The following is a 72,089-nucleotide window of genomic DNA, read 5'->3' as shown; positions in this document are numbered from 1 at the left end:
TATAAATGGGGGTGGAGGAAGAACAAGCTACCACCGGGTCGAGTCCATCACCAGATCTGAACGAGAAGACGCAAGGCAACGAATCACCAGCTATCGTAACCGTCTCGTTATCAGAACTTGGTAGTATTTTTTCTAAAGCGGCTCAAAGCGTTGCTTCAGATGGAGATGAAAATAAAAAAGATGATTCTTCTGAATCTCAATCGAATCAGGACACAATTTCGGACACTATCGTGGTTATTCATAAGTGTGAAGATTCGGAAGACGCAAATGAATCATCACCAATAGTCGAATCCGCTGAAACCGAGGAAGTTGCTGGCGGTAAGTACCAACACGTACATAAGTACCAATACATACGTACTAATACATACTGACTAAGTTTGGTAAATTCGTGATTCAGTGAGAACACTTATTCATATTTTTTCTCGCAATTGTTTACTTGAAATGTCAATTTTGTTTTAAATAGTTCTGAAAATTATGTTGTTGAAATGATGGTGAAAATAATGCTTTTCCAATTCATATTTTATTTCCATTTTTTTTTCTCTTTTCATATGTTTGTCTGAAAAATATAAGATTTAACACTTGTTACTAGCTCATATTTAAATGACATTGCAAAATTCTTATTTTATGTTAGTTATTCCTATACTCAACCTTTTATTTTTGAAACTTCAACACAATAAAGTTTCAGCTAAATCTTTACAATAATGGCATATATTAGTTATTATTGTGAAAATTGTTGGGCGTAATATTTTTAAATTTTAAACCTCTGCGAAAGGTATTAAATGATTGAATTCCTAAATTAATAATTCTTACTTTATATTTGTACCGTAAAAATAACTCAACTGACTTTTTATGCACATCGTATAAAAGTCAGTTGAGTTATTTTTACGGTGTACTGTATTTATAAATTTTAGTACCATTGAGTACAAAAAATGGTGGCAGAAAAGAACAATTTCTATGTTTTACTACACAATCAACCAAAAGTTATTTATGATGCATCACTACATTACATTGTTGTTACCACCATTTTCCGTGTTTATTTGCACTAAAATTATTTACGTGTAGTGTTAGTGATAGCGTTGATCATAATTCATATAGATAAATAATAATTCTTATTCATTGTCGATGAATCATGATCAGAATTCTTACTTTATATTGCATCACAAAAATAACTTAACTGTCTCTTATGTATAGCTTATCTCATCGTAATTATACATTTTAGAGCAACTGTGTACCACAAATAGTGGCAGCAAATTTACACCAAGAAGTGAAAAAGAACATTTTCGATGTTTTACTAAACAATCAACCAAAAGTTATCTATGATGTATCACTACATCACATTGTTGTTACCCTCATTTTCGGTGTTAATTTGCACTAAAATTCCTTATGTGTAGTGTTGATGATAGTGTTGATCATAATTCATATGGATGAATCATAATTCATATCCATTGTTGATGAATCATGATCATAATTCAAATGGATGAATCATGATTCATTGTTGATGAATCATGATCATAATTCTTACTTTATATTGCATCGCAGCTGCGTGCGAGAAATACTGGCAGCTAATTTACACCAAGTAGTGAAAAAGAACATTTTCGTTGTTTTACTACACAATCAACCAAAAGTTATCTATGATGTATCCCTATATCACATTGTTGTTACCACCATTTTTGGTGTTAATTTGCACTAAAATTCTTTACGTGTAGTGTTAGCGATATTGTTGATGAATCATAATTCATACATATGAATCATAATTCATACATATGAATCATAATTCATACATACGAATCATAATTTATACATACGAATCATAATTTATACATATGAATCATAATTCATACATATGAATCATAATTCATACATATGAATCATAATTCATACATATGAATCATGATCATAATTCTTATTTTATATTGCATCGCAGCTGCGTGCGAGAAATGATGGCAGCTAATTTACACCAAGTAGTGAAAAAGAACATTTTCGGAGTTTTACTACATATTCAATTAAAAGTTATCTGTAATGTATCACAACTTGTAATTTAGACTAATTGTTGATGGAATCATTTCAGACGACCTCGGTGATGCAAAGGCTCACTTGAGCGATGCCACACGTCGCATCCATGACATGGACATGGAGATAAAGCGTCTTGAGAACGAGAGGGAAGAGCTGAGCGTTGCCTACAGGGAGGCCGAGACACTCAGGAAGCAGGAGGAAGCTAAAGCTCAGAGATTGAGTTCTGAGCTGGCATCTGTCAGGCACGACTATGAGAGGAGACTCACACAAAAGGAAGAAGAGCTCGAGGCTCTCAGGTAATTCATTTTAGCTTTTTTTTTTTTTTTGAAATGCAATCTTGATCTTAATTTTGACGCTTAAAATGAATCAGCTCCGATGGAGGAAAAATAGTTTCCGCATTACATTTTCAAAGTTATTATTTTTTTTTAATAATTTTTAAATATTAGCGAGAAATTATTTCTTTCAAAACAAGTTGATAAATCGATGCAAAGAATTTCAGATTACTTCAGTAAGCAGTTAGTTTCAAAAATATTTGAAAATGCGAATAAAATGAATTAAAATGGCATAAATAAGACCGTATTCAATCACGTGTGTCCAAATACTTATAGGTAGATAGTGTTCATATATATATATATATATATATTATATATATATATATATATATATATATATATATATATATATATATATATATATATATATATATATATATATATATATATATATATATATATATATATATATATATATATATATATATAATATATATATATGTGTGTGTGTTACTCTATTGTGTGCAGAAAGCAGATGGCTATTGAGATCGATCAATTGAGTCAGCGACTGGCTGAAGCTGAAGCTAAAGTGAAGACCGAAGTTGCCCGCATCAAGAAGAAGATGCAGGTGACCATCACAGAACTGGAGATGAGTTTAGACGTTGCCAACAAGCAGAACATCGACATGCAGAAGACCATCAAGATACAGTCTACCAAGATCACGGTAAAAAAAATTTTTAAATGATTTAAAGAATAATATTTAAAAAAAATTTTTTTTTAATGTATCGTATGAATGTAAGGTTAAATCGAAAGAAATTTTTTTTAATATTGTTCCACTCTTCTGTTTGATCTTTTTTGTTGTTGAAGTGATGTTTTGATTTGTAGGAGTTGCAAGCTCATTATGATGATGTGAGCCGACAGCTGAATCAAGCAATTGATCAATTGGGAGTCTCTCAAAGGAGAATCCAGGCTCTGATGGCAGAATTAGAAGAGCTCAGAGTCTCTCTCGAATCCGTGAGTTTCATTGATATCATAACTGTTTAAATAACTAAATATGTAATATTATAACTGTTATTTTGTTAGAAGAGCTCAGAGTCTCTCTCGAATCCGTGAGTTTCATTGAAATTATAACTGTTTAAATAACTAAATATGTAATATTATAACTGTTATTTTGTTGGAAGAGCTCAGAGTCTCTCTCGAATCCGTGAGTTTCATTGATATCATAACTGTTTAAATAACTAAATATGTAATATTATAACTGTTATTTTGTTGGAAGAGCTCAGAGTCTCTCTCGAATCCGTGAGTTTCATTGATATCATAACTGTTTAAATAACTAAATATGTAATATTATAACTGTTATTTTGTTAGAAGAGCTCAGAGTCTCTCTCGAATCCGTGAGTTTCATTGAAATTATAACTGTTTAAATAACTAAATATGTAATATTATAACTGTTATTTTGTTGGAAGAGCTCAGAGTCTCTCTCGAATCCGTGAGTTTCATTGATATCATAACTGTTTAAATAACTAAATATGCAATATTATAACTGTTATTTTGTTAGAAGAGCTCAGAGTCTCTCTCGAATCCGTGAGTGAAATAACTCTGAAATATTTTGATATAAAAACTGCTTAAAAGAGAATCTTACGAGGCGTGACAATGAATGGGAAATTCTTTGATTTTTCTTCCACTAAACATACTTTAAATAAAAATTTCAGAGAAAAAAATTATTTCAGTTGCATTTTAACATTACGCAAAAAATAGTAATTTTCACAGTTGTCCCTGAATTTGCAAACGGTAATGTTTTAATGCAAAATAACACCGAGTCTGAGTTTCAATTCTGCATGTTTTTAGCATCGATAAAATATATTGTATGAAGTGATTCAGTTTAAACAGGCCCCTTTACGAACGAAAGTTTTAATGTAACAAAACTAAACTTGTTGTCTTTTCGAGACTGAAACCGGTTTGCACCTGTTTACGTTCGTGCATCAATGGGCTCAATGAGACAATATATAATATAAATTCGACGACTGGATAAATCAGACAATATATTATATAAATATGGACTATTTATTATATCAGGTATTATATTAGTATATTACAATAAATAGACCCAATTATTGGACGCAGTGTAATTTTTTAGTAATGACATGCTTTATACGAATTTATATCCATACTTTTGCGTCTTCAGTTTTGACCAGTGCTCCGAAAAATCCTATTAAGAGCGATTATTACGAAACACCCTGTTATAACATCAGCTACTTTATACGTAAGAAACTAAATGTATATCTAATGGGAAAGCATAAAATTTCCATTCTCTTGAAATTTTTTATTCATTCTGCGTAAAATTTTTTTTCTAGTGTTTATACGTAATAATAAGTTATGCTAATAAAAAAGATAAGCACTATCTTTATAGTGCTATTTGGAAATAAGCCTTCTTTCGCAGAAAAAGAAGAAATATCAATAGCAGGAATTCTTTTCTTTAGAAAAACACGCGTATTCCCCAGTTTCCTTTATTCATTACATAAAATGTTTTATCTCTCGTTTATCCATTATAATTATTGCCGCATTCAAGCAAATAAAATATACTAAACCATGACACAAAAGTAACGGCATTTATGTTTATTATATGATAATCCATTTATTTTAACAATAATAATTTGATTTTTATTAATAATATTTTTATTAATTTAGTGCAATACAGTGATTTTTAATTTTTTTTGTTTTTAATAAGTAAAATACTATTAAAGAAGGATTATGAAAGGGTTTATTAAGGTTTAATGAAAAAGTAAAATCGTGGATCATTTTTGAACAATCGAAAAAGATAAATGAGTTTATACGTCGTATTAAAATACTGATTTTTTTTTTACCATAAGTTTACTTCTGCGGAATTCTGAAACATTGTAAATGCTGCCAGAAAGATTTGCACTTTTCGCACAATGAAAACAAAAAGGAACGAGAGGAAAAAGAAGAAAGTTAATAAGTTTTGTATATTGTATTGATATATTTTTCTTTGGCTATATTGATACAATATTAGAAAGCACTCTGCAGCTGTTATCGTTTGAGCTGATGAAGAGATTATATCGTTTCTTTATTTTGTTTACCGGATTATAATTTTTTTTTAGATAATTAAAAAATGAATTTTTCTTAAATACTTTTGAAAAATATTTTAATAATTTTCCTCTCTTGTCATTATTTTTAATTATTTTCTCAATATTTTAACTTTATATATATATATATATATTATTAATATATATATTATTATATATTATTACAACATGGCCCTATATCTCCTTTTAATATTGGACAACGCATTATAACTACCGGGTGCTAGTGTACCCTAAAAGAGGGAATAACTATAGGCTTACTAGGGGGCCTAGAATGTGGCCCTATAGGTTATATATATATATATATATATATATATATATATATATATATATATATATATATATATATATATATATATATATATATATATATATATATATATATATATATATATATATATATATATATATATATATATATATATAATAGTATAAGAGTAAATTTTACTTGTATTTTTATTTTATTGTTAAAGGTCATTTCATTCTAATTTCAATATTGATCTTGAAAGATTCCGGTACGCGTAAGTTCACTTTAATTCGCTCCTCACTATGTAGATTTCTCTTTGAGTACTGTTCTCTAATCTCTTTACATTTTATTTTCTGTTTTTTGCTTGATATATTTGTTTGTTTTTTCGAATGAAATTTTTACTTAATGTGTTCTAATTTCGTTTCAATTTTTTGAGTGCTCCTCACACTATTGTATTCATATATTTTGCTTTGGCCATATTTATACAATATTAGAAAGCACTGCTTTTTGCGGATACAATCGTGTGGGCTGATGAAGAGATTATATCTTTTCTTTGTTTTGCTTCACGGATTTTTTTTAGATAATTAAAAATTATATATATATATATATATATGGATAGACGTTTTTACTTTTAGAATGAGCAATTACATTATCAGTTAGATTAATAGTAATAAAATTGTTGAAAAAAATGACATCGTAACAATTATTACTGAGAGTCAAGCTCTCAGTAATAATAATAATATTTCAAAAATTGCAAATTCCTACTGAGACTCCTAAAGAACCTAAAATATCGTCTTTTCCTACTGATTGATTGTAACATATTTTTGTAGATATTTATTCAACTCCTATTATTAGTTCACCCTATATCTTGTTCAAATTTTCAATCGATCATAAGATACTCTTTATTCATTCACTCAACTTCAAATAAATTTTGTTTTAAACTTATATTTCATGACACTTGATGTTAATACATTTTGTTTCAAATATTAATTCATGAACTAAATGTAATGAATTAATTTCAGTTTTATAGGGGAGCCAAAATTGCAATTATTTAATAAAACGTCATTAAAATAGAGTTTTTCTTTGTTGCCTTGTCTTAATTTTTTTTAAATGTTACTTAGTGTAAATTAAAAGTAATATATTGTCGCTCACAGAGAGACATGAAGAATTCGTGATTGTGACTCAGCATTACACACGCATGTCACCTATTAGACTCAAAAAAGGTGACACGAATCTGTGTGGACATATAGCCGACACTCAAACCATCACGATAGTACAGCTCAGCACCTTTAAACCACCGAGCCACCGGGCCTCAAACTCCTCGCACTGTTGCTACTCAGTCTCGATCACGCACAACGTTGGCCTACGTACTCTCGACTGCTAATGACAACACAGGTGCATCCACGACCGCGAACTTAATACAGCTCTCACCATCATCAAAAGTACGGTGATCGTAATACAGCTCTCCCGGCTTCTCACAACACTGCAATGAATCCACTAGTGGCATCCGTTCATCAAATTCTATCGCAGCTGCAATTCTGGCTGGGGGAGTACTGTAGTGTGTCTACCACAACATAAATACCATTCCAATTCAGTAGTATATAAGACATGTTAACTCGATTCTATGGTGGGTTACCTTTTCATAGATGAGGATTGACATTGTCCATAACAACTTTACCCACAAAGTTGCTTCTGCATGAAATGTGTAATAATTCCCATATTTATTTTCAGACGTTGAGGGCGAAGCGTGCCCTTGAGCAGTCCCTGGATGAATCACACTCCAAGATCTCAGAACTGACCACCATCAACGTGAACTTGACCTCCTCAAAGAGCAAACTCGAGAATGAATTCCTCACTCTCCACAACGACTACGAAGAGATATCCAAGGAACTCAGGGTAATTACACATTCTGATTAAGTATAATAACAGCTGAGGAATTTAAGGTAAAAATAATAGACTAACGGCTCAACAGCTGAGGAATTTAAGATAAATAATAGACGAACACTTTAGCAGCTGAGAAAGTTAAAGTAAATAATAGACAACACTTTAACAGCTGAGGAATTTAAAGTAAATTATAGACTAACACTTTAACAGCTGAGGAATTTAAGGTAAAAAAATAGACTAACACTGCAACAGCTGAGGAAATTTAAAGTAAATAATAGACTAACACTTTAACAGCTTATGAATTTAAGGTAAAAAAAAATAGACTAACACTATAACAGCTGAGGAATTTAAAGTAAATAATGCACTAACACTTTAACAGCTGAGGAAATTTAAAGTAAATAACAGACTAACACTTTAACAGCTGAGGAATTTAATGTGCCTTTAAGAAAATAGTACCTTAAATTCATTGTAAATGTTGCATTTTTAGTACAGAAAACTGAGGGAGGAGGAATATGACCTACTTTAACGAAATTCAGCAAAAAAGAATAGATCAGAAGGCAAAAATGGAAATACATAAAATCGAACTGAAAGTAGCGCAATAAGCTTAAAAAAATTACCACGCTCTGTACCAGTGTTTCCCAAACTTATGACTATTGTGTACCCTTTCTACATTTTTCGTAACGCTGTGTACCACTAATAAAAAAATGAATGTATATTTTAAAAAATATGTTTTTTTAACATATTTATTAATAAAAATATATGTTTTAAAAATATGTTTTTATTAACAAATTTTAGTTATTGACTGTTAACTCTGCAAAAAATTGCCAATAGAAAAAAACGTAATCGTAAATTTTCATGGTTAGCTTTGTTTTTAAATAAATTTTTGTTGCAATATTCGTTTGTTGCAAGGTATTTCGCATACGGACGCGTACCCCCGTTAAACTGATCCCGATCCCGTACCCCTGGTGGTACGCGTACCACACTTTGGGAAGCACTGCTCTATACGAACATTGCTTTTTCGATGCAGACAATAGAGTCGTGGTGGCTCAGGGGATAGAGTTTTCGCTTCACAATGAGATAAACCGGTTTCGAATCCCAGCGATGACGGGACGATACGAATTCCGCACCCGACTCGCACCTACCACAGTGATGACGTAAATTATCCTCAGAGGTTGACGGGTAATGGGTTAGAGTCACCTTGCCGTCAGGCAAACCGTGGGTGGTTTTCGCGGTTTTCCCATCTATGTAACGCAAATGTGCATGAGTTCCATCAAAAAGTCCTTCACAAAGGCAAATTTCTCTCAATACTTGATTTAAAAGTTCCCTTGTCTTCTGTATTGGATTCAAAATGACAAGGTTAGGAAGTTGAGCATGAGAAGTCGCAAACCCAAAATTGGGTCGACTGTTCAACGACGGTTATAAAATAACGTAAATTAGAGACAATAAAGAAAAGGCACGTTTCCTAACAATCCGCATACTCACCTAGTATTTAACATACAATTAAACAAAAAGGAAACTACAAAACAGGTGTTTTAGTTTTACATTACGTATTATTACCCTCCTATGATTTGCGCAAAAATCTGGCCGAGATAGTCTGCTGGGTAGGGCCGATGTTCAAGAGGTCGTAAGTTCGATACCCGCCTGCCGAAGACTCTTTGTGTATAAGATAGTGATTGGTGCATGTTAAATCTGTCGAGGTCACAAAGTCCTCCAAGTTCCTATAACAAATCAGGAGGTATTTGATCGGAAATGGATCGCGTTCTGGTTCAGATCAAGATTACGATCTCCGGGTGAACGGATGGCGTGTGAATGAGGTTCTCCCTGTAAAACGGGCCTTGACGTATGTGTGTGGCAGAAGTCAAATAATCGGCCATACATTTCGCGTCTGGAAGACAAGAAGATCATTCCTCTTCCTTAACACTAGATTGCATACGGATGTCCTTTTGACTACTTTTTAATTTCAATTCGAAAAACAATGATGTATATAATTTCTTAGAATTTTGTTCAACATTTAATTTTTTTATCTTTAATACTTGCCAATAACTTGTTATATAACTGTAAGTAATATAAAAATTTAAAAAAGTAATTTTAAGCAAATTTCTTTACACATTATTTATTCTTTTACAATCCAGTCATTTTGACTGTTTTCAGGCAATATATGTAGATACTAAGTTTCGGTCTTTCCAGTGTTAAAATGGCCTTGACACTATTTACAAGCGGCATAAGACAGCTACAACAACAAAAGCTCAAATTTACAATCCATTTTTGATAGTGGGTAACATTTCGAAAGTACCATCCATCTAACCACCAAAAAATTAAGAAAAATCAAATGTGTGTTTGGATAATAAGTGAGGGGAATTACTTTTTTAATGAATCAATCCCGAATGCATTTTAACCCCTTGCTTACGGCTCTTAGTACGAGGAAGCCCGCCTTTCTGGTTCACCTGTTGTACCAACCGTAAGCAGAATGTTAGCGGAACATAACTGGAATGACATTAGAAAATTTACTTTTATTATTATTACTACTACACTGCTGTTGTTGTTGTTGACGCATGCCTGTTTAGGGAGATGGGGTGCGATTATTCTTGTTTTCCAGTGGCGCCATCTATGGTCAAGAATTCAACTTCTGCCATACCACACGTCGCACCCGTTCATAGGGCGAACCCATTAATTCATCCACAGATCGTAATTTAGACCTGAATCTGAGAACGATCGATCTCAAATCCAGTACCCCCAGAGGTATTGATTTGTTATGGGAAAATGGAGAACTTTGCGACTCGACAGATTTAACGTGCATCAGTCATCATTTTACTACACTGGGAGTCTTCCGCCGGCGGTGTTCGAACCCACGAACTTTCGGACATGGGCCCAGCGCCCTACCGACCAGGCTATCCCGTTCCTTATTACTACACTAATTGATGACTATTTATTGCAGGTGTCGGACGAGCGTTACAACAGAACTGTAGTGGAATTGAAATCAACAAAAGATCTTTTGATCGAAGAGCAAGAGAGGAGCATTAAGATCGAATCCATCAAGAAGTCCCTGGAGGTAGAAGTGAGAACCCTGCAGGTCAGAATAGAGGAAGTAGAGACGAATGCTTTGGCAGGTGGAAGACGGGTCATCAGCAAGTTGGAATCAAGGGTATTTCATTACACATTTCCTTTATTTCTTCTTTTATAAATTAAAGCAAATTTCATTTCCTGTTCCACTGTGGGCCAGTGGTCTTTGGCCAAAAGTCAAAAACTAATTTTTCAACCAAAATATGTGTGGGCAGTTTTAATATATCCCAAATTAAGTATTCATAATCATTCCAAACATTATCATTTACTTTTTGGACCGACGAGAGTACAATGTTATGAAAAATATGTTTAAAAAAATTGTTTTAAATTTAACCTTTAAATTTTATATTTCAGAAATATATATAGGAATTTCACCTTACTGTTACATTTTTATAAGAGTAATTAGTGTTAAATTATAGTACATTTTATCAATGTGATGGATGAGTTAATACTCTAGACACACTTGTTTATATGTTATCTTTTGATATTTTACAAAATTTGAATGACTTTCGAAAATTAGTTTCAAAAAGTTCCACGAGTTCATTAGCAAAACTTTTTTGTTGTTGTCTTCTTTGATGTTTCTTCTTTCGAAAAAACCTGCCCCATTTTGCCCGTATTGCAAAGGAGGATTCAGTATACCAAAAAACAAAAATTGTTTTTTTTCTTCATGTTTTCGCATTATTTTGTAATATTACATCGGAAATATAATTTGATTTTCATTTTTAATATAAAATGACGAAAATTATTATATTTTCATTTCTATATTTAGTTATTTAAACGTACTACATTATTATTTCTTTTTTTTGCTCGCCCTATTTCAGCCGCCATTTTGCTTTTTTTGGGTATTTTTAGTGTATTTCAAAATTTCAACTATGAATTCAATTTACATGCCCCAAATTTTGAAGCAAATTTTATCGAAATACTAATTTTGACCATGAAACCTTGGATGCTGGCCCACTGTGCTGAGTAGAAATATTTTTTTTCATTTATCTAAGAGAAATAATCTTCTGTTTGATTTAAAAATCGAGGCGAAGATTAATCTATCTTATGTTAAATTCTCTGCTTATAGTCCCTTACGCTTCTAATTTTTTAAACGATGATTTTTTTATAGAAAAAAATAATAATTAAAAGGATAAATTGGAAAGATTATTTCCAGCAATGAAGTACAATAAGAAATATCTATAATGTACATGTTACTTTAAATAACCGAAATCAAGAAAATGTCGACTTTCACCGATGAGTGTCAGCCATCACATAGTCGCTTTGGTAAATGTCCGACATATTTTGTTATATCTGATTTAATATTAACTGATATTATTGCACTTATTTGATATTTGGTGTCCGACATATTTGTTATATTCGATTTAATATTAATTTATTTGCTGGTATGATTATATTAATTCGATACTTTAATATCTGTTAGATTAGGAGAAATACCAGTGTTCGGAATACCGGCTAAATACATATTGAGCAACAGCACTTGATCTTTTTTTTAAAAAAAAACATTGATGTAGGGCACATACCGGGCAAGTGTATACAGGGCACTCAATCTTAACACTAGAATGAAGTCATTGGTGATGAAGTCCTTTTGACTGTATTTCAATTTCAATTAGAAAAACAATGATGTATATAATGACACAATTTCTTTGAATTTTGTGACTTTTTGCACAACCTATAATTTTTTTTATTTTGAATATTTACTAATAACTTGTTATATGACTGTAAATAATATAAAAAAATTTATTTTAACCCCTTAACGGGCCCTTTATTTCTAGTAAAGGTAAATTAAAGTATTTTTGGAATTGAAATTGTTTTAAGAACAGTAATTGATATAAAAAAAAACTCATTTAGTTTATAAAAATGCCATTTTTTTGGTGGTAAATATATTTAACATGACCTATTAGGAACTTACTAACTTTTATTTTTCTTTATTTATAAAATAAATTCCTTAAATGCTACACACTTCAAAAGGAATTATGTATTTCATAACTTTTGTACGTTTTTTAAAAGTGACAAATGGTTACCAATTTTATTCAAACTCACTTCAAGAAAGCTGAAGTTATTGAAAAATGGAAACCTAAATTAAAAGTGGTAAAACGTGGTAGTGGTAAGTATACTTACCACGGCCTTCAAAAGGGTCAAGCAAATTTCCTTACACATTAGTTATTCTTTCACAATTCAGTCATTTTGTCTACCTTTGAGCACTATAGGTATGTACTAAGTTTCAGTCTTTCTAGTGTTAAAAAACATGGATGTAGGACATACCGGGCAAAATGCATACTGGGCAGTGGCACTGAACCTGAAAAAAACATTGATGTCGGGTACATACCGGGCAGTGGCATTAAATTTTAAAAATAAACATCAGTGTAGGGTATAACGGTCAAATGTATACTGGCACTTAAGTAGATCTAATATATATTTCGAACATTTACCAAAGCGACTATGTGATTCGATATTTGTTCCGACATCAATTGGGTATAATATGAAAAAAACACAACTACTTCGATTTAGTAGGAACAACATATGACGCAATGCTAAACGAATGGAATTTAGTTGTTGTTTATTTAGTTATTGTTATTAGTAGTTGTTGTTATTTGTTTTAGTTGTTGTTGTTTATTTAGTTGTATTTAGTTTCAATAACTTTTCTTTATAATGCAATAAAATCTGGCGAGCAGCTATTTAAACGATTGAACACTTCGTTTGTTTATTTGTGGCTTGAAGTTTGTCTCGCAGAAAATGCCGTTCATGGGTTAAATTTAGTAGGAACAACACAACCTGTGACGTAGGCTATATTATACCCAATTGACATTAGTTTAAATAATTGTTTTAAATCGTCTGCCAACTCTTGTGAAAATAATAACTGCAACTCTGGCTGGTTGCTAAGCAACCCAAACGATTTTTTCTTGTTATTAATGTTTTTTTTAATCGTTCGTCTGCGTATGTGTGTGGAAATAAAAGAATACTAAAGCTGGCAATATTCTCTTGATGATTTCGGTCATTCACACATTTGGTTTTTATGTACGTAATTCGGAGTGAAAGAACAAAACTGTTATGTATTTTCTGTCACAAAATAAAAGAGTGTGTATTATTTTGTGATCTAGATTCGAGACATAGAGTTGGAGTGTGAGGAAGAGAAGAAGAGACACTCAGAGACTGTGAAGATGATGAGGAAGAAGGAACACCGAGTGAAGGAGTTGCTGTTGCAGACAGAAGAGGATCACAAGACAATCACCATGTTGAACGACGCCGTCGAAAAACTCACAGAGAAAGTCAAGGTCTACAAGAGGCAACTCAACGAACAGGTAATCCCTCTATCCCGCAAAAATTTTCACGTCTTGGCTGCAAAAAGATAGTCAGGATTGGGTACTATTCGAGTGATGCGTACATTTGTTACTAGTAAATAACAATTTATGAAAAGTAGTGATCATCATAATAATAAATGCAATAAAAATAATAGTAGTCATATAATAATGATAATAATAAATGCCTTAAAAATAATAGTAGTCATAGAATAATAATAATAAAAGCAATAAAAATAATAGTAGTCATATAATAATAATAATAAATGCAATAAAAATAATAGTAGTCATATAATAATAATAATAAAAGCAATAAAATAATAGTTGTCATATAATAATGATAATAAAAGCAATAAAATAATAGTAGTCATATAATAATAATAATAAAAGCAATAAAATAATAGTTGTCATATAATAATGATAATAAAAGCAATAAAATAATAGTAGTCATATAATAATAATAATAATAATAATAAATGCAATAAAAATGATAGTAGTCATATAATAATAATAATAAAAGCAATAAAATAGTGGAGTCATATAATAATAATAATAATAATAATAATAAATGCAATGAAAATAATAGTAGTCATATAATAATAATAATAATAATAATAAATGCAATGAAAATAATAGTAGTCATATAATAATAATAATAAAAGCAATAAAATAATGGTAGTCATATAATAATAAGAAGAAGAAGAAGAAGAAATGCAATAAAAATAAAAGTAGTCATATAATAATAATAATAATAAATGCAATAAAAATAATAATAGTCATATCATAATAATAATAAAAGCAATAAAATAATAGTAGTCATATAATAATAATAATAAATGCAATAAAAATAATAGTAGTCATATAATAATAATAATAATAAAGGCAATAAAAATAATAGTAGTCACATAATAACAATAATAAAAGTAATTAAATAATAGTAGTAATAATAATAGTAGTAGTAGTAATATAATAATAATTGTAATAATAATAATAATATGATAATAATAATAATAATATAATAATAGTGATATAATAATAATAACAATAATAATAATGGTAAGTATAATAAAAAATAATATTAATAGTAACAATTAAAATAATAATGGTAAGTATAATAATAATAATAGTAATAATAATAATAATGAACTAAACTCAGTGGCACGACAGTCCATAGAGGACCAAGACCTACTGTGCCCATCTCAGTTTTCTTGACCTTGGGCTCTGGGGTGCAGGAGCAGATGTTCCGGTCAGGTGGTCAGTCGAACGCGGAACCCCCAGTGTTTAGTTCCCAAGCATGCTTGGTACTCATTTATCGACCCACTGAAGGGATGACAGGCTGAGTCAACCTTTCCCGGCCCGAGGATAATAATAATAATACTAGTAACAATAAAAATAATAATGATAATAAAAATTATAACAATAATAATAATGAAACTTTTTAATGTAGTTTTTGAGAAGTTCAGCAAATTTATTTCAATCTTTTTTTAGCATAATGTTATGTTCTATCATGCTTAAAAAAAATTTAGCAAAATTAGCATCTATTAGCATGTTATGTTCACTTTAACCAGTTTATCCCGTTTTTGTTCATTTATCACTCTCGGCGTTTGATGTGTTACTTTATGCGTCATTTCGAAAAGTTTTCACATCAGCACGTTCCATCACATTTTAAAGTTTGGAGATGTGCAGCAATTTTCTCAAATTGAGATAAATGCGTCAGATAAATTCGCATACGACTTTGCTGCAGTCGAGTTATGAACAATTTTCGTTCGAAGAAATCAGTTGCAAACACAGTTTTTGATGAGAAAGATGAATTTTAAGGTATTTATGCTGAAACAAAATCTGTTACGCGGAAAAGAAAAAAAAACTGCTGAGCTGTAACTAATTAGCGATGCTGAGGCGAAGAACTTGTGTTTAACTAAATAAAAGTTACGAACAATTTGTGCTTAAAAGTCTAACCATATTGTGGCATAACAATCACTACAATAAATAAACACCAATTCACTAGTATAATGTTGTTGTTGTTGTTAATTTACGTCGCACTAGAGCTGCACAATGGGCTATTGGCGACGGTCTGGAAAACATCCCGGAGGATGATCCGAAGACATGCCATCACAATTTTGATCCTCTGCGGAGGGGATGGCACCCCCGCTGCGGTAGCCCGACGACCTTCGCGACAAGTCGAGCACTTTACGATAGAACAGCTTAACGAGGACCCATACCGCACACCCTCGGTCCCTACGCAGACTGATCTAAGTGGTCACCCACCCGCACACTGACCGCAGCCAGTGATGCTTGACTTCGGTGGTCTGCTGGGAACCGTGTCTTAACGATCTGTTCACTGCGGGACTCACTAGTATATAAGACAGGCTAACTCGAATAACTTTTGATAGAAGGTCAGCATTGTCGAAAAATCCTTTCCCCGGCTTCAGACGTGATCTGAACAAGCCTACCTCAACAGACTCGCCCACTTTGACGGATGGTCAGCATTGATCAGTAGACTTGATATTTGTGACTGCCTCATCGTCCTTCTCACGCTGTTGCCTCTCAGTCTCATTTTTATAATCGTCATTGAACAGCCGACCCAATTTTTGGGCTTACGACAGCTAATAACTCCGTAGCCTTGAAGTTTTGGACCCAATCCAGAAGACAAGGGAACTCCTAGATCAGATTTTGGGAGAAATTTGCCTTCGTGGAGGACTTTTTAATGGAACTAAGCCGCATTTGCGTTACATGGAGAGGAAGACCACGAGAATCTCCTACGTTTAGCTTCACGGCAAGGGGACTCTGGCCCATGATCCGCCTACCACTGAGGATATTTCACGTCATCGCTGTGGTCGGTGCAAGCCGGATGCGGAATTCGTATCTAACAGCCATAGCCGGAATCGAACCTTGGTTCACCTCATTGGAAGGTGAACGCTCTATCTCCTGAGCCATCGCTGAGTCAGTCTCTATTATACTTAGGGGGATCCGGCACGTACTCGATTGCTATTAGCAACACAGGAGCTGCCATGAACTTAATACAGCTCTCACGACTAACGCTCAAAACTCGATGAACACAATACAGCTCTCACAGCAAGAGCTTAAAATCCGGTGAGCTTTACACAGCACTTCCTGTCCTAGGTTTTTCTTAAAAGTACCTATTTTCTGAAAATTTTGCATTAATTTGTGAAAAATTATATATTATATTAAAAAGTCAACAATGACATGGTAAAAATATAGATTTATCGCTTCTTAAGGGAGACAAAAATAAAATTTTAAGAAAATGTATTTTGTTTCCTAAAGTTAAATTTGTGAAACTACCGTTTTACCTAAAATAGAATTTGTGAAGGTACCGCTAAACGGTAGTAAATTCGGACCCTGGTTCAATAATGATGTACCCTTTGATGGATGAAGTTTGGCATCGTCGATTTTAATTCATTTTTATGCCTCAACAGGAAGGAATGACTGCCCAAAACCTGACCCGTGTCCGCCGCTTCCAGAGGGAACTAGAGGCAGCAGAAGACAGAGCCGATCAAGCCGAGAGCAACCTCTCCTTCATTCGATCTCGCCAACGGACCATCGTGACCGGACCGGCATCTGTCAGACAAGTCCTAGTGACCACTACCGAAGAATCCAGCAGCAGTTCCACCAACTACTAAATATGAACTCTTTTTTGTGTTGATGTCATTTCTTGTACCGTTTCTTCATAAAGTACCTCAGCTATAGATCCTCGTCTGCCGTTTACAATCAGGACCGGATTTAAATCTCAGTTACTTTAATTTAAAAAAATAAAAAAAAAAGTCAACGTTGTCATAGTATTATTACTATTTTGTTTGTTTTGTTATCAATTTAGAGTGATATTAGCAAAGTATTGTCTGACGGTCGATTTCATTTATTTATAAATAAACAATTTTTTTTTCTACATGCGTTGGATATTTAACTGCTTTTGAGAAGTGTATAAGATAAACTTTTATTTAATTTGCATGACACACGTGAGCTTGTTAACTTTGCAAATAATATTTATGCACTTGGGTGCTTAACAATTTTGCTTTTTTTTCTCTCTCTCTCTCTTCTCAATCATGCGCAAACTATTCCATATAAAAGAAATGAGGTCATGACCTTTTGTAACTGTATCCCAGCATTTTTCACTCTTGGCTAAAGAACAAAACCTGTAGTTATATCTGCTGTGCTTGATAATACTATGCAACCGCTTCTATTAATTGTCTTTCACTGGAATAAATTATGAGATGCAATAAAATGATTTCTGTAGATATTTGCTCATTCACTGTCTCTCTTAACTTTTTTCTCGCATAATATATGATGGAGATGTGCTATAATTAATTTGACTTTTATACGCTTTGAATACCTGGTCGGTAGGGCGCTGGGCCCTTGTCCGAGAGTTCGTGGGTTCGAACCCCGCCGGCCGAAGACTCCCTGTGTGGTAAAGTGCAGGGCTAAAGAGAATAGAAGGGCTGGTTCACTCCTTTGAAGAAACTCTCGCCGCGCCAATCCTCCGATTATCTCTAGTGACGTCACTTCAAGAACTGAGCGTTCGGCCATACTAGCTCTAACTAATATTGGAGCATTTCTTTTTGCGAGATATTCTAAGACATTTGTTATTTTCTATAATGACTTTCCTCAGTTTTTGCAGTGAATTTACAAGAATTTGAAACTATTATCGAAATGCCAGTTTGCGCGATTGCAACTTGCAAAAATTCTGATAGAAAAACAAAAGGAAAAAATATAATTTTCCGCGTGTTCCCTAAAGTAAATGATTTTGTTGTTGTAGTAAATTTACGTCGCACTAGAGCTGCACGATGGGCTATTGGCGACGGTCTGGGAAACACCCCTGAGGATGATCCGAAGACATGCCATCACAATTTTGATCCTCTGCAGAGGGGATGGCACCCCCGCTTCGGTAGCCCGACGACCTGTACGTGAAGTCCAGCACTTTACGGTAGAACAGTTTAACGAGGACCAATACCGCACACCCTCGGTCCCTACGCAAACTGATCCAAGTGGTCATCCACCCGCACACTGACCGTAGCCAGTGATGCTCGGTGATCTGCTGGGAACCGTGTCTTAATGATCAGTCCACAGCGGTACCTAAAGTAAATGAACAACTATGTAAAGAATGGATTCCGAAATGACACAGTTAATATAAAACAGCAATACGTTTATTCTGCCGTTAAGAACTTTTATAAAAATTCATTATCTAAATAGAAGCCACCTCGTTACTTCAAAAAGAAAGGCAGGTGAAAAAAATTAAAGAATGGATAAAGTCAAGGAAAATTAAAATGTAAATAAAAAGTATAAATAAAATATATAGTATATAGTTCAAATTCTCCTAATTTCATAACATATTTTTTAATGTAGTTATTCTAAATATTTATGATTTTTTTTTAAATATTATATTCTCTTAAATTTAAATATCTATAAATTATATCATCGTAAATTTAAATATCTATTAACAATTGTAAAATTTCTAATGTCATTATGAACCTTAATTATTATTTTGTTTCAGTAATTAGCGTTTAAGGTTGATGTTTCCTAATGATTAAGTATGAATAAATTGCTATCAACGGCATATTTTAAAATCAGGGATTCTAAATTTAACTCAACTTATTGTTATAAAAGAATATGCAGATAAAAAAGTGTCGATATATCCTTTCATTTTTCTTAATAATTAAACTTTTTAAATATAAAGTATTGATAGTGTCATTTTCGTCAACTAGTAAAACATTTTTATAAGTTTGAAATGGTATTTTTTTTAATATAATGACCAAGAAAGTTTTTTTGAACTATGCTTATGAACGGAAATAATGTGTTAATTACGTAGTTAATTACGAGGGTGTGCGGTATTTTTGCCCTCGTTGAACTGTTCTATCGCAAAGTGCTCGACTTCACGTGCAGGTCGTCGGGCTACCGAAGCGGGGGTGCCAACCCCTCCGCAGAGGATCAAAATTGTGATGGCATGTCTTCGGATCATCCTCCGGGATGTTTCCCAGACCGTCGCCAATAGCCCATTGTGCAGCTCTAGTGCGACATAAATGAACAACAACAACAATAATCGAATTTTAATTAAATTAAAATAACTATCTAATTTTTATTACTATCTAATTTTAATTTTTATTTAAAAGTGAATATAAAATATTTTATTCCTTTTTTTAACAATCAATGCAACTTTTGATTTAAATACTCATTCACTGTCACGACGCAATCGAAAACAAGAATCCATAACTCTTTATTATTTCTTACCACGAAAATGTTTCAGTCACATGGTTATACCAATTCTCAGTCTTTTTTGGTGATTCGTTTTCGCCAGATTATTCTCAAATTTATGTTGATTGGCTTTATTTTTGATCTTTTTCGATAAATCGTGATGATCGATAGTCGATAAATCAACCATGGATCTCTTCCCATGCTCCTAACTGTCCGTTGGGAGTTTAGACAGGGAGGCCTTTGTGCCTCACAGTCCCAACCGTTGAATATCTGCGTGAACAGAAAGTCTCGATGTTAGGAGAATGATTTCTCTTAATCCCTTTAAGGGACTTATTTTCTTTATTTTTATAGTTTTGAATGTGGCCATTTTTTATTTAATATTTATTTAATAGAACAATTTTTTCTAATAGATTTTATTTATTATTCTGGGATAAAGAACCCTTCATCACATCCAAATTATGATGCATTTAAATCTGTCAAAAATAAGCTTAATACTACAGTGATGCTACCTCATTTCACCACTAAATTGGATTGATAACCACAACCCCAAGGCCTTAAGGAGATTTTCTGGTCAAAAGGTCCAATTTAAGCGTCGTTTTTTTCTTAAGTTTTTTTTTCACTGAAATGAAAGAACAAATTATATAATGATTTTGTTTTGTCACCTTTCAGTCACATTTTAAATTTTTTTTTCTAGCCTGAAATAATACATAAAAATTAACACATAAAACGATGGTGGTGCGCACCAAGCCCTGAAAGATGGAAACTATCTGAATAATACTGTAACCATAATGTATAATACCTACAGGCCATGCTGTATAATCTGAAGCAGAAACTAATGATTATGTATGAGTGAAGCTTTGGTTATAACCAAAAAAGGAAAATCTGAAAAAAATGTCAGTTTTTTACAAATGAAAAAAAGAAAACAAAAATCGACTTTAAACGCACTTCAAAAAAAAATTTAAATGTTGGAAAGTGCTCCATTTTTGTTGGTTCCAACCGTAACCACATCTATTCTCTACAAATTTCCAAAGCGACATCAAAATCGATAGAGTTGTTTCTCTGTAATCCAAACAAAGAAAACGTAAAATATGGAAACAAAACAACAAAAACATGATTTTTGGGAAATCGCGTTTAAAGTTTTTATAATATTCCTCTTCGGTTTTTTTGGGACTTACCTCCGATGCTTGAATCATATCATCTTTCGAATTAAATCAATTACATTTCGTTGGGATATATTGCTTCCTTCACGGGGCCGCAAATGAGGCTTTTTGTTTCAGGTAGACGCGATTTGCTTTATGCCTCTTGCAAAACTGAAACGTCGTGTTTCCAATTCGACATACATTTTCCTGGTTATATCCCATGAAACCACCGTTGAATATCACCGTAACCAAATTTTGAACAATTTTGAACATATTTTGAACATATCTTTACCGTAAAAGATGCGTTTTGGAGAAGCCCTGAACGACGCGGAACGGAAAAAAAAACGATCCGATGATCGCGTTTTCCCAACTATATCGAATAGTTTCCCCATATCAAAAAGATTTCCCCCACCTATACCAAATAGTATAAGGATTCAAAATATACAGGGTGTTTATGAAGTCCCGGACGCATTTTGATGCTTAATAACTCATAAAATAAAAAAGATAGATTAAAATTAATAACTTAAATGGTTAGATAGACTCAAAAAGTTTCATGACCCATGTCAATGAACTTCCAAGTGTGCCCCCTTCGTCGCACGAAGAATATCAAACCGATAGTCAATTTCATGCCAGGTAGCGGCAAACATGTCGGCATCCACAGAGGCTATTGCGGTTGTAATTCTGGCTTTTAGGTCATCAATGTTCGACACGATCCAGTTTCTAGAAAATTCTTTTTCCACCGCAAGATACTGCTTTTGGATGGAGGATCTTTTTGGTAAATTCTTCTGCAATTTCTCTGTGCTTGCACTATCGATTTCGTTTCAATGAACCACCATAAAATCTGTGCTTTCTCTTGTGGTGTATGCATTCTCCTTAATATCTGCTCGAATAAAACATCACATGGAAAAGTACTACATAGAAAAAACACATCAAAAGTAAACATAACATTGCAATAGTTGCCAAAAACAAAAGAGAGAAAAATGCAATTAATAAGCAGACGATATTTAGAAAAGTACAGATATTTAGACTGGAAAATCAAATTATCTGAAATTAACCACACGCGCAGACGATATTTACAAAAGTAAAGATATTCAAACCTGAAAAGGAAAATATATGAGTTATTCCATCAATAAACTCATAAGTTTGCTTATATCTTCATTATTTTATGAGTTATTAAACATCAAAATGGGTCTGGGAATTTATAAACATCCTGTATAATGAAGAAAATTCCTTTTTTTGAAATTTCTTAAGGAAATTTATGGCGCTGCAATAATTTAATTTGAAAAAAAAAATTACATTTTCACATGATCTGATTTTATAGTTAACGACATACTGCATTAATTAACAATTGGTCACGGATATATCGTTAATGATCATGCCAAATCAGTAGCTTGCCCCCTCCCCCCCTTCAGTTCAGATTAGGTGTTAACAACCTGTCTCCACTCGATTCGTGGTGTCTCAGGGGATAGAGCCTTCACCGTCTATTGAGCTGTACCCGGTTCGAATCCCAGCTATGGCTGGTCGATACGAATTTCGCATCCAGCTTACACCGACAAAAAATTGGGTCGGCTGTTCAGCGACGGTAATAATTACCTGTCTCCGCCATGGAGCTAGGAGTAGATGGAGGAGACACTAGCAGAAATTCGTGAAGCCGAAAGCTCGGCAATGTTAACCGCGAAATTAACCGGCGGCCATCTTACTTACTTCAAAACATTGGCAGTTGTAGCTCGTTTATGCTTGAATTGTCGTATGTTCGGACAGTTATTATCATTTTTATTTTATTCATTATTCGAGTAGTCTTACTTTGTCTTATTATTTTTTCTTGGACTTCTTATTATTTTAATTATGACTTCTTGCATCTTAAGGTTTTATGCTACTTTATAAAAATTTCAGCTGTAGTTTTATTTATTTCTTTCGAAGTTATTCATCTGAAAATTGATATTTTTTAAAACCAGAAAGTATCCCATTGCATTCCAAATATGAAATAGATAAGAAAAATTTAAATTTATTAAAAATCTAATATTATATACAAGTGATTACATGTAATATTAGATAATAATAAAGTACTCCATGATTACATATACATTTATTCTAAGCTTTATAGTGATGTAGTTTTTGCTTAATGTTAAGGTATTGATAGTTTCTGTTCTATACCTTCATTTAATGTATTTCCCCTAAAAAAATAATAATAATTTTTATTAAAGCGTAGGGTTTTCTAATCCCTAAACAAAGTCCTTTTTTAAATCAAAGTGATTTATTTTAAATTTAGCAATAATCAATTTCCTATTTATAGAGAATATATATATATATATATACATAAGTATTTGTGAAGTTAAACCTTTTTAAAGAAATTGTTTATTGCTCTCAGGGCTAAGATATTTTGAGTTAGTCACTAGAATACTGTGATAATATTTTCTCAATCTCTAATTTTTATTTGTTTTTAAGAAATATTTTGACAAAAATTTTTTAAACTAATTTACTTAGTAAGCTATTAAAAATGTCATATTTTAAGTATTCATAAAATTTTCATAGTATAAATTTTTTAGGTATATTAATATGGATTTGTATAGACTAATTTTTAGCAAGAGAAATGAACATAAATTATGTATTGCACGTTCTGAAATTCTTTTTTTAACAAGAAACATCTTTCAATATTGTGGTATTCAATTTTATTTTCTATATTGAGCTATGAGTTAACTCTATGGATGTGACATATTCATAACAGCTCAGAGCTTGTTCTTTAAATTCTAATTTTTCTTAATGTAATAAGTTTATCTACCTTTACTAGTATAATAATTAGTAAGTTTGAACTTATAAAACTCTCAGGGTGGTTAAAATTTTAAAATTCTTAATAAATTTAATTATATTTTTTAAGTTGTATTGATAAATACATAGCGATTGTAAAATGAAATAGATCTACTTTTGTTTTAAAAATTCTCCAAGTTAAAGTATTTTTTTTTCTAAATGTTTTTGTTGTATACCTTCATTGAAAACATTAAATGTGTTTTTCTCTACATTTAAGAATCTTTTTCTGGATTTATAAAGTTCAATGCACCCCTCTAAGGAAATTGTTAGTTGCTTTTTGTTGTATACATTAAATGTACATAGCTTCATTGAAAGCATTGAACATGTTTCTCTCTCAATGTATATATATATATATTATTATTGTTTTTTAAGGCATAGAATTTTCTAATCCCTAAGCTAATTTTTTTTCTTTCAAATTTAATAATTTTGAAAACAGCTATATTCAATTTATAAACAAAATATTTGTATATATTTAAGGATCTGTTTCTAGATTTTTCAATGTGCCTTTGCTCTGGTTTAAGAATTTTTTTTTTTTAAATAATCACTAGAATACTGTGATAATATTTTATTAATCTGTAACATATTTTTCCTTTTTTTTTAATAAACATTTTGACATATTTTTCTTTAAATTGATTTACTTTGTATGCAATTAAAAATGTCCTATTTAAGTAGTCATAAAACTATCAAAGTATAAATCTTCATATGTATGGATTTATTTTTAGCAAGAGAAATTTGTATAAATTTATGTATTTCACTTTCTGAAACCATTCTTTAACAATAAACATCTTTCAATATTGTGGTATTGTGGTGTTTTCTACTTACAACTGTAAGCCTCGTGCTATACTTTGTGGTGCATGAGGAGTTTTAAGTCGTTTAAATAAAATAAATAAAATATTGTGGTATTCAATTTATTTCTATATTCAGCTTGGAGTTAGCTCCATGGATGCAACACATTCATAACTACCTAATATTTTTTCCCCTGTCTTTTCTTAAAATAATTAGTTACCTGACTTTATGGATCTATGAATTAAAACTATCAGAGTAATATAAATTTTAAATTTCTAGATAATAAACTTTTTTATCTTCTTGAAATTGTTTTGAAAAGTGCATAGTGATTGTTAAATGAACTTGACCTAATATTAACTTCACCAAGAATTCCATTTGTTTCAAAAATTCTGTCAAGTTGAAATGTTTTTTCTAAAAGTTAGAAATACGAAAATTCTAACGGCTAAATAAAAAATGGAGAAAGCTTGGATGGATGGATCTCTTATTTAACTTAAAAGACTAAACTCGACACTTTAAATCAAATTATGAACCCTTCAAAACCGCCCTCCAAGCTTCGTTTAAAAGCATGGATTAACTAGAAATAGAAAGATGTCTGAGCGCACAACGACGCAGCAAGTAAGATGGCGGAAAACTCTCGCGGTTGCTTCACCTTGAAAGGAGTGGGCTAATGGGAGTGTCTTCTCCACTTACTCCTAGCTCCATGGTCTCCGCACCGCGCTCTTCCCACTGTACGTAGACTTCTGTGAATCTGAAATTGACATTTCAATGAAGTGGAGTGGAAAATATGTAATCCTCTCTGTAACCCCGAAATAAGATAACGCTATAACGAGGGAGAAAATTTTCATGGCCAATTCTGCTTCGAAATCTTTATTTTCCTCTACTGTTGCTGCTATTATTGCTAGACCTTAATTTTAGACCCACAATATCAACTCTCATTTTATGGTTATTTGACAAGCATTGAAATAATAAAAGTTATGTTTTGCATGGAGTTACCTTTGGATAAGCGAATTTTATAATTGTGTGCAAAAAATTTTCAATTCACTTAAAAAGTTCTCGACTTATGGTGAAGTAAGCAAAAAGCGAAATGAACATTAAGGGGCCCGAATTTTTGACCACTCTCCTGATCAGACTACTGGGACCTTATTTCCCAGATGGCGACTACCCGCTATATTTTGGGGGTCAGAAATTCACATCTGTCGATAAAAGTTATGTTTATTCAGAGAAAGTACGTTTTTGTGTCTGATTTCGTAACTTAAAATGTCGTTTGCACATATTTGAGGTCACCCCCTTGAACTATTTAGATTGACTTATAGAACGTGACGATTCGAACATTAGATCAAGAGTTATTTAGGGTGGCCCGTTTATTTATTATTTTTTTCTTTCTGCGCACTGTACATCACAGATGTGTGCATGTCTTCAGAACACTAAAAGATAAAATGGTTCGTACGCTATCAATTTAATACCACAAGGCTATCAATTTAGAAAATTTTATTTTATTTTATAACCATCGTTGAACAGCCGACCCAATTTCATGGGTTTACGACTACTTACGTTCAACTCCGTAGCCTTGTAATTTTGAACCAATCCAGAAGACAAGGAAACTCCTGGATCAGTACCCCCAGAGGTATTGATTTGTTGTGGGAACATGGAGGACTTTGAGACTCGACAGATTTAACGTGCATCAGTCACCATTTACTACACGGGGAGTCTTCGGCCGGCGAGGATCGAACCCACTATCTCTTGGATATGGGCCCAGCGCCCTACCGATCGTTGACTTTTAATGTAATATCGAAAAAGATTAATTTAAAAAAAGATACGGAGTGATTTAAGCAAAATGAACATCGCATTACAAATTTTAGTTTATTTTGTAAAATAAAAAAATAGTGGGTGGAGTCCCTCCGCGCGGAAGAAGTTAAATTTCGTAATGTGGAAATGAAAATAGGAAGAGGTAGAAATTGATTTTTAGTGAAATCATATTGTTTCTTTAAGACAAACCTTATTAACAATGCTTACAATTCACAATGGATCGAATCTTTTAATTATCATTTTCGAGTGGAGAAATATCCAAATCTATAACATTTACAATGGGATAATGATAACTAAAGTAAGATACGAAATGTTCTATTTTCTCAATATTTCTTGAAAAAACTGCATCAATGGTAGTTCCCCCTGTTGGATCCTTCCCACCATTTATCATTTCAAATCCAAATTTGTCTTTAAGGAAGGTTAATAATGTTTCACGTAACGAGAAATTCACATTAAAATCTCCTGCAAGGATCACAGGCCGCTCGTTGCCATGGTAGCGTTAAACGTTTAAAGCAACCTTGTCGGAAGTCGCATTAGAAGTTTCACTTCAATAAAAAGTTTGAAAAATGGAAAATAATGTCCATTTTTTATACATAAATTTTGAGTTATGTCCGTTTTCTTAAAGATGAATTCTGGGATGCGTCCAGTATAATGTGCTTACCGTTGAAATAAAGAAAAATACGCAAGAAGAAACCCTTATGAAAATTTAAGGTATATATAAGGTTGATTTGAGGTATTTTTGAGGTATTAAGGTTGTTTTGAGGTATATTTGAGGTATATTTAAGGTTGCAGAGAAAACAGCAATAAAAATTATACCTTGTAAAGGTTGTAATTAAGGTGTACGAGGTTGATTTATATATACTTCAGCTTGTTTTGAGGTTGTTTAAAATTCATTTCAAATCAACCAGACTGATAAGGAGATTTTTAAGGTATACCAGGTTTATTTTTTTGCACTTGTAACAAAAGAGGTATTTATTGAGGTATATGAAGTCATTTTATTTATACCTAAGCTTATTTTGAGGTTGTTTTAAATTCACTTCAAATCATCCAGACTGATAAGATGATTTTTAAGGTATACGAGGTTGTTTCTCTGACACTTGTAACAAAAGAGGTATTTATGAGGTATAAAAAAATCAACCTTATTTCAACTAACGAGAGTGAGGTAATTACGAGGTATAAAAAATATACCTTTTTTCTACTAACGATATTGAGGTATTTATGAGGTATAAAAAAATATACCTTATTTCAACTAAAGAGAGTGAGGTATTTATTGAGGTGTTGAAGTCATTTTATTTATACCTAAGCTTGTTTTAAGGTTGCTTAAAGTACACTTCATATTAACTAACTCACTTCCCAGAGTTCCATGCGAGCCGGCAAATGGCGTGTGTGTTGACAATCGAAAGTCTATTCGAAATTCGGTAAGTGTGCTTGACATTTATTAATTTAGTTTTATCACTTTTAATCAAATATGCTTCAATTTTGAAACTTAAATTTTATTATTTTTGTTTTAACGACGCGTCCTGATCTTAAATGATTTAAGTTGGAGGATATTCTTAGAGGCTATCGTTGTAGGCTTAGCAATAAGAGAGAATAACCGAAATACACTGGTTATCATAAATTAAGGAAAAATCACAAAAATAGCGATAACTCTTTCAAAAGTAAGCCAAACCGTGCAAAATTTGCATATGTTGTCCACTAAGAGTAGCTGAGTAAAATTGCAATATGCAAATTAGTGGCGCTGCACTCGGCTTACGTCATCTGCCTGGAGCATAAAAGTCCAAGTTTGAGAGAAAGCACACAAATTTTACTGTGATTGCGACATTGAAAATCTGAGATAGCCAATTCGTAATAATGACCTCTAGGCATCATTTGCCTGAAGAACTACGATGGAGAGCCATCGGGAGACTAGAGGCAGGGCAGAGTCAATCAGAAGTGGCCAGATGGCTAAATGTGAGTCCATCTGTGGTTCATAGACTTTGGAGGCAATTTCAAAACACAGATTCGGCATCTAGGAGGTTCAGTCAAGGACGGCCAACTGTTACGACCAGTGCCGATGACCGATATTTGACATTAAGTGCACGCAGGAATAGAACCGCTACTCCGACACATCTTAGATCCTCTCTTGCTGCAGCCACCGGAAGGTTGGTGTCAACGTCAACTGTGCGCAGAAGGCTCCACGAAGGTGGTCTGTATGCGAGACGACCAGCCATTTGCGTGCCGCTCACATCACGCCATAGGAGAGACCGTTTGCAGTGGGCCCGACAACATGTCCACTGGACGTCAGATCAATGGAGGCCTGTTCTCTTTACGGATGAGTCCAGGTTTAGTCTAGAAAGTGACAGTAGACGTTATTTGATATGGAGAGAACCTGGGACCCGTTATCATCCATCAAACATCCGTGAAAGAGATGCATACGGAAGAGGCAGTGTCTGTGTTTGGGGAGGCATATCCTTAGGAGGGCGCACATACCTCCATGTCTTTCCAAGGGGAACCGTGAATGCTCAGGGTTATCGAGACAACATCCTTGATGCTTATGTGCGCCCATATGCCGGGGCAATTGGTGATTGCTTCCTGTTACAGGACGATAATGCAAGACCACACAGAGCTCGCATTGTTGATGATTATCTTCAACAGGAAACAATTACTCGCATGGAGTGGCCAGCTCGATCCCCGGACTTGAATCCTATCGAGCACGTTTGGGATGCTCTAGGGAGGCATGTATCTGCCATCAATCCGCCCCCTCAGACCCTTGCCACGCTTGCAACTGCTTTACAAGAGCAATGGCTCTCACTTCCTATTGAACTGATAGACCGCATAATTGAAAGCTTCACACATCGCTGTCTGTGCTGTATTGCTTCTAGAGGCAATCATATTCCATATTAAAGGTACTTTTTCTATTGCAAACCGATACGTCCAATTTGTTTATTTTATACATGTGCTAATTTCTATACTACTATTAATGTCTGATAATTTCTTTTTATGTTGTTTAATACCTTACTATGTGTTGTATATTGTGGGTAAGTTTCATAAAATTCCATGTGTAATTTCTTGAGTTATCGCGATTTTTGTGAATTTTCCTTAATTTATGATAACCAGTGTATTTCTCGTCACTGTTTTGGGTAACATTACTGGTGAATCGTTACAGCAGGTTATGCACAGTATATTTTATTATTTGTAGTTCAGTCAAATGGAACTATTCTTTTTATTTTGCTTAAATGTATATGTTTTAATGTAGCAGTATGCACGCTGATTAATTGAGAAAAATGTTCACAATTTCTCTTATAAATAAATCATTGAAAATTGAAAGATTTTTAAAATAGCAATTTTGCTTTGAAATTCTACTATAGCTGTATGCTTATCGTTTGGATATCTGTTGCAAAGTTTATATTATTGTTTTTATATATATATATATATATATATATATATATATATATATATATATATATATATATATATATATATATATATATATATATATATATATATATATATATATATATATATATATATATATATAATATATATATATATATATATATATATATATATATATATATATATATATATATATATATATATATATATATATATATATATATATATATATATATATATATATATATATATATATTTACAGAGCTTATCCACAGTTCCCTGATATTACTGAGATGGCCTAGGCTGTAAATAGCACATGCGCGGCGGCGCAGAAGAAGAGACAAGCAAGCTACTGCTCAGCCTTCCCCTAGGATATAGTACTGAATTTATACCTAAAAGAAAAAGTAATCTCTCCTAATAAACTACAGAATTTATGTAATTGTTGATAACAATAGTTTGCTAGATATTTGATAATTGAAAACTAGTAACTGTACTAGCTCACTTCTTAATGTTTGATCACAAAACTGCTATTTTCACTACATGTTATTTTCTCGCATTTTACCCACGTTAATTATTTACTAAGCAGATTGTTATTACTTATTAGAATATTGGGCAGAATGAAATAAAATCCGATTTCAAGTTTATATGACAATTTGTTTCAAGGTTATGAGCTTTTTCATGCAGCTGCGTTCACTACTTCAAAAATGTGCGAATTTCGGAAATCTTAAATATTTTAGAAATAAGTCAGTATAGTATGCAATTTTAATCCTGAATTGAATAAAATCAATTGCAAATAAAGACATTTATTGTTAAAAGTAATATGCATTATTTTGAGTTTCATCCTATGGGATGTGTATTTATATTTAAACAAGTGTTTGTAACAACTAACTATTAGTTTTATTCTGCTCTGTATTATAAGTTATATAGGAGATATTATACTCAACTTATTTTAAAAGTATTATTTCAAATCATTCTCTCTTAGACATTTTCCTCACATAAAATTACTCTCAACTTTAAAATAAATGCTCCTTATCCGCTTGTAATTTGTTCTATTCGATTGAGTGTAAAAAAAGAAAAAAAATTGGTACATAACTTTAAAATTTTAATTTATTAAACGATTGTATATTCTTGATTACATTGATTAAAAATTATTAAAATAACTATTTTTTAAAAAACTCTGATGTGATTGACAATAACATAAGTCCTTTTCAGAATCAGCGTCAAAAATTTAAAAAAAAGCTGCTAGTTTCATGAAGTCTGACAAAAAGTTTAAAAATATAGACTAGGTTTATTGAGTTTAAAGATTTTTTAAAAAGAAAGGGAAGGAAATCTAATTATTAAACTTGCAAGTACCATAATGCTACAGATGTATAGAAAAATAAAAAGTGTTAAAATTGCATAATGAGATTGGAATTATACAGGGTGTTTATAAAGTCCCGGACCCATTTTGATGTTTAATAACTCATAAAATAATAAAGATAGATTAAAATTAATAACATTAATGGTTAGATAGACTCAAAAAGTTTCATGACCCTTGTCAATGAACTTTCACGTGTGCCCCCTTCGTCGCACGGAGAATATCAAGTCGATAGTCAATTTCACGAGAGGTAGCTTTCTTTTTTACAGAAAAGACAATCTCATCAGTCGTATACTTAGACATGTTGGAAAACTTCGTATTTCCACAACTAGAAGAGCTTCAGCCACATGTCTTTTTGCAACAAGATGGTGCACCACCTCATTGGGGTATCATCGTTCGTAGTTCTTTGAATGACCATTTTACAGGAAGATGGATTGGGCGAGGAGGTCCAATTCCTTGGCCACCCAGATCACCTGATATAACGCCGCTGGACTTTTTTCTTTGGGGATTTATAAAGGACAATGTTTACAGGAGGATCGTGTCGAACATTGATGGCCTAAAAGCCAGAATTACAACCGCAATTGCCTCTGTGGATGCCGACATGCTTGCCGCTACCTGGCGTGAAATTGACTATCGACTTGATATTCTCCGTGCGACGAAGGGGGCACACGTGGAAGTTCATTGACAAGGTTCATGAAAGTTTTTGAGTCTATCTAACCATTTATGTTATTAATTTTAATCTATCTTTATTATTTTATGAGTTATTAAACATCAAAATGGGTCCGAGACTTTATAAACACCCTGTATATTTGAATTTCTGTAAATGTTGTTAATGGTAATACTGTCTTCAGTGTATTTTATTTTGTGGCTGTGATACATGTCATGCTTCTTAGCTACGAGGATTGAATAGAAACGGCAGAAGATATTTATCTGAAAAGGAAAATTAATTTCATCCAGTTAATTTAAATGATAAAAAAAATACTTTCCAATATTTTAAGATCTACCACTATTATTGTAAATATGACTTTCTTACTAATTTATATTTTTTTTCCCTCTTAGGTTCCAATAATTACAAGTTTCAACATGTAGACGGAAACAGTATTTAAAATAATTTTGTTGGTTTGTAAAAAAAGTGAAATTTTAGTTTTAAATAAAAGTACTTTGAATTTCAGCTGACTAATTATTTAAATTTGTAGTTTTATAGCTTTAAAAATTCAAGCACCTTAGACAACTATCTTCTAAAAATACGAGTATGAGCTCCCATAAATAATTTTTACTAACTGTAGAATTTGGATAAGTGTTATTTTAAGATGATTTAAATCAATCTATTAAAATTATAGAAGAATTATGCATTTGAAACTTTCTTTTATAGCTTAACAAAAGAAGAAATTACTGCCGAAGGCTTAATATTAAAAATTTCAGGTTGATAAATGATCTCTACTAGTGAAAAAAATGTAATGTACATTATTCTTCATATAATATATATAATATCCTTATATATATATATTATATTTTTTATATAGTGAGTCTAAAAATTAATAAACTAGGTGGTCCGTATAACACCTCACCTTCGTAAGAGCTAAAAAAACATGTTTGGTTGATAAATTAATACTTCTAAAAATACAAAAATATATACTTGAGGTTACGAAATAATAACTTAAGGTAGAACATGGAACACATGGCGCTAATTAAAAATAACCTTTCCAATTGTTGAAAATACACTTCAGGTTGATTTATAACAACCAGAAGTGTAAAATGGCCCACCTTAGGTTGAAAAATATATACCTCTACAAGCATAAAATTATATACCTGAGGTTGAAGAATAATTACCTGAGGTAGAACAAAATACATTTGAGGTAGATTTATAATAAGCTGAAGTGTAAAATGACACACTATAGGTTGAAAAATATCTACCTCTACAAGCATAAAATTAGATACCTGAGGTTGAAAAATAATTACCTGAAGTCGAACAAAATACACCTGAGGTTGATTTATAATAACCTGAAGTGTAAAATGACACACCTTAGGTTGTTGAATAAATACTTCCACAAGTGTAAAAAAATATACTTCAGGCTGAAACATATATACCTCTGGAGGTATATTTAAGGTATATTTGAGGTTGATTTTGAGGTATTCATTTGCACTCTTTTCAACCTTTACGACGTATTTAAACAACAACCTCCTTTATACCTTTAAAATATACCTCGTTTATACCTCATTTATACCTCGATTTTTTCATAAGGGAATCATAAAAAAAACAATTTTCCAAATAGAAAATATTGCATTTTAAAAAAACTATCAATTTTATATCCCTTATTTTTCAACAAAATTATCGACAATTTTGCTCAATGTTCCACCGTAACGCAACACAAATCATTAATATTAAAGTAGCGGCCATGAAACACATTTTTAAAATGAAATGCATGTTAATTGATTATTTGAAATGAAGATAAATTATTCATTGACCATTTACGGAGGACAGACGCTGTACCGAAATTGATCGGATTTTCTTTCGACTGGACAGAGGCTATTAAATACAGGAGACGATAATGAAATTAAAAGCAGAACAAAAACATAATTTTCGCTTGTTTTCAAAACTGAAAATCTTGTCCTTAATAAAAATACACATAAATTTTTAAAGAAAAAAATTATATATTTATTTTATTATTAGGCTATTATTTAGGCTTTTCTATTTGAATACAATTGGTTATCGAAATGATTTTAAATGGAATGAAAGGTTTCAAATCATCTTATTGATTATGTAATCAATATTCCTCACGTGCGATGAAGACATCAAAAGATTGCTTTCGTGCATATATTAGAAAATTGCTTTTCGAGATGGGTCGCATGTTTCAGCTTTTATGACGCTTTCGTAAAAGATAATTAGATTATGACGAGCTGCGTAGACATTGTATCTGAAATTTTTTTAACTGAATCTCTATAACTTTATTTCTAATAGATCCGTTATAGGGTTTTACGTTAGCCATTCTGCCATAATCTTTGAGAGAATATACCTAATAGCGATTTGGTTTTCAGAGAGGAAAGCATGGGGAAAGTAAACGGACACTATTTTCGCAATGTGCTGGATAATAACAGAGTCGTTGATATTTCCAATAAAAATGCCAGAAGAATGTTTGCTTTTGAAGATGAAAAAAACCTGGAAAATTCACCAGCGAATTCACGCGAAGAAATTCACACTTTGAAGGTGAGCGCAGTCGGTAGTTTTCCTCAAAACTACGATACTCGCTTACGTCGAATCAGTCAAGAAAAATCTACTAAAAATGACGAAACGGAAGAGGCCGATCTGAAGAGCTTGACGACGACGTTCTTCAAGAAATCTTCGATCTACGCTTTGAATCAGATCGGAAACTCCCGCACCACCAGAAGGAAAGTATTCTGGGCGCTGATCTTGATTGGTGGTCTGATCGGTTGCGGTTCTCAAATATATCGATATCTCTCGGCTTATTACTTGTACCCAGTGGTGGTGAACATCGATTCGAAAAGCGTTTTCAATCAACACTTCCCGGCGGTGACGGTGTGCAATTTGAACAACGTTCGCAGGCAATATCAACCCTGCCTGTGGCAAAAACTGAACTATAAAGAGTGCAACATCACTTTGTTTGACGAGGAATTCGGTCCTGAGTTTACGGAACAGATGGAACTACCGCCGTGTCTTGACGATCGCAACATACGACTGGCCGATGAAATTAAACACCAGATCAAGTTCACCAATTTGTATTCTTCAGTGGATGGCGAAAGCAGGATGCATTACGGCCACCAACCCGAAGACATGATTAAATCCTGCTCTTTCAACGGGGAGGAATGTTCTTACCGACAATTTACCATTCATTCGGACGACGTGTTCGGGAATTGTTATTCGTTCAACCAGGTATCAGGCGATAAAGAGCCCCGTAGAACAGCCTTCGTGGGGCCGAATTCCGGCCTCACCTTGGAAATGGACGTCCAGAGTGCTGACTACTCGTGGCTAACTAGATCTGTGGGTGCCAGAATTGTCATACACGATCCCTACCAGGAGCCATTCCCTCAAGAACAGGGCATCAACGTCGCGCCAGGTTTCGAAACCATTCTCGGACTCTCCAAATCATCCATGGTCAGACTGCCCGACCCTTACAAGGACCACTGCAAAGCTTACGAGAGGAACAACAGTCAGAAACAGTGCAATATGGCGTGTTTCGAGGAACGGATAGCGGAACATTGCTCTTGCTACGTGAACAGGAAGACGAACGAAACGGACAGATACTGCGATTTCACGAACGGAGCGGATTTCTGCTGCGTTCACGACGCTAAAGTGGAAGAGGGTGGATCGTGCTCGTGTCCACTGGAATGCGAATCGTCGCACTACAACGTGAAGATTTCGAGCGCCATCTGGCCGCTGACGAGCAAGAATGTCGGTTCTGATCTGCCGATTGAGGAGATACGCGAGAATATGCTTAAAGTGAAAGTTTATTTCGACACGTTGGAGCAGCTCATCTATCAGCAGAAAGCCATGTTCGACGATGCGGAGGTTTTGAGCCAGATTGGCGGACAAATGGGATTGTGGCTGGGCCTTTCGCTGGCTGCAATGTTCGAATGCGTCGAGAATGTTGTCCTCCTATGGTACTACAAGAATAAGTGAACTGCTTTCTTTTTTTTGAAACACCGTTTGTATTCGCACCATTCATATTCATTTTCTGAATTCTTGCAAAACTCTAAGCTCAATTAGTATTTGAAGTAAAAAGGATCTCATTATTTTTAAAGCCAAGTGGAGGATTTATTATAAAATTATATTTAAAAGAATTTAATTTATTTACTTAGTTTGTCTGGAATTCACACGATTTTGATTTTCAACCTTAAATAAACAGTTTTTTATTATCATTCTAATCCCATCTTTTGGCATAAATAGTGTTTATAAAGGTAAATAATGTGAAAAAAGCGCAAAAGAGGAAATATCTATACATATATTTCTCTTACACGGCGTCAAAAAATCCTCATTACAACTCCCCGAAGGGCAACGCTAGAAAATCGACCCATGATTGCCGCTATAAATGTCACATGCCAAATCTAGTGAGGTGGCTCAGCATATAACGCTTTTAAAAACGAAAACTGAAATAACCAGAGAGAGCATTCTCACCAAATATGAAGTTTTAACGAATTACATGTCATTTATTTGAATTCAAATTTATTTTAATGACTTAGTATTTACTAAAAAGGTGTAATTTTTAAAAAAAAATTGTTATATGGATTGGAATGATTGTTTGGAATTCGTGATCGCAACGAACTATAAGGGGCGTTGTTGTATGAGACGAATTATTACTCATTATTTTCCCGAGTCGAGTAGAGCAGTGTTCCCCAACCCCCGGTTCCGCGGACCGGTACCGGTTCGTGGATCAAATTGTACCGGGTCGCCCATTTCATTGAAATTAAATTAAAATTCTTAGGTTTTTATCCCAAATTAAAAATATCCATTAAAATTTTATTTATTTAAAAGATTATTAAAGCTCCCGAAGGTAGTGACATAAATTTTTTGATGTTTGTAATGTATCATTGTCTCCGATTACCCCCAGGTCCCGCAGTGAACTGATCGTTAAGACACAGTTCCCAGCAGATCACCGAAGTGAAGCATCACTGGCTGCGGTCAGTGTGCGGGTGGGTGACCACTTGCATCAGTCTGCGAATGGACTGAGGGTGTGCGGTATGGGTCCTCGTTAAACTGTTCTACCGTAAAGTGCTCGACTTCGCGTACAGGTCGTCGGGCTACCGAAGCGGGGGAGCCATCCCCTCTGCAGAGAATCAAAATTGTGATGGCATATCTTTGGATCATTCTCAGGGATGTTTCCCAGACCGTCGCCAATAGCCCATTGCGCAGCTCTAGTGCGACGTAAATTAACAGCAACCCCCAGATGGAACCGTCTCATTGCAAAGAAACAAGCGTAGGGTTCTCATTGACTTAACGTTCTAACGTATCACTTTATATTTATTTTTTGGTGTAACTGTATTTTATTTCGAACGCATGCTTAAATACCATTTGATTAAGATTAATAAATCAAAATAATCTAAAGTATAAACAATCAACGTCCCCCCCCCAGCAGGCCGTGGTAAAATTATCAAACTTTGACAGGTCCGCGGTGATAAAAAGGTTGGGTAACACTGGAGTAGAGGACTCACGTTACAATTATAATTTTAAAAAAAATCAAATTTATTTACTTAGTTGGGACTAGAATTCACACGATTTTGATTTTCAACCTTAAATGAACTGGATTTTATATCTTTCTAATCCCATATTTTCACATAAATAGTGTTTATGAAGGTGAATAATGCGAAGGAAAAAAAGCGCAAATCATGTCACGTGAGCAAACATACTATTGTTTCGATTTAGTGATGAAAAACTTTCCCCTCAATGTTCAAATACAAAAAAAAGAAGAACTATATAAAAGAAGAAATATATACGTTACCGGCAAAGTATGAAATCCGGCATTGTATAGAATGCCTAAAATTAGCCGGCAAAGTATGAAATGATTTATATTTCGCACATTTCCTAGGCATTCTATAGATTGCCAAATGAAAAACCGGCAAAGTATAAAATACATCTCTGATTTGTTTCAAATATCACTTGGCAAGGCTCGTGACTTTTAACGCGTGACTCGTGACTTTTGACTAATAACAAAAATTATTTTTTTACTGTGCTACATGAAAATGGAGGAATTTAATGAAATTTACATGGAAAAATTTAATGAAATGTAATTCAAAATGTCATTCAAGCCTGCCATGTACACAACAAGTAGGTTAATTTCATATTTTTTATATGAAAATTTTCTTTCCCTTAATAAGAAAGGCTTAAATTTTGTTTTGCATAACTTTTGATTTTCTTTCCACATTTTGAATAAATATTTTTCAATGGCACTTTCAGTATTTTTTCAGAATAACATTTTTAGTTTTGAGAAATGCATGTTACTGTGAATGACCGAAATCGGTAGTTTTACATTTATTCGATATTTTAATACTTACTCATGATAGATCAGAAGAAACATCAGTGTAAGGTACACCGGGTAATAGCACTTGACCTTAAAAAAAACATCAGTGTAAGGTATAACAGGCAATGGCACTAGAACTAGTAAGACTGGATCTTTGGTAAGTGTCCGAAATATGTACTAGGTTTAGTTAAGCGCCATTGCCCGGTATACCTTACACTGATGTTTTTTTTAGGTCAAGTGCTATTGCCCGGTATACATTTGCCCGGTATATCCTACACTGATGTTTTTTAAGATCAAGGGTCACTGCCTCCGGTATACATTTGCCCGATACTCCAAACACTAATGTTTTTTCTAATCTATCGTCAGTAATTATTAAAATATCGAATAAATGTAATTATATCCATGAATAAATTAATATCATATCGAATGTAATAAATATTTCGGACATTCAACAAAGCGACTGTGTGATTTTCAACAATCACCGGTGAAAGTCAACAACCACCGAGTTCGCCCATTCACAGTAACATGTACATCATTTACATCATAACCTCATCAGGACGTTTATTTCCTACTTTGCCTAAATAACATCCGGCATTGTAATTAATACTTTTCACATTTCGTACTTTGCCTAAAAACGTCAGGCATTCTATACAATGCCGGCGTTTCATACTTTGCCGGTAACATATATATATATATATATATATATATATATATATATATATATATATATATATATATATATATATATATATATATATATATATATATATATATATATATATATATATATATATATATATATATATATGTGTGTGTTATCATGAATGACCGAATGTCGACTTTCACCGGTGAATGTCAACAATCCCATTGTTACTTTGGTGAATGTCCGACATATTTATTAAATCCGATTTGATACTAATTTATTTGCTGATATTCGATATTTTAATAACTTCTGATTATAGATTAGGAGAAACATACATCAGTGTTCGGAGTACCGGTTAAATGCATACTGGGCACTTGACCTTAAAACAGCAGTGTAGGGCATACCGGGCAAATGAGTACTGAGCATTGGCACTGAACCCTAAAAAACATTAATGTAAAACAATAAACCCGTTTATAGGGCGGACCGATTCATACATTCATTCACAGATCGCAATTTTGACCTGAATCCGAGAACGATCGATCTAACCAATCCAGTACCCCCAGAGGTATTGATTTGTTATGGGAACATGGAGGACTTTTGCGACTCTACAGATTTAACGTGCATCAGTCACTTTATTACAGTCTTCGGCCGGCTGGGTTCGAACCCACGAGTTCTAGGACATGGGCACAGCGCCCTACCGACCAGGCTATCCCGGGTCTAAGAAATATAATATATATTTGTCCTATCTGATTTGATATTAATTTATTCGATGATATTATTATATTTATTCGATATTTTAATATCAGCTGAGGAGAGAATAGGAGAAATATCAATGTTCGGAGTGGCACTAATCCTTAAAAAAACATTGCTGTAGGGCATACCGGGCAATGTATACCGGGTAGTGGCACTTAATTAGATCTAGTATATATTTCGGACAATTACCAAAGCGACATTCACCGGTGGAAGCCAACAACCACCCATTTCAGCCATTCACAGTAGCATATATATATATATATATATATATATATATATATATATATATATATATATATATATATATATGTAAATAGTATAGATATCAATGCCAAGCAAGCATGTATCAAATTTTTAAATTTCCTGCATTTTGCTATGAAATTTTAGTTTAGCGGCCTTCCTCAAGGAAAATTCCTGTGCACATCTATGCTTTGTACATAAAATGCATATAACTTCTAAACTATGCGATGGTTTGTCTCGGAATTGATTTCATTCAATTCATTTTTAAAAGTTACATCGGAAAGTGTACTTTACATAAACAGATAGGTACTGTGTAGTAATGCAAACAGACAAAGAGAATGACAAAATATATATTTTTGAAGAAAACGAAGACATGAAAAAGAAGGCATAATAACACTTGTAACTTTTGTTCTATTGACTTGTGTATAGTCCCATTCAATTCAGTGTGAAAAAATACAATATTTACTTGTCTAAATAGCTATGTCATATGCCTAAATATGTACAAGGTAAACAAGTACATTTTTATTCATAAAACCCGTCTTATTGTTTTCAAATTTGTTTCATTTGATTTTGTTTAAACAAAATAGGGGAGTGTCGGGTACCCCCGCCCACTGTCAATTTCATATGTATATAATATTTTTTCAGGTCAATAGGCCATCAGACATTAATTGTTACATTAAAAAAAGATCATTTTCCAAGTTTCAAGTATTAATGATAAAATATTTGTGACATACTCAAGTATTTGTGATGAAAATGATAAATAAGGTTTATCTATTGTCAATACGTTGGTTATTTTCATTTACACCTGAAAAAACAGTCAAAAAACATAATTTTGGTAACTGGGCGGGGATACCCGACACATTTTAAAAAGAGCTGAAAAACATGGTTTTTTTAAAATTTCTATTTTTTTTAAGTTAAACTATTCTTTTTTGGTATATTCTTTCTGCATCATTTAATTAGATTTTAAAACAATAGAAACATCACAAAAATATTGATTATTACTCAATATTATACCGAAATATAAGCAATACTCCTTAAGTGGGCGGAGCTACCCGACTCTTCCCTACATCGAAAACAATATCTCATTTATTTAATCATAATATCACTATTCAACAAATCCAGCAGTCATCATTGCCTATTTTCTAACGCCAACGAAGAATAATTTGTTCAATCCAAATAAATGTAATCATATGTCATTCAGATTGTTGATTAGTGTGCAAAAGAAATTCGTGAAACTTTAAGATTAGGAGGCGAACTTATAAAAATAATGAATGCAATTCTAAGCAGTAATTGTTTTTGCATAGTTCTTCTATAAATCAAGCTGTATTTCATTTAATTCAGTTAATTATTTTAAACGTCTAAATTTACAGTAACACATCATTATTCTACTTGTAAAACCTTGTTCATAAACTAATTTTTATTTATATGAAACAGCTACGCATTATTTACAGTAACACATTATTATTCTACTTATGAAACCTTGTTCATAAACTAATTTTTATTTATATGAAACAGCTACGCATTATTTACAGTAACACATTATTATTCTACTTATAAAATCTTGTTCATAAACTAATTTTTATTTATATAAAACAGCTACACATTATTTACAGCAACACATTATTATTCTACTTATAAAACCTTGTTCGTAAAATAATTTTTATTTGCATAAAACAGCTTTTAAAATTATTTTCCGGATTTGGAGCTCAATTTTTTCCTTAGCATATAATATGAAACAGACAAAGAACTGAAATAGAATGTTTCCGATTCTTATCTGAATAAATAACGGGAGGTTTCTCTCAAATATTTATATTCTACCGGAAACAACTCCACCCAAAACTCTTCCTTATCACAAAACAACATCGTTTTATTTTTATCTTCAACGAATGTCACTACATCCCCCGTCATTTAGAACGGCCACATTCAGACGATTTTAATGGCATTTAAGAATCAACTCAACTCGGGCTCGTAAGACGTTCTTTTCCTAACTGAACATTCACAAGTTTTGACACATATTGCATTTAGTTTTTCAGAGCAATTCCATAAGAGAAAAATAAAACTATCGAAATCGAATATAACATAAATGTATGATCATACCGAAATCATTGATTACCCGGATGACGTTGACATTTTAAACGACATGATGAGGACTGACTCGTGCTTGAAAATGCTTGAAAATTCGTCCATTCCGGCACTATCAAGAATCGGACAATCGAAAACGGCGAAGAAGAGGCTTTTTTGGATTTTCATTTTCGTGGCCTGTTTGTGCGGCGGCTGTTACGAAACCTATAGCTTCTTGCACCTTTACTTTCAATATCCGGTGCTCATAGACATCGGGGTGGTGCAGCAGGAGAGAGGCACTCAATTCCCAGCCGTCACCGTCTGCAATCTCAACAATGTCATGTCCTATCACGCGCAGTGCGTGTTCGAAAATACACGCTGGCAGAACTGCAAAAGTGTTAAATACAGAAGACCCGGTCACCGCCTACTCAACACACTCAGGAGAAAGTACAGAAATTGGTGGAAGCAACTCAGTGAAGACGATTCACAAAAAACTCAACATTTCGTGAAAAATTATCTCAACTTGGACAGCGAGAGTCGAGGACGTTACGGTCACCGCCTCGAAGACACCCTTCGGAAATGCACCTTCCAATCGAAAGTGTGTGACGAATCGCATTTTACCCCCCATGTCTCATTGCAATTCGGAAATTGCTTTACCTTTAAAACTGACGAGAACGATCCTCTCCTCGGAGGGGGGCTGGAGCTTCATTTAAATGTTCAAGAGCAAGATTACGTACCCTTCACCGCTGAAACAGGATTCCGAGTGACGATTCATGACCCGGAGGACGATCCCAATCCGGAAGAAACAGGGTTCAATGTCAGTCCTGGCTCTGAAGCAATGGTTAGGCTGGTGAAAAGTACACTGTACAGATTGCCATCGCCATACAGGGATCATTGCAAGGATTATCAGGACGAACTTAACAGTCCAAACGATAAAATTATCAGAAAACTTAGCGAAACAGGAATGATTGACCAGAGCAGCCAAGAGGACCCGAGAGAAAACTTCAAATATCTTGTGGATAATTATTTCACGATGGCCAGGAGTAACGAAAATGTGACAAAGAACAGTAATCAGTTTTCTGTGAATAATCTCAGGATTATCTGTAATCACTTAGAGAAAAACAACACGACTGCAGAAAAATACAACAGGATGAGTCATCAGGGTTCAAATCATATTCTAAACTACAGTATTATTAAACTGAAAGAAGACGATAATAGAAACAACGAAGCTTTCAGCCCGATGCATCTCGTGGAAAACAACGTGAAAGCAAGCAGCCAGACAGACTGCATACGTGAATGTATGTTAAAATACAGTTTGAAAAAGTGTTCTTGCGTAGATCCCTTCTTACCACATACTGGATTTCCGCCTTGTGAATTGAAAAACGAAACGCAAATGAACTGCTTGGATAATTCAGTGGATGACTTAGAAAAGAAAGGTTTGCCCTGTGATTGTCCATTGCCTTGTTTAAGTACCTGGTACAATCACAAAGTCTTTTCATCTAGATTGTATTCCAGTGGATGGCAACAGCCCTCTCTGTTGATCTCTGAGGATTTTGAATCGTTTCTGAATTTCTCTGGAGAGAAACGGGGAAGTTCCTCCGTGGACGATCGAGTGATACTTCGAGTGTCTTTTCAGAGTCATGTTCACGTGATCTATAGACAGAGAGCAATGTTTTCCGATTCTGAATTATTCGCGCATGTCGGAGGAAGTTTGAGCTTGTGGTTGGGACTCTCCCTGGTTTCTTTAGTGGAATTCGTAGATCGTTTTATTCTAGTGTGTAAACTGCGCACGAGTAAGAGACGCGATAATTATATTTGAATATATGAACGGTTTGCAATAATTTAAACTTTAATCTGAATCATACCCACCACAGTGAAAATAAGAATATAGTATAAAGAAGGAAATTGTTCGATTTTGATTATATTCATGATTAAAAAATACTGGTAAATAATACTTGCTTGATTGAATAATGCTGGTTTCTTTAGTAGAATTCGTAAATCCTTTTATTCTAGTGTGTGAGCTGCGCATGAGTAAGAAACACGTTAATTATATTTGAATTTATGAACGGTTTGCAATAATTTAAACTTTAATTTGAATTATACCCACTACAGTAAAAATAAGAATTTAATATATAAAGAAGGAAACTGTTCGATTTTGATTATATTCATGATTAAATAAATATTTTCAGCTTGAAAGAAATGGGAAAAACAATTTAAAGTCTTTGTATTAATTACTTTTTGACACATAACAGATACTTATATTGAAATGGATTCTTTTTTTAAAAATTAAATAAAAACTTAAACGACACACGAGAATAATAATAAACGTCATTAAAACCAAAAGAATTCTTGAGAAGAAAATTTGTTTTGATTGAACTAAATTAGGTAAACTATTTCACATCATAGGTTTGAATTTTTATGGATTTCAATGCATATACATTAACTAACATCTACCAGGCATCTTAATTACAATTTTTAAAAAAAATTCCAATAGAGTTGCAGATGTGATACAAAAAGAAGATGCGTTTTCATTTTTCGGAACAAAAACTAAAAATTCTGTTAACAACTGTCTGATATGTGTTTATTTTTATTCAATTCCTACTATTAGTTCACATTCTCCCTATATTTTGTTCAAATTTTCAGTCGTTCATAAAATACTTTTGATTCATCCTCTCAAGTTAAAAAAATTTTTTTTGTGAAACTTGTAGTGGGTAACACTCGATGTTTATACAGTTTCTTCAAATATTAATTTCATTCATTAAATAAACATGTGCGAAAAACGAAATGCAATTTTTTGATGGGTTAAGCGTTGGTCATTGTTTTAAATTTTACCTTAAGCGATTCAGTTTATCACCTATTTTAAAGATAACATCAGTGATCATTTCTAACTTATAGCTCTATTTGAGCAACAAAAAAAAAGTTTATTGAGCACTTTTATAAATATTTAATTATTTTATATTCTCTGTGTCAGATAAATTCAATACAGAACATGACGTGGTATCACGTGTGGTCCACGTCACCATGTTTATACTTTTATAGGTGTCCGATACCACAAGCTTTTTTTAGTAGGCTACAGAAATAATGTCATATACACAAATATTTACAAAACAGATTTTTAAATTAATATATGATGCAATGGATGATGCAATAGTAATATTAATTTTTTGCCCCCCATTCTGCTTTTGTCACGATTGATGTTTCTTCTTTTTAAATGCTGTTCCTTTTCCCTCTTTACTTTGTCTCTTCCCCTCTCTTTCTCTCGGAATATTTAAAGAGGCTTTCTTTTATCTTATACCGAAGAAGAAGATTCGGTAATCTATTGGTGTTCCTTTGCAAAAGAAAACATAAATAAATTGAGTAAATACAGCACTAAAAATCCAAAAATGCATATTAAACAAATGGTTAATATTTTTTACTGGAGTGATTTGTAATTTTTAAATCTTAGATGAAGTTAATTTGTTGCAGTTTGTTTCATTTCAAACTCTAAGTATCTACACTCCATACAAATTCAAAAACAAAACTAAACAACAATAATTTCAATTATTATTATTATATTAGTTCAATCTGTATTAAAAAAAAAGAAAAAAAAATCTCCCCCTAATAATATATTTATTTTCTAAAAAACATAAATAAAACTCCTACCAAATGACAATATTTTACATGCATATTAAAAGAAAAATGAGAAAAATAGATTCTTTCAATTTCAATTAAATTATGACATTTTATTTTCTTCATTTTTCTGTTAAAGCAGCTACTTATCTACCCACAAAACGTTATCCTAGTGATGCTAATTTTAATCTATTAACTGGGGTTCACGCAACTAAACCAAGGGGTATAATAGTTTTTCTGCAATAATAGCTGCCAGATTACAGTTATATATAAAAATGATACTTGCAGAATGAATAAGGCAGTTGTACGGAACCCAAAAGCGTAAACGAAGTATTTTTCATGCACACAAAATGTTATTTTATAAATTAAAATAAGCAAGTTCATTATCAATGTCTTGATGGCCCAGGGTGGACCTTGGCCTTCTCAAGAAGTTTTTTTCAGGCTAGCCTTTTTCCTGTTAGTGTTTTCCAGTTTTTAAGACCAACAGGTCTCTTTCTAGGTCATCTATTCATCTCGAATTCGGCCTGCCTCTTTTTCGTGTGCCAACTGGTCTGGACCGTACCACAAAAACTCATTTTGTGGTATGGTCTTCGTCCATTCTGATAACGTGGCCTGCCCATTTTATTCTTTGTCGTTTAATAAAATTAATAAAATGACAGGTTCATTACAGGAGTGATAAAACTCTAAATTTGTTCTTCTAAGCCAGACACCATTTTTTTTTTTTTTTTTTTTGAATTCCTCCTCCAAAAATAGTTCTCAAGACTTTTCTCTCAAAGAAAATATGCAAGTAAATAAGAAATAAGAAAATAAGCAAGTTAATGACAAAAGTCTTATTTTTTTTCTCATTAAAATATGAAACAGTATACACTGTTACAGTAAGCATGAAAAATTTTAACACTATTTAAAGAAATATAAATTTTATCCTCATTTTCATTTTTTAGTTAATAGATCGAGAAATTGAAAAGAGGCAATTGTTAAAGACGCCTTCAAGATTTCTTTCGGAATTGAAAAAAGCGCTTTAATGTTTTTCATCTCCCATTCTTTAATCGTGTTTTGTTAAATTTTGGTGGTAGATTTTTCCAAAAAAAAAAAAAAAAAATCTTAAATATTAATTTGCTATCCTGACATGTTTTTGATTTCAATTCAATGGGATAAGAGCAATACTTTTATTTCGCCCAAATTATCTTGATTTTGTGTGGTTTAATAATTACCCTCAAATAGGACCAGGAAAATAAGTTATTAGTAGGAAGGTTAAAAGCAGATTTTTCTGCTTAAAACAAAACAAGAGAGGGTGGATAGTTTTAAGATAAAATAGTGGGTTTAACAGTGGGCTAAAGCACCGATTAAAGAACAGTGAGTTCACCTACTGATGTAAGGAGAGTGGGTTTAAGTTTTAAACAAAATAGAGTGAATTATAAAAATGGGTCAAATAATAGTGGGTTAGAGAACCGATTAAAGGAGAGTGGGTTCGAGTACCGATGTAAAGATAGAGGGATATAAAATGGGTCAAATGATAGTGGGTTGGAGAACCGATTAAAGGAGAGTGGGTTAGAGTACCGATGTAAAGATAGTGAATTCAAGTTTTAAACAAAAGAGAGTGGATTATGAAAATTGATCACATGATTGTGGATTCAATCACCGATTAGAGGAGAGAGAGAGTTCGAGTACCGACATAAAGATAGTGGGTTCAAGTTTGAAACAAAAATACATGGATTAGAAAAATTGATCAAATGATAGTGAGTTCAAGCACCGATTTAAGGAGAATGAGTTCGAGTACCGAAGTAAATATAGTGGGTTCAAGTTTTGAACTAAAAGGAGTTGATTGTCGAAATTATCAAATGATAGCAGGTTTAAGCGCCGATTAGATTATAGTGGGTGCGAGTACCTATGTAAACAGGGTGGGTTCAAGTTTTAAACAAAAGAGAGTGGATTACAAAAAATATGGAAATAAATTAATCAAAAGAGAGTGGTTTTTTAAAAACTGATCAAATGATCGAGTATCGATGTAAATGTAGAGGGTTATAAAAATCGATCAAATGATTGTGGGTGCAAGAACTGATTAAAAGAGAGTGGGCTCGAGTATCCTAATTCAAGCATAAAATCACGTTTCCCGTATATCATCTGTAAGAGGGGACCATACCCCCAATTAACCCATTTTTGTTTTGTTTATTCCCAACTGTTTCATACTTTTCGATTCTAACGAGTGTTAAGCACGATCATCACGTGTGTATCACAATCGTTAAATAGTTATCTGTTTTGTATTGTATTTATACTATCAAATTTCATTAAAATCGCAGCAGTAGTTCTAGAGAAAATCAACCCATTCTGCAAATTCTCTTAATTTCTGACACCAGTGCATATATATATATATATATATATATATATATATATATATATATATATATATATATATATATATATATATATATATATATATATATATATATATATATATATATATATATATATATATATATATATATATATATATATATATAGGGTGATACTAAAAAGAAGATATATATATATATATATATATATATATATATATATATATATATATATATATAGGGTGATACTAAAAAGATATATATATATATATATATATATATATATATATATATATATAGGGTGATACTAAAAAGATGGGCGAAATTACAGGAAGCGATAGTACACACCCAGACAAACAATTTTTATCAAAGAATGCATGGTCGAAAACAAAGCGCAAAACCGCGAGAGGGTGTCAAAGTTTATGTTCTTATATGAGGCAAAAACACACAAAGAGCGATGAAGTTAAGTTATAAAAGCAAATTTAATGGCATGTGATTACAATATGTGTTCAAAACAGTGGCCAGCAGCTGCTATGCATGCAGTACAACGGCGAAGAAAAGATAGGGCATATCACGAACTTTCCCTGCAGCGGCCGAAAGCTTGGCGACAAGTAACGCAGCGCAGTAACTCGCAACAGGAATGGAGCTTTCACGTTTGCATCAAACAACTTTCCAAATGCGCCATCACCTTTGCGTTTTGTTTTCGACCATGCATTCTTTGATAAAAATTGTTTGTCTAGGTGTGTACTATCACTTCCTGAAATTTCGTCCATCTTTTTAGAATCACCCTATATATATATATATATATATATATATATATATATATATATATATATATATATATATATATATATATATATATATATATAATGTCGACATTCACCAAACCAACAAGTGAAAGTGGGACGGAATAACCCGGTCGGAAGGGCGTTGGGCACATATCCGAGAGTTCGTGAACTCGAACACCGCCGACCGAAGACTCTCCGTGTAGTAAATGGCGACTAATGCACGTTAAATCTGTCGAGTCTCAAAAGTCCACCCATAACAATTCAGTACCGCTGGGGGTACTGGATTGGAGATCGATCGTTCTCTGATTCAGATCAAAATGACGATCTATAAATGAATGAATGGATGTTTGAATGGGTCCACCCCATAAAACGGGCTGTGACGTGTGTGTGTGATTGAAGACGAATTCTTAGTCATAGGATGGCGCCGCTGAAAAAGCAAGAAACGCCCACTCTGCCTTAAATTTGTTTGGTTTCACCAAGCAGGCTTGCCCGTGTGGCAAGTGACATTAGAAACAACAACAACAAGCAAAAGTCGACAGTCACCCATTTTGGTCTTTCACAGTAGAGATACATTTTAAAAGTATATTGCTGAATGTAAAAAAATGATAAGAATGAAATCCTTATTTGATTTTATTCTGGATTTATCACGAGCTTCCTCGTGCCTTTGCCACAATCATTTATGATAATTTACACTCGGGCATGAAAATACATTAGTTGAAGCAAAAAGAAGAAACATCGAACTAAAAAATTAAAATTAAAATTTCTCGAAATAATTCTTCCCTGTCATCTATTGCTATTTTTTCTTCACTTGTCCATGCAACCTCCCACCCCCACACTCATGCATAAAATATCTCAGTTTTTTTTCGTTCCTTTTTAAACTTGTCTTTAAACTTTTTTTTTAAAAAAAAAGAAAGCTTTTTTTAAAACTAGAAATAAACAGATTCTCTATGTGTAATCGGCAAACAACTTGTTTTAAAAGAAAAGTTTTTTTTTAAAACTAAATTTTATAAATATAAAATAATAATAAATACTTCATAAATTTTATAAATAAATGAAAAACAAAGGCTTACACTGCATAAAACATACAGAGAACATTAATAATGAAAACGTAATTTAAAAAAAAAAAATTATTACTTTTGAGGGAGAAGGGAATTAAGTCACCTTCCGTAGTTCCGTTGCTACTGAAACTTGAAGGGTTAGTTGGTTCCGGCATTGTTCATGTTAAATTCTACGGCGATCACAATAACGCATTCAAATTATAGTGCACTCATTATAATGTTTATTTCATTAAATAATAAATATAGTGTTAGGAATGTGCGTTACAGTAACTGATTAAAAAAAAAGCCAACTGATTTTCGAAGGTGCAGATAAATCCAATTATCTAGCAAATTTAAACTTTTATTAAAACAAAATAAAGTGAGACATATTATATATATATATATATATATATATATATATATATATATATATATATATATATATATATATATATATATATATATATATATATATATACAGCCCATAGAGGGCCGAGGCCTACTGTGCCCATCTCAGTTTTCTTGAGCTTGGGCTCTGGGATGCAGGAGCAGATGTTCCGGTAAGGTGGTCAACCGAACGTGAAACCTCCAGTGTTTAGTTCCTAAGCATGCTTGATCTATATATACAGTCAAACCCCGAAATCGATCAAGGCAAATTCAGGCCCATTGCTCACAAAATTTTCGGGGCCCCTAGCAAAATATTTTGAAATTAAATTCCTGAAGAGTTATCCAAACTCTAAAAAGAATCTATTGAACTGCATGATTCAAGAGAAACATTTTTAAAAAATTTGAAAGTAGACAATTGAAGATTTTTTTTCTAAGATAAAGTTTAAACATCTAAATATGAAAGCAAAATATGAAACAACAAAACAATGTTGTATGAAAATAAATAATAGTTTGGTAACCACAAACAATTGAAATCAGTGATTTTTTCTAAAAGTAACTGATCAGCTTAATTATTTTAAGGACTGCAGCCTTCCATCTACAGCTTTACATATTTGTTAAGAATAAGATTTTAGTTCTCGTTGGCACTAATCATTTATGAGAGACTTTGTGAATATGCATTCTTGTTGCATTTGCTTAAGCCGTTGGAGTAAAAATGGCACCCATTAAAATACGGCTGTGCTTTCGATATTGATTCGTGCAATGTTTACAAGAGCTTGGTTTATCACAATCTAAAGAAAATTTTAAATAAAAAATACCTTTTTTGAGATAAACTGTTTCTTTAAGTATTTTTTTTTTAAATTTAATAGTGTGAACTTTTTACTAATTTTTGAGGCTCCCCAGAAAGTGTGGGCCCTAGGTCCGTGCCTATTGGGCCTAGGCGATAATCAGGCCCTGGTCAAACCCCACATGTTTGGAGGGGTTTGACTGTGTGTATATATATAGTCAGACCCCGCTCACACGGTTTTTAGTCAACTCCCGGATATAGTGAACGAAATGTTAGTCCATGTACCTTGACACGAAAAATAACACGTATCATATTATTTTTTGTGTATATAGTGAACCAAAAAAAGAGAAGCTGGATAGTATGAACTTTTTCCTGTCTTCCACTGATTGACACTGGTTGACATGATTATTCTTTTTCTTCTTATAATAGAAATTTTTATACAGCAACTCGTAAATAGAAATATTTTAAGAATTTTCGTGAATAGAAATACAGTCAAACCTGTATTTAACTAAATCCAGATAATAAGTTCGTTATATGGAAAATTCGTTAAATAGAAAATCACCTTTCAAAATACTTAAACACAAAACGGGTTTTAAATTCATAAACACTAGACATAATTAAAATAGCAATTAATGTACTCTTGTAAACTTGTATCAATTCTTGATTTTATAAATCTTAACCATAAAAGAAATCTGCATGGAAAGAGTGCAAAACATTATCCAGTGTTACACTATCATTCTATATACATTTTCAACTAAGAAAAGGCTAAATATATGCATAAAAATATATTTGCATTTATTATAGAAGTGATTTTAAACATACATTATAGAATCAGTTAATTTGAACTGAGTTTTTCATTTGAAATTCAAACAAAAAGGTAAAGAGAAGTTTCTGCTTTCTTTACGATAAATTTTAGAAAAAACAGTAATATATTTCATAAAGCAGTGGCTTTGAAAATTAATTCAAGGTCCTCATAAAATGCGTTAACAAGTTTGAAATGTTAAGAAATATTTTGGAAAATAGGGAAGGTGGATCTCAATGAAAAGTTCGTTAATTAGAAAATTCACTTCGTTATTTGGAAGTTATTTTACGTAGAAATTTCCAAAATGTTCCTGGTTCTGTGCCGTAACTACCACTACAAATATTAAATACCAAATCACTAGTATATAAGACATGTTAACTTGATTCTATCACTAGGTACCTTTTGATAGATAAAGGTTGACATAGTCGTATTAACCTAACTCCCTAAAATGGTGACCCGGACGTGATATGAAATCGCTAACATGATGGATGGTCCACAATAAAACAGTAAATTTGCTTAATATAAACTGCTAAAAAAAAAAGGATCCGGTGAAGTATATAAAGTCCCCCGGTAATAAGCATAATAGGGAAATAATGAGCGAAATGTGCTGCAAAAAAATGAAGAAAAGAAATAAAATAAAAAAGAAAATTAGCGAAATGCTATAAAAACAGAAAATGAAGGAAAAAAATAATGAGCGAAATGCTACGAAGAAAAAATATAATGAGCAAAAATGAATATAAATAAATAAAACAGCATGAATCAAGTTAATATTTCATCGAATTATGAGCACAGATAAAATTCTGGAAGGGAACGTAACTACCACTTCAAATATTAAATACCAAATCACTGGTATATAAGACATGTTAACTTGATTCTATCACTAGGTACCTTTTGATAAGATGAAGGTTGACTCCCTTCAGTTTCTCGAAAAAATTTGTAAAATACAGAAATTCGTAAAAATGAAGTTCGTTAAATAAAAGTCCGACTGTATTCCATACAGGAACTCGTAAAATTAAAGATGCTAAAAAACAATTATTTATCACGTTTTATGCATCAGAAGTGAAGCTACATAAACTGACCCTTAAATATTGAAGTCATTCTTTCGAACAATAAAGATTTGCACTCACTTCGTGGAAATTCGATCTAGAACAAAAACTTACTCAATTTGATATAGTTTATTTGGCTCAGCGTTGAAACAGGTGCTACAGAAATAACTTTTCGCAGATATGTACTTTTTTTTAATCTGAAAACAATAACATTAGTTTAATTATACTTCCTTATCGGGAAATTTCAATCTAAAAACCTTAAACGAATCCTAGGAAAAAGATAGTCAACCAAACAATAATCAAAAACTAAATTTCAAGTATAAACACATTTATTTATCACTAAAATATTACAAGACAAAGTTGAAATGGAAATTTAATCTGTACATTATGTAAAAAGTTTAACACAATTTACAAAATTTAACAACTTCAGTTATCCAATAGCAAAAAATTCTAATACAATATCAAAATTATGCAACAAAACACCATATCAAAATGAGCTACCCATTTAAATTGGATAAATTTGAAGAGGCAAATTATGGAAAGGGAAAAAAACACACATTAATACAATTTTTCTACTTTTTTCACAGCTATAACCCTTATGAACAATACAAATATATTACATAGAATATATTACATAGAACAGAATATATTACACGGAATAGAAATATATTACAGTGAATAAAATACTAAGTTTGAAAAAACTTTGACAGGGACAATAAAAGCTTTGGTGACTGAGAGCAGTTAATCTGAAAGTTTGTTTTAAAGGATTGAATCTAATATAAAAATATAATTTTTCTCAACCAGCAGTGAATACAAGCAAAGTCTTAAGACTTACTTAATTTAAAATTTGGAATCTCATATTTTCGCATATTCAGATAAAAAAATTTCCATGAAACAGTTAATTTTCGCATAAATCTGTATTAAAATAAAAAGTTTTAAGAAATTAGAAGCAGGGGTTTTAATTTTATTAATCTGAATGGAACTTTAAATTTTACTCCCTGAAAACAGCTTATTTCCAGAAAACATTTGAAATTAAGGGAGAAATTGCAATTAAACTAATTTTAATAATCTGAAATTACATTTTATTTCATGAAATTAAGCCTACACATGAAAAAAGTAAAATTTATTTATGAAATATACGGGAAGTTTTTCTATGAAATTATAAATCTACTTGATAACTTAAATAAAAGGGGATTTTGATCAAAGTTACTTAACATTAAATAACACATTTAAAAATTTTCTAGACTAATTTAGAAATTGAATTAAATCATTTTGAAAAGGGGTTTTCTCCAATGGATCCAAAGTGAAGAACACCCCTTTTCAAAATGACAAATTCAATATTTAAAAAATTTCCCTACAAAAGGCTTAATTTGTTTTTCAAGACTTTAAGGTATCTAAGAAATTTCTAACCAATATTAATAGAAAATTAATCACTTCTCGTATCAATTAATCACGAATATGTTTACACAACTAGTTTTCCGTAACTAATTTTCTAGAAAAAAAAAGTCACATTTTGTTTTTAAATTATTCCTAAACGCCACGCTTTATATAACCTCACTCTGCGATCGCTTCTCTGCTCTTAGCCTAAAAAGCTTTCTAACAGTAAAAAAACAGGTACTGTGGACACTTTTCATGTAGGCTCTGGAATTACATAAACTAGGTAATATTTTACACAATATGTTTAATAGTTTTTGTTTAAAAAATATTTTTTTCTAACATTATCTTCCATTACACAACAACAACAAATGAAAGTCAGTATAACAACTAAGTAAACACTCAATACGACCGTAGAGTTTAACATTTTATAAATAAGCTGAAAAAATTCCACATGCTTTTGCAGGGTTTGGAGCAAGAATTCTCCAAAAGTCAAGGATTGAAAAACAGGCTTGTTTAGTGCGCAAATATAAATCTTCAGTTCCATAAGAATTGAAACGCGAGACATTTGAAACGAAACCAGAAGACAAGGGAACACCTGGATCAAACTAGCCTTCATGGAGGACTTTGTTGCAACTAACCCGCATTTGCGTTACATGGAGAGGAAAACCATGAAAGACCTCCCACGGTTAGCCCGACGGTAAGCCACTATCCGTCTACCACTAAAGACATTTAATGTCAGCACTGTGGTCTGTGTGAGTATATGTCTACAACAGCAGATTCTGGAGCCACTTCATTCTGAGCCACTTCATTGGGAGGGCAAAAACTAATCCCCATTTGATAAAGATTGCCGAACAACGTTGAGAAGCTCTTTCATCTGGATATCACAAACCCATGAATCTGGATAATAAGATTTTTTGTTTAAATAGAGGCTTTGGGAAAGAGTGAAAAATAAAGGTTATCGTCTCACCTTCTAGACCAACAAGGAATAAAGTTTCTTTTTTTTTAAAGATAGTGCAGCTTTTCCTAGATTCTTCTGATTCTTTATTCAAAGCTTAGCATCCTTTTCAGTTTCCCAAAACGTGTCCATCAGCAGCTTGTCGAGAAGAAGGTCAATTCTGAAAAATACAAGACACACGAGCAGTATCCATGCGCAAAAACAGAAGGAGAAATTAAACAATCCAAACCAATAAGATAGAATAAACCTTTAAACCAGCTTCGAAAAAAAAAGAATAATTAACTTTAAAAGTTTGAATTTTATACCAGATTTAAGTACTTTTTAATGTTATCATAATACATATATATTATTGCACAGGGAGAACACGCTATTTTGGCGTTTTTATGCATTGTTAACTTTTATTTTGAGCTTTTATTTTCATTCAAATTTGAATGCTTTTGTCAATTACTAAAGATTTCTCAAAGTAAATTTTAAGAAATGTCAAAAGAATGCAAACAAAAAGAAAGAGTTCCAGTTGAGTTTTAATTTAGAAATGAACAGAAGAAACTAAATCTGTATTTAAAAATAATACTAAAAAAATTTGAATTAACTGCTAATTTGAAAGATATTGAATAAGATCTTAAAATTACTGAAGATAAAAATCCATCAGAAATAGATTTAAAATAAAGTTAAACAATTTAAATGACTTTGAATAATTTCGTTACAGGAATAATTGAATAATTTTAATTGGATAATTACGATTTAATAATTTTAGTCTTCCAATATTCTGTTAAAAACTTAAATATAACAAGTTTTAAATTTAACTACGGAATTTTACACCTTTCTTACCTTGACAATTAGGGTTTCCATACATTGTAAAATAACAAATTAGTTTATACCTGCTTCACCTAAGCATTAGGTTCATTTATTTCTTTTTCTCATAGAATCAAATTCTGGTGACTTAAAGTGGGTTAACACTAAAAAATTTAATCTCATAAAATTGACTCACTAACAAAAATTTATTAAGTAAAAATAAGCTTTCTTGAAAAAACTCCGTTTGATAGAGAGAAATGTGAATTTAGGGTAATTCCAGGATGAATAACACCTCATCGGGAAGCATAAGCGATAGACTCTACAGCCGTTGGTGGGCCAAGGACTTTCGTATCTTTATAGATCTTCCTCGAAAAGGTATTAGATTCATTTAATTGCTTTGAAATCTAAATTAGTGTAGTCAATTCACGCTGTTCTCTGGGCCTGGATCTAGTGCAGGATCCTTTTTTTGAACATTAAGAAGGATGAACTGTTTTTGAACAATAAGAAGGATTGCTCAATTTGGCAGTAGTTGCCAGCTAAATTCTATACATTTTATTGTTGCAATTCAGCTTGCAATCGTCGTGTAAGTACCTTCAAGTACAAGTGGCATACTTTGCTGCCATAATCCGCAAAATTATACTTCAAAAAAATATCATTTTAAGAAAATTTTGACTAAGCTCAGGTTTCTAAATCCTACGCGAACACAAGTTAAAAAATTTAGTGATTTTCATCGTAAATATGATAAATTAGATTTTCAAATAAATAATTTCGGTATCAAGAAAATTCTTATTCGCAAAGGTAGATCCATGAAGATATAGAAGTTTATCTTAAGAAACCGATTATGGCTTAGTTCAAATTTGGAATATTACAACTGTTCACATTTTCAAAATGCAACATTCTACCACCTAACTATTCTTACCCAGAAGCAATATTTAACCCCTTTTAATAAGAAAATATTATAGACGTCAAAATTCGAGAATTCCGAGCACTATAAACGTTCTTGATCTAAGATTGAACGTTAGTAAAGCGCTGGGTGGTTTTTCAGGGCACGGACTTGCAATCTTTAGTTACAGTCCAGGACCTTAATCTAGCCCACCTCAGCTTAACTAGAGCGAGATGAATAATTTTTGTGCTTTAAGAAAGAAATCAGGCTGCAAACGCAAGGATTATTCAGAGACTTCGGGTCACGGACTTGCGATCTAGCGTCGCAGTCCAGGACCACCCAGTTCTTTCGATACCCCGAGGCTTACTGCACCGAAGAACGGAAAAGTTCCGAAACGGCTAACAAGTGTAAAGCTCGAAGAGGGGAGTGATATACGGCCGTTCTGCTCCAATTCGGATTTCACACTTGTACAGACCACCAACGGAAATTTTCCGTTTCATAACACGTTCATCAGTGATTCACAACGACATCGCGATGCATTTGCAAACATCAGGAATTTGCTTCATTAAATATCGGACAAAATCAATAAGCCAAAAATTCTTCCTTGATTACATTCATAGTGCTAAAAATCCTCGTTCAAATTGTATTTAAAGATATCCCCTATTTAAAATAACGACAGCTTCGACAATTTAATGCTATCAGTGAGTCTCAAAAAAACTATAGATAAGAGAACTCTAGATCAGAGAAATATGTGGATTTATCCAAAAAGTAATCCGATGAAGTTTTAGCTCCCCAAAACATGTCCACCAGCACCATATCACCAAGACTGTAAATTCTGAAAAATACACGACACAAAAGCTGTACCTATGCACAAAAAATGATAAATTTAATCTAAACTAATGAGGTAGAATTAACCGATATTATGGATAGTGTTCTCTACACTAAGGAGCGCTGCTGGCCCTTGACTGCCTATACTTCCAGGATACTGTTTCTTGGTGTATTTTAAAACAAACTTGATCACAATATGATGATCATTGAAACGCTGAAAAATGAAGAATATATTAAATGAAAAGTTTCTGGAAGAGCAAAGGAAGAGAAAAGTTTATCGTCTCACCTACTAAGCCAGTAATACTGCGATTGAACACTTTTTTGTCATTTATAACTTCAATTTGTTCCTTTTTCCATAGACCAGTATGAGGATTTATCCAAAAATGATCGGATGAAGTTTTAGCTCCCCAAAACATGTCCACCAGCACCATATTACCAAGACTGTAAATTCTGAAAAATACACGACACAAAAGCTGTACCTATGCACAAAAAAGGATAAATTAAATCTAAACTAATGAGGTAGAATTAACCGATATTATGGATAGTGTTCTCTACACTTAGGAGCGCTGCTGGCCCTTGACTGCCTGTACTTCCAGGATACTGTTTCTTGGTGTATTTTAAAACCAACTTGATCACAATATGATGATCATTGAAACGCTGAAAAATGAAGAATATATTAAATGAAAAGTTCCTGGAAGAGCAAAGGAAGAGAAAAGTTTATCGTCTCACCTACTAGGCCAGTAATACTGCGATTGAACACTTTTTTGTCATTTATAACTTTAATTTGTTCCTTTTTCCATAGACCAGTATGAGGATTTATCCAAAAATGATCGGATGAAGTTTTAGCTCCCCAAAACATGTCCACCAGCACCATATCACCAAGACTGTAAATTCTGAAAAATACACGACACAAAAGCTGTACCTATGCACAAAAAATGATAAATTTAATCTAAACTAATGAGGTAGAATTAACCGATATTATGGATAGTGTTCTCTACACTAAGGAGCGCTGCTGGCCCTTGACTGCCTGTACTTCCAGGATACTGTTTCTTGGTGTATTTTAAAACCAACTTGATCACAATATGATGATCATTGAAACTCTGAAAAATGAAGAATATATTAAATGAAAAGTTCCTGGAAGAGCAAAGGAAGAGAAAAGTTTATCGTCTCACCTACTAGGCCAGTAATACTGCGATTGAACACTTTTTTGTCATTTATACCTTCAATTTGTTCCTTTTTCCATAGACCAGTATGAGGATTTATCCAAAAATGATCGGATGAAGTTTTAGCTCCCCAAAACATGTCCACCAGCACCATATCACCAAGACTGTAAATTCTGAAAAATACACGACACAAAAGCTGTACCTATGCACAAAAAATGATAAATTTAATCTAAACTAATGAGGTAGAATTAACCGATATTATGGATAGTGTTCTCTACACTAAGGAGCGCTGCTGGCCCTTGACTGCCTGTACTTCCAGGATACTGTTTCTTGGTGTATTTTAAAACCAACTTGATCACAATATGATGATCATTGAAACTCTGAAAAATGAAGAATATATTAAATGAAAAGTTCCTGGAAGAGCAAAGGAAGAGAAAAGTTTATCGTCTCACCTACTAGGCCAGTAATACTGCGATTGAACACTTTTTTGTCATTTATAACTTCAATTTGTTCCTTTTTCCATAGACCAGTATGAGGATTTATCCAAAAATGATCGGATGAAGTTTTAGCTCCCCAAAACATGTCCACCAGCACCATATCACCAAGACTGTAAATTCTGAAAAATACACGACACAAAAGCTGTACCTATGCACAAAAAATGATAAATTTAATCTAAACTAATGAGGTAGAATTAACCGATATTATGGATAGTGTTCTCTACACTAAGGAGCGCTGCTGGCCCTTGACTGCCTGTACTTCCAGGATACTGTTTCTTGGTGTATTTTAAAACCAACTTGATCACAATATGATGATCATTGAAACTCTGAAAAATGAAGAATATATTAAATGAAAAGTTCCTGGAAGAGCAAAGGAAGAGAAAAGTTTATCGTCTCACCTACTAGGCCAGTAATACTGCGATTGAACACTTTTTTGTCATTTATACCTTCAATTTGTTTCTTTTTCCATAGACCAGTATGAGGATTTATCCAAAAATGATCGGATGAAGTTTTAGCTCCCCAAAACATGTCCACCAGCACCATATTACCAAGACTGTAAATTCTGAAAAATACACGACACAAAAGCTGTACCTATGCACAAAAAATGATAAATTTAATCTAAACTAATGAGGTAGAATTAACCGATATTATGGATAGTGTTCTCTACACTAAGGAGCGCTGCTGGCCCTTGACTGCCTGTACTTCCAGGATACTGTTTCTTGGTGTATTTTAAAACCAACTTGATCACAATATGATGATCATTGAAACGCTGAAAAATGAAGAATATATTAAATGAAAAGTTCCTGGAAGAGCAAAGGAAGAGAAAAGTTTATCGTCTCACCTACTAGGCCATTAATACTGCGATTGAACACTTTTTTGTCATTTATACCTTCAATTTGTTCCTTTTTCCATAGACCAGTATGAGGATTTATCCAAAAATGATCGGATGAAGTTTTAGCTCCCCAAAACATGTCCACCAGCACCATATCACCAAGACTGTAAATTCTGAAAACTACACGACACAAAAGCTGTACCTATGCACAAAAAATGATAAATTTAATCTAAACTAATGAGATAGAATTAACCGATATTATGGATAGTGTTCTCTACACTAAGGAGCGCTGCTGGCCCTTGACTGCCTATACTTCCAGGATACTGTTTCTTGGTGTATTTTAAAACAAACTTGATCACAATATGATGATCATTGAAACGCTGAAAAATGAAGAATATATTAAATGAAAAGTTTCTGGAAGAGCAAAGGAAGAGAAAAGTTTATCGTCTCACCTACTAAGCCAGTAATACTGCGATTGAACACTTTTTTGTCATTTATAACTTCAATTTGTTCCTTTTTCCATAGACCAGTATGAGGATTTATCCAAAAATGATCGGATGAAGTTTTAGCTCCCCAAAACATGTCCACCAGCACCATATTACCAAGACTGTAAATTCTGAAAAATACACGACACAACAGCTGTACCTATGCACAAAAAAGGATAAATTAAATCTAAACTAATGAGGTAGAATTAACCGATATTATGGATAGTGTTCTCTACACTAAGGAGCGCTGCTGGCCCTTGACTGCCTATACTTCCAGGTTACTGTTTCTTGGTGTATTTTAAAACCAACTTGATCACAATATGATGATCATTGAAACGCTGAAAAATGAAGAATATATTAAATGAAAAGTTCCTGGAAGAGCAAAGGAAGAGAAAAGTTTATCGTCTCACCTACTAGGCCATTAATACTGCGATTGAACACTTATTTGTCATTTATAACTTCAAATTGTTCCTTTTTTCATAGACCAGTTGGATGATTTATATAAAAAATGATCCAATAAAGTTTTAGCTCCCCAAAACATGTCCATTAGCACCATATCGCGATGAATAAAAAATACTGAAGCAATATTTACCTCCTCTTAATTAGAAAATATTAGAGACGTCAAAATTCGAGAATTCCGAGCACTATAAACGTTCTTGATCTAAGATTGAACGTTAGTAAAGCGCTGGGTGGTTTTTCAGGGCACGGACTTGCAATCTTTAGTTACAGTCCAGGACCTTAATCTAGCCCACCTCAGCTTAACTAGAGCGAGATGAATAATTTTTGTGCTTTAAGAAAGAAATCAGGCTGCAAACGCAAGGGTTATTCAGAGACTTCGGGTCACGGACTTGCGATCTAGCGTCGCAGTCCAGGACCACCCAGTTCTTTCGATACCCCGAGGCTTACTGCACCGAAGAACGGAAAAGTTCCGAAACGGCTAACAAGTGTAAAGCTCGAAGAGGGGAGTGATATACGGCCGTTCTGCTCCAATTCGGATTTCACACTTGTACAGACCATCAACGGAAATTTTCCGTTTCATAACACGTTCATCAGTGATTCACAACGACATCGCGATGCATTTGCAAACATCAGGAATTTGCTTCATTAAATATCGGACAAAATCAATAAGCCAAAAATTCTTCCTTGATAACCTTCATAGTGCTAAAAATCCTCGTTCAAATTGGATTTAAAGATATCCCCTATTTAAAATAACGACAGCTTCGACAATTTAATGCTATCAGTGAGACTAAAAAAAACTATAGATAAGAGAACTCTAGATCAGAGAAAAATGTGGATTTATCTGAGGATTTATCCAAAAAGTGATCCGATGAAGTTTTTGCTCCCCAAAACATGTCCACCAGCACCATATCACCGAGACTGTAAATTCTGAAAAGTACACGACACAAAAGCTGTACCTATGCACAAAAAAAGGATCAATTAAATAATCTAAGCCAATAATCTAGAATAAACCAATATATTTGGAACAGATATGGTGTTTTTTACACTAGGGAGCGCTGCGAGCTTTTGGAACTTTTTTAGTCTGAACAAATGAGCATATAAGGAGAGGTAGGTGTTTGGTCGTAGGAAATTTTTCAAACAATATCAAACTGATTTTGAAAACTTTTCCAATAGTTTGTACTTTGAAAAACTTAGAAACTGTTGGCTTCGGAAATTCTGAAAGTGTTTAGAATCAGGTAAATTCTGAAGTGGTTGGTACTTTGAAAAATTTTTAAGTTTTTTAAAAAAATGGGTGTACAAGGAATTACATTGCACATGCTGTAAGTTAAAAATTTTCATATTGTCAGTACTTTGAAAAATTCTCATGAGGATGGTACTTAGAAAATTTTTGTCTCTTCTTTCGAAAGATCAAGATTTTTGTACTTTTGAACAAGGAATGATTTACAAATTGACTTTCAAAAATTTTTCGTGCTTAGAAAAATTCTGACTGTTAGTTTTATAAATATTCATAAGTTGCTTGAAATCGAAAATTTCATGACTATTTAATAAACAGAAGATGCTTGGTCTTTTAAAAAATTTTCAAATGTTTTGTAATTGGAAAAACACTGTGTTCATACTTTACTTAGAAAAATTCAGATGCATATTTACTTCAAGTAACTTTTAAATTGCTTTGACTTTGAAAAATTTTCAAGTTTTTAGTACTTCGAAATGTTCTGCAATTATTTAATCGCAGAAACTTTTTCAATTTGATAAAAACCGCTATATACAGAGTAGTAGTTGGTTTTGGAAATTTGCTTCGACTTCGAAAAAATTTCAAATAGTTTACATTTAGAGAAATGCTGTTGGTAATAAAAAGATTTTTAAACTGATTTTCACTCATGAAATTTTTAAATTTTTTGCACCTAAATGATTAGAAATTTTTAAGTTCAAACATTTCATAAAGATGGAAAAAAAAACGTAGATTCGCAGAAGTTAGAAAAATTTTCAACTTAATTGGACTTGTTTTGTATTTGGAATTATTCCTAAATTCTTGGAACATAAACAATTCTTTTAGTTGGGAAAAACTGGTATTTAAGAAGTCACAGGAGTATCTTTTTTTAAAAGTGTTTTCACTTTGAAAAATTTTCCAATTATTTATACTATGAAAAATTCTTAATCTGTTAACTTTAGAATTCAGATATATTCTGAAATTGTTTGAATGTAGAAAACTTTATAAACTTTTTTTTTTCAACTAATGAGTTGAAAATTTCTGATTTCTAACTATTGAAACTTTTTTATACTTAGTTTACTCAACTTTAAAATTTTTCCTTTGAAAAAGTTTCAATTTTTTGTGCTTAGAAATAATTTAAATTTGTTTAAACATGCGAAATTTTTGAAGTCTGAAAAAAGGGATAGATAATCAGTAGCAGGTGTTTGGTCAATAAAAATTTTTGAACTGATTCAAACTGATTTTGGAGAATTTAAAAATTTTCGTGCTTTAAAAAATTTTGAATCTGTGGGTATCAGAAAAATTTAGAATGTTAAGAATTAGGTATATTCTGAAGTTGTTTGTACTTTCAATAATTTTTAAATGTTTTGCACTAAGAAATATTCTGAAGAAGTGGGAATGTGAAATTTTGTGAAGTTAGAAAAATTTTCGACTTGTTTCGACTTTGAAAAACTTTCAAATTCTTCGTACTTTGAACAATTATTTATCTAATTTAGAAAAATTCTGAAGTTTTCTGAAAATGAATTTTTTTTTTCAAAGTTGGAAAAAAACGGCTTGGATACAGGAAGTTTGGTCTTGGAAAACTTTTTCAAATGTTTAATTAGAAAAACTCTGATGTATTTATTACTTAGAAGAATTCTTAAGTAATTCTTACAATTCTAATACTCAATTTGTGTTATTTTATGAATAAAATAATGGAATATATAATAAAGTGATGAATTTTACTTCATAAATATCCTATATAGTAACTAAAATAACAATTTAATAGTAAAATTTGATTATTTACAATGTTAACATTCATTTTAGTAGAATGGGTAGACTCGCCCCATACGAAAGATTTGTCAGCAGTTCTATAAAATATACAGTAACAGCGTAACTGTTAATATTTTCTAAAATCGATTTCACAGCTTTAAGGAGGGATAAATAGAGATTCCGAAACACCTATTAAAAGCCTTTTTTCTTTAATATTTGCAAAAGTTTGACCACTTGAAAGTTGACAAACTGAAAAAATGGGTAGACTCGCCTCGGTTTACGGTAAGAATATTTTTAAGTACAAAACATTTAAAAAATTTTCAATGTACCAACAACTTCAGAATTTTCCTGATTCTAAACATTTTCTGAATTTCTAAAGCAAAACAGTTTCGAAATTTTTCAGAGTACAAAAAAAGGAAAAAATTTTCAAAATCCAAACAAGTTGAAAAATTTTCCAACTCCAAATTTCTGAAACTCTTGAAAGACCTTTCTTCCAACTTCGAAAATTTTAAAACTTACCCAACTTCAAAATATTTTTAGGTACAAAAATTTTGAATATTTTTCGAAGTTAAAACAATTTGAAAGTTATTCGAAGTGCAAACAGAAAGTTTCTAAGTTCGAATTGTTTGAAAATTTTTCTAACTTCAAATTAACAGCCAAAATTTTGGTACACACGTGATTAAAATCTAGACGTAGTTATCAAAACTTACATTTATCGAGTGACGTTATGAGCTTACTTAGCATTTTCAGGTTAATGTCAAAGGTGCCCAGTATTGTGTTCATATTTCAAAACTGTTTCTTAATAAAACGAACTTTAAGGGAAAATTGTTAATGGGTTATAATTACACTATATTACTGATAATGATTATGCAAATTCATCATGTCTAACTCATAAATCATTTTATTTAACTGAATATAGATAATTATCACTTAGAATGATTATTAAACATTTATTACATCAACTCACTAGATATAAACATTGTGACTATGAAACTATTTTAACAGTTTAGAATTATTAGACATATCAATTAAAATTAATTATCTCTAAAGAAGGGTTCATTTAGAAATTAAATCAATGTAATTATAAAACTTTATAGGGAAAACAATAACCCACACATTAATTTAAATAACTCACACATTAATTTAAATAACTCACACATTAATTTAAATATTGAAAACATAATAAAAATATACAAGCTTGCAAAAATTTAAAAGTCCAAGAATTCTATTACTATGTCTATTACTTAGCATTTTTAGGTTAATGTCAAAGGTGCCCAGTATTGTGTCCATATTTTAAAACTGTTTCTTAATAAAACGAATTTTAAGGGAAAATTCGTAATGGGTTATAATTACACTATATTACTGATAATGAGTATGCAAATTCATCATGTCTAACTCATAAATCATTTTATTTAACTGAATATAGATAATTATCACTTAGAATGATTATTAAACATTTATTATATCAACTCACTAAATATAAACATTGCGACTATGAAACTATTTTAACAGTTCAGAATTATTAGACATATCAATTAAAATTAATAATCTCTAAAGAAGGGTTCATTTAGAAATTAAATCAATGTAATTATAAAGCTTTATAGGGAAAACAATAACTCACATTAATTTAAACTAGGAGGTTCCGCCCCCTGCTCGCTAACGCTCGCGATCCCCCGAGAATTGCTACGCAATCCTATGTGGTTCACGCGGTGAACCAAGGCTCGCTGCGCTCGCTCGCCAATGAACACAATGTCCTAGCACAAAGACATTGCATATTATCAAAGACATAGTATTTTATCATCAAAGACATAGTATTGTACTTGTGTAGAAGAATTCTATCAATGTTCTTATTGGCTTTTAAAAAAAAGTATAATAGCTATTTAGATTGTACATGGTGAAAAACTCAAAACATTAGCTAAATGAGAAACATATTAGCAAACTAAATTATCAAATATTGCAGTTACTCACCTAAATTCAACTAAATGTGTATAATAAATTAGTTAATGCTAGAAATTCTGGAAGTTTTAGAAAAAAATTTATTATTTAAAAATATAAACTTTAAACCTTAACTTTTCCTTGTGAGATAATAACCCTCAAAAAGTCTTTCATTTTCAAGAACACAAAAATTTGTTTTATCGCCAAATGAAATATTTTTTGGTGATCATCATTATTGAAATCAATTTCTATATTAATTAACATTTGTGATAAAGTACATAACATTTTAGAACAAAATAAGGATGTTTTACATACAATAAATTAAAATGCATGGCTGTTAGCATTACCCGAGAAATACCACGTGGAGGTCGCCATACTGCATTTCTAATCGGGGAGTTTTGATTTTGACAGTTCCCCTTGCCTACTGCCAATAGAAGTTTCAATTAATTTTTTTTCCAAAAAACATTTTTTTCTGCAAAGCTTTAAGAAATTAACACTAAGCATTTAGAATTTCTTTGAAAACACAATTATAGATTTGGCATCTTGGAGCAATTACTGAATGGCTGTCAAATGACTTAACTCTTGACAGGCCAACATAAAGTTGTTCATGACTAAAAACTTGTTTAGTCAATACTAAACTGATTTTCTCAAAAGTCTGACCTTGTGACTTATTTATAGTCATGGAGAAAGCCAGCCTAATTAATTCCGAATTGAGTTTAAATTAAATATTATCATGTTTTTAGGGCATGAATCTGAATTGAACAACCTGATAATGCTCACTCTGGTTATTGTTTCCGTTTTTAAAAGCGCTATATGTTGAGCCACCTCATCTTGATTTGCCATGTGACATTTTTAGCAGCAATCATTGGTCGATTTTCTAACGTTGCCATTCGGGGAGTTGTTGCCGTGTAAGAGAAATATATATATATAGATATTGAAAACATAATAAAAATATACAAACTAGCGAAAATTTCAGAGTCCAAGAAATAAAAATAATTCCACCACTTTCGAAAGAGGAGATAAAAAAAAAAATATTTTCCTTATAATAACTTTTATCTAAAAAGGGGATCTCATGATCTCCCTCAATTTCAGAAAAATCTCGATTGTAATGTTTTATTTCTCTTACTGCTGCCGAATCTGAAATATTTCCATCAAACCCATTATTTACGAACACATTATTTGAATACGTTCAATCAACCTCCTCTAGAATTATCCAGTAACCACCAGTTGATAAAATGCAAAAGTTCAACAAAAACTGTTACATTACATAAAAATTATTGAAAATAATAAAGTAAAAATATTTTTCTTCATCAAATTACGTCATGGAAATGATTTTCTGAAGTGGAAATTATAATAAAATAAATAAATAAAATAAGCAAAAGAATTAGAAGTATTAAAAAAATAAATATTAAATTAAAAATAATTTAAATAATCTTATTAGCAGGGGTAATTGTGAACCCAAGTCAAAATTCCGGAAAATTTCTTGACTTACACATACCTATACCATTTACGCATACCTATGATGGCCTGGAGAAGTAATTAAAATTTTCAAATATGTCTTTCTTTCTTGAGTTTATGATTATAATAACTATTTACTGATAAAAAAATAAATATTAATCATGAATATAAGCTTATAAAGTACCTGGCTCTCCCTTACAAACAAATAAACAGTGTTTTTCAGTTCCACCTTTGAAAATTTGATTTCCGGAAATTCTGTGATCAATAATTTTTTGAAAAGTCTGGACCTTCGATCTCCGGAAATTTCCGGATCACTGTTAGCGAAAAATCCGGAAATCCGGATTTTTTCCGGAGCACACTCAGCCGTGTATTAAATTAAAGATTATTAAACAGAATTAAAAATTCAGACAAATAAATAATTCTTCTGCCACCCGAGCCCCATGAGTACACCGCCACAGCAATAAGACTAGAGGTTATTGAACTGGGGTAGGAGCCCCAATTTTCCACAACTAAAGTGCTCTTACAACATTCAGCCTACAGTAGATCAATACAATTTAAATTAAAAGTAATACACAGGTTTATTTAAATCATACAGTGCGAAAACTTCAAATCCAATGTTAAATATTTGGAGGTCCTTTATGTTTGAAAAGTAAAAGAAATTAATTTTTAAATATTCTAAGGCAGGGATGGCGAGCCAATGGCACGCGACACACTATTCTGGGCACGCCACTGATCACAAAGTTCACTACGGAGCATATTAACAATTAAATTAAAATTCACAAAAAACAAGAAAATTAATAATTATTAACAAAAAAAATTATAATTAATGTCAAAAAAATTAGTAACCATAGAAAACAAGCTAACAATAAATAACCAGCAAAAAGAGATTTAACAGTTCTGCTTAAACTAACATATTACAACCTAATATAAATTATTTGTCATCTAACCTGCATCAGAATTCACACTGATGTTACATTAAGTTGAATTACACTTATAACTGAGACACTGCAAAATGTTTTTTTTTTCTTTATAGTGAATAAAGAGTTTTGATTTGATAGTATTATTATTTTCCCAATAATCATAAAGTCAAAATTATTTGACGGCACGTCTATGATCTACGTTGGTGCAGAAAGATTCGCCACTCCTGTTCTAAGGCAATACTAAAAAGAAATTTGGTTAACTTCAGCTATATGTCAGCAAGTTTTGAAAATAAAATATTAAATTAGATTTAAAAGTTTGAATTTTATACGAGCTTTAAATGCTTTCTATGTAAACAGTTCGTATATTTTGTTGTAAAAAGCGAAAAATGGAGATCATGAATTTTTACTTTGAGTTTTAATTTTCATCTATATTTTCTTATATACAGAAGTCACAGAGTTAGTTTTAACAAGTATCAAAAGAATGTAATCAAAAATATAGTTCAAGTTAAGCTTTAATCGTTAAGAAATGAAACGAACAGAAGTATATATCAAAATTTAAAAATTGCTCTAAACAATTTGAATAATCTGTGATTTTAAAAAGATAAGAAAATAGTCTAGTAAAAAGTTGAAATTTTATATAAAATCCATTAAGAAACATATTTAGTTTAAATCTAGATGTGGGGAATACTAACATGAATTAAACTAATATCGAATAACGAAATAACACTAAATTACCAACTATTTAGTAACAACTTTAAAATGAAAAACTGAATTCGAACATACTTCAGATTTCCAAAGTAGTTGGGGAAAAAAGCTCTGCGCCCTGAAACTCTTAAAACCAAAGTAAACATGCTCTTGTGGAATCGCTAATTTAACTGAAGCAGACAAAAATATTCTAGTTAGCAAAAGTTTCGGAGCGCATGCGTAACAAAACAAATCAGAAAAGATTTCTCCTAATAAGTTATCGTTAGATTATTCAACTACGGCTGGTAAATTAGGAATACTTTAATATTGTCACAAGAAAAGTTCTTACAATATTATGTTAAATAAAATTAACTACGCATTTTTAATACTGCGTTTCCCGCCTTCGCATGTTTTCGTGCTTTATAAAGTAAAAAAAATTTTTTTTTAATGAAACTAACCCGCATTTGCTTTAAATGGTGATAAAAAAAACACGAAAACCTCCCACGGTTAGTCTCACTGCAAGGGATCTAGCCTATGATCGATCTACCACTGAGGATATTTAACGTCAGGACAGTGATTGGTGTTAGTCGGGTACGGGATTCTTGTAGACCAGCAATCGCTGGGATTCGAACCCAGTTCACCTAATTGGAAGGCATCCCCAAAACCACCAAGTCACTCTTAACCCTTTGTATCACCGCGTTACACATCTGCAACATACATGAAAATTCAATCCTATAATGAGCTGGATTGACCTATAAAATCGAACTAAATTCAGGTAAAGAAAATATTGCAAACTCGGGGGAACCAAGTTTTGCTGCAGGTGCCAATATTAAAATGCGTTTAGCAAGAATTGCTCCACGACAGGATGGCAGGATATACAATTTTTTTACAACAATTCCCTTGATTGTATATTTGGCTAAGGAGGGATTGAAAAATGCGGTGTGAGACCTTGTTACCATAAAAACAACAATTTCAAAATTTTTCACATGAAGTTTTAAATATATTGGAATTTTTGTGCTATTTTTCACGATAGTGGAGATGCTCAACAAATGCTTTTTATCAATAATTTTTTAATTTTAAGGTCTTAATTTCTTCATTATTTTTTACACGCTTAATATGATGTATTCTAACATCCACGTAAATATTTCTTAAATCAGAGTTGTTGAGTTACAAAGGGTTAATGGTTTAGAATTTTTTTACAATCTAATGAATAAAAGAAGAAACAAAACTAGTTATATTGAACTACTAGCCGCCAAAGGCGGCCAGCTGTCCGCCCCGCTAAAGGTTTTCACAAATAAAGTTTTTTAAAACATAGCAAGAATTCTGAAGATTAGTGGATCTGAAATTAGTGTTCCTGTCCTGCAATTTTGTCTTCATATCCAGTTCTGCTGCAGATGTGTTATAGCTCCTGAGGATGTTTGAAGATGTAACTTTGCTATGGTAATCTAAGGCCTATGGTAACCTAACCTATAATATAACTATCAGGTGGAGACTTGTTTTTTTTTAAAAAAGGCCTCAGAAATTGTAAAAGCATACAAAAGTTGCTTTCGAAATCATCATTGGCCAATAGCTGAAAACCTCTTCTAATCTTCTTTGACGTTTCTCTGATACTTCTTGGGCTCTAGAATTGCTTGTCGAAATTCGGTCATGTTCCATCCTTCTTTGACGTTCCACAGACGTTTCTTGGGCCCTTCTTCTTTGAGAATCTCTTAATATCTTTTTCTTTGACAAAATACAAAGTTTTTTGGAAGGCGGTTCTGCCATGTCAGTAATCGGGATTTTAAGAAGTCAACGAATACTTTAGAACAACAATTACTACGAAAGCAAATCATGAAACTTCAATATTAAAATCTAAGTGCTTACCTGCAAACTGAAACTTTCTGAAAATAGCTAATTACATTTAATAAAAACTTAAAATAAAGAATAGAAAAACCAAAGAAATCCAAGATAAGTGTGATCGTTCCTTCTATAACAATTAAATTCCTATTTTATATATTATATAGCTACAACGCTTAAGAAAAAAAACTAAAATGCTAAATACATGAGAACACGAAAGCAAATTAATTTTTTATGATATCTATTTCTATATAATTTTTTATGGTATCTATTTCTATATCGCTACAAAAATTATCGTCCTCGCTTAAGAAAAAAAAAATAGAGCGTGGAAAGAAGAAAAACTTATTATAACAGCGACAAATATATCAAAGCGAAGCGTTCTATTTACGTATCGAATATGCTGCCACATTTTTAACACAAAAGTTAAACTTTTCTCCACTTCGATAATTGTAAACTAATGCGAACTTAACAATTAAATTATTAATTCCTTCGTATATTAATGGCTTAAGTTGTCGAAAATTAATATTTCAATTGTAAGGTTCGCATTAGCATACATATATAAGAGGAGAAAAGTATATGCATTTTTTAATAGTTTTTTGAATATGGCTCTTTGAAGACGAAAAAGCATAGATTTTCTTACAAAATGACTGATAACTAAAAAACTAATCCAAATTTTTGAAAAAGAAAGAAATTACTTGTTCATTATGTCAAAACACAATTACGTGCCGAGTTTCGTGCCTGGGCGAGGCTTCTGGGGCGATATATTGTGATTACAGACACACACACAGCCGCGTTTATTATTATGTATAGATTACCAGACCTGTGCTGAGGTTCAGAAACCTAGGCTGTGTGAAAAATCAAAAGAAACTAATCAAATTCAAGAGCTAAGTTGGGTTCTGTGCACAGTGAGTAACAATTATGGATGCAACATATAGAGAGGCAGACAAGGGCGCCTGCAGAATATTATAAAAGGAGGTGCAATCCTCTAACAAAAAAACAAACAAAAAAAGATATTCTGTTATTACATTTTGTTTTGTTATTACCTATACTTTCATGGGTTAATATTTTTTGAAGATACATTTCATCATTGCTAACAAGATATTTTTAAAAAAAAGTACGAATTTCTTGTATATACCGCAAAAAACTGTATTGATGGCGCTGTCATAGCTACTGACTTTGAAACACAAAGTCACTGCTTTGTTTATATCTTTCGAACAAAGTGCCTTACCT

At 32.2% G+C, this 72,089-nt stretch overlaps 3 protein-coding genes and 1 long non-coding RNA gene across 5 annotated transcripts in view; 3 read left to right on the top strand and 1 right to left on the bottom strand.

Moving 5' to 3' along the window:
- LOC147806929 (paramyosin-like) overlaps positions 1-18,126 on the top strand; it is a gene marked incomplete at its 5' end in the record, with an annotated part of 49,353 nt that extends 31,227 nt beyond the window's left edge. The window contains 7 exon segments of the mRNA XM_087167415.1: positions 2,069-2,309; positions 2,814-3,009; positions 3,171-3,299; positions 7,365-7,529; positions 10,453-10,659; positions 13,679-13,879; positions 17,311-18,126. Coding sequence (XP_087023541.1) covers positions 2,069-2,309; positions 2,814-3,009; positions 3,171-3,299; positions 7,365-7,529; positions 10,453-10,659; positions 13,679-13,879; positions 17,311-17,514 — 1,343 coding nt within the window.
- A 16,265-nt stretch (positions 18,127-34,391) lies between these two features.
- LOC147806928 (acid-sensing ion channel 2-like) lies at positions 34,392-35,981 on the top strand. Its single transcript, XM_087168695.1, has one exon. The coding sequence runs from the start codon at positions 34,392-34,394 to the stop codon at positions 35,979-35,981; it is 1,590 nt and encodes a 529-aa protein (XP_087024821.1).
- Positions 35,982-42,035: 6,054 nt separating this feature from the next.
- On the top strand, positions 42,036-43,832 carry LOC147806927 (bile acid-sensitive ion channel-like). The gene has a single exon (XM_087168694.1). The coding sequence runs from the start codon at positions 42,036-42,038 to the stop codon at positions 43,830-43,832; it is 1,797 nt and encodes a 598-aa protein (XP_087024820.1).
- Positions 43,833-53,107: 9,275 nt separating this feature from the next.
- On the bottom strand, positions 53,108-62,256 carry LOC147806926 (uncharacterized). Of its 2 annotated transcripts, XR_015435392.1 has the most exons (7): positions 60,576-62,255; positions 59,690-60,503; positions 59,247-59,617; positions 58,361-59,174; positions 57,918-58,288; positions 55,141-57,845; positions 53,108-55,070 (listed from the first exon to the last, which is right to left on the bottom strand). It is a non-coding gene; the product is annotated as an uncharacterized LOC147806926 (long non-coding RNA). The 2 variants fall into 2 exon arrangements; XR_015435391.1 differs by having other exon boundaries at positions 58,361-59,617; positions 60,576-62,256.
- Between the last annotated feature and the right edge of the window lie 9,833 nt (positions 62,257-72,089).

The sequence above is a fragment of the Parasteatoda tepidariorum genome, chromosome 7, assembly GCF_982258835.1.
Source record: "Parasteatoda tepidariorum strain Cologne lab strain chromosome 7, Ptep-v5.0, whole genome shotgun sequence".
In the NCBI taxonomy this organism is placed as follows: Eukaryota; Metazoa; Arthropoda; class Arachnida; order Araneae; family Theridiidae; genus Parasteatoda; species Parasteatoda tepidariorum.
Note: the sequence above shows the minus strand (reverse complement) of the source record. Positions and strands in the feature narration are given on the sequence as shown.

Bases quoted from the DNA above. Each gene is read 5' to 3' on its own strand.
- LOC147806927 (XM_087168694.1), top strand. From the start codon at position 42,036: ATGTATGATCATACCGAAATCATTGATTACCCGGATGACGTTGACATT.
- LOC147806928 (XM_087168695.1), top strand. From the start codon at position 34,392: ATGGGGAAAGTAAACGGACACTATTTTCGCAATGTGCTGGATAATAAC.